Below are 72,089 nucleotides of genomic sequence, written 5' to 3' on the forward strand. Positions count from 1 at the left end.
GGAAGCCCACCAATGGTTAATGCCAACTCGATAACCACCTGTTAATAGCACTTGATTAAAACATATTTGGTCACAGTGTTACATGGATAGAAAACATTCAATTAAACTCTTTCACATGAATATATTTTGAAAATTCCCAAAGGAACTGGCAGATTATTTTCAGTAACGATTAGATATTTCCACATTTTCCTCGATACTGAAAGCCCACCAGTGGTTAATGCCAACTCGATAACCACCTGTTAATAGCCGCGCGTGTATGTGTGTGTAGCGATGTCTTCCTAGGGAACCGTTTGTGGCATCACTCTCCTCCTGATAGACTCCCTTCTGGCCTAGGGTGCACAAACAGGCTCTGTTCATCCGCGCTTTCATGATAAATAAAGAGCTTCACCGCAACAGCGACAACATGCTCCAATCGCTGTTCATTTAGAACTGAGTGGATTTCCGAGCGCCGCTCGCTTATATACCGATTGGTGATTTCAATAGCCTGTTTTAAAGCAATTTTAAGACTATTGAAACAAGTTTTTGGATCAAAAAGTAACAAGTATATAACGCGTAGACATTTTATCTTTCGAATGAAGTGTTTATCATACCATTTCGTTCAGTTGTTTAGGAGCTATTAACGCTCAAAATCTCGGTCTCCGGCGTAACGCTTTCGTTTTCGAAACTTTGATTTTACACCCCGGTATAGAAATGAAAGACGTAGTCCTACGTCAAAAATTAAATTGAAAAAGACAATAAATTAGAAATGTTTTTCCAAATATCTCGAAAATGGCTGCATTTAGAAGGAGATTGATATTGAGCCTTTTTTTAATCACATCAGGATTCATAATTTGTGGCTAAAAATGATTTTCAATATACAAAAATTCCAAGTTTCGAAAATTCATTAAAATTCGATGTTCCACGAAGTTCGTAAAAATAATTTTATCATCTTGTACCCATTTTTGAAATTTTCTACATGACTTCTATTTTATATGAAAATTTTTTTTAAAAAATTAAAAATATGTATTTTAGATATTACAATTTTTTTTTTGCAAATAAAAAAAAGTACTGTTTTTTTTCTCAGTGTATATTTTTATCACTTTTAAACATCGATACTCTATAACTCTTCCTAAGACACTATTTCAGTAGAACTCTTAGTTTTTGAGATATAAGTTATCAAAGATTCTCTTACTAAAATCTATACGCCCTTTTCAAAAGTTACACTTGAGTCAAAAAAATCCCAAATGTTGTGGAAAACTCATATTTCCTCCAAGGATACAATCTTTCGTTCGAATCAAAAATACAAGTTTTTAAAATCTGCAGTTTTAGCTCGATTTTAATTGAAATTGCCCAATGGGCTTATTTGGAAAAGCCCTTGAGTAACCTTGCGAATTTGTGTAACTGATTGATGATGATGATGATGAGACCCCACTGATTACTAAAATACGACGTGCGTGCAGTGGAATATTTCACCGATAATCATCAATATGTAGAATGCATCTCGTATGCCAAAGGACACTATAATCTGCGAATCTGTAGAATCTTATTTCGTACCCAATTATAATGACACAAAATCGACAGTCCGTCACAGCTCGCCCCATTTGCACATTTCGGAGTGATTTGATGATGTACTGCTGCTGATGACCTTTTCCATTCCGGTTACTGCTCTATGAATTCCGCCCCGGCAGCAAGAGCAGCAAATCTGTCTAGACGCCAATTTCCGTTGTTATATAACTAATTTTCGCAACTTGCAGTCAGTTTCAATTCGAATGAGTGGTGACGTCTCTACCGACGAGTTTTCACCGCCTGTCCTCTCACCCTGGTCCTGGTCATCTGTACCGAGCATCGACAAATTGAGAACACGTGGATCCCGCCAGCATAAAATATTGAGAGCTTTACAGATTTTCCTTCGTCAGTGTTGTGTGTGTTGGTCCTTGTCAGAACTAGCAATTATACAACCATTTTCATCCTCTCGAAGCGCCGCGAACATCGCCGACAGGTTGGGTAAATTAGGCCTGACAGCTTAACGGACATCTCGTGGAAATTTCAACTAGATGTTCATGAATCCACGTGGTTCGAGTGGAAGTAATTGCAATCTTGTACGCGCTGAATGGCGCAATTCCGCGAACGGAAGTGTGATGCTGCTGGAAAACCGCGTTAGGTGTTGAACCTATACAGGAGAATGCCGTTTATATGATCAACTTTTGGAACCGGAAAGTTAAATTCGAAGAAATACTGTACGCAATTGGATAACTTGAAAACGGCGTCCCAAGGAAAAATTCAAAATATTCAAAAAATTATAAAATTAAAATTTTATTTTGAAAACAGGAACTTTTCGGTGAACCTCATATGTATTTTAAATATGATCTAGAGTGGACAATAAGATAATATATCCTGCACCTCAAAAATGTACTATACAATGTCTTATTCCATTTTCGTTCCGGTCTCCGCCAAATACGTAGCACTATCTATTAGTACGATTTAACGATACATCGCACTACGATTCTCTTCACTTTGAACGGCTACGACAATTCGGTCTCAACCTATCACAACGTCCGAGCTAATCAAACAGAAAATGTTAATTTTTAAGAGTACAGATCGCTAACAAATCGCTCCAATAAACTTTCTAACCAAACAATCCACGCTCGAATAATTTTAGTACCAGACGCATCCCCCTATCCGCGAAACATTCTGGTCAGTCGGTGACCTATTTGGAAGTCACGCCAAGTGGCGGCCTACTCACGGTTTCATTTCACTGCCAATTAGCATCTGTCTGGACACCTCTCTCTTCCGCTAAATGCGCAGCCCCGGCTAATTCGGAAGCGATGATATCGAACCCAAGAGATGCATATGGTCAGCAAAAGTAAATCACATTTTGAACAGTCCCGACTGTGGAGGAATTGCGGAGAGAAAAGGTCCACGTTTTCCACATCCCATGCGTGACCATGCTTAGCATCTTGGCTTGGAGTGAAATCGAAATTTCTCCAGCAGATCTAGATCACTCAGATGTTCGGTCTTCCTCGTCAGCATCCCACCGCGATCGATCATTTATTTTGACGGTGACAAAGTGGACGGACGCAGCTTGGAATTCCGCTGGGATACCATTAGAACTCTACCGGATGTGAATGACAATGAACAGTTGAGAATTGGCATTGCGAAAAAGTGAAAGTGGAATCCAGAATTTGAAGAAGTTTCGTTTACAACTGAAGTGATCCAGAAAGTGAAAATGATATTGACTAGTTTGCTGCTAGGGGTAATTCTAGCTACCAGTGTTCAAACTGAAACGATTGAGATTAGCACCTATTCAAAGGTTGCCAAAAGTGGGGCTTCCTTGCTGAAGCCGAATGTTTCCGAAAGGTTTGTGAATATTTGTAGCCGATCAGAAATGCAATACTAAGAAATGCTCTGTTGCAGTTCTACAAGTCATGCCACCGGTCGAGCACTGGGTGGAGGTAGTTATCCGATGTCTTTCGAAGGGCTGCTTACAAGACCGGTTAAATACAGAACGAGTAGTTACCAGGACAGTTACAAGGCTCCAAAATACATCGTGTATCCCAGCAATAGTCAATCAACGGCGACAACCAGATTGTCGCCTAGTAGAGGTATTTGTTGTTATTTTTATGTATAGTTGCATGAATTCATTCATTTTTAGATATAGCCATGGATCGTTTTGCCCCCGGAGAAGCATACGGTGGGACCGTATACAAGATATTGAAATCGAAACAGAAGGGTTACCAATATCAAAAGCCAAATGGTAGTGAATGCCATTTCCACATTCGGGCAACAGATATTCACACATAATATTTATTACAGATCCTGTGTTTGATGACTCGCGTCCAGTTTCTGCGGCACCTCCTCCTCCTCCTCCGCCTGCTCCCATCATTTCAGCTTCACCTCCTCCCGTGGAGTTTCCTCAGGCATCGTCTGTCATAACAGCACCAACTCCTGCCCCACCAGATATGTCTAGTCCAGATACTATACCAAATAACACCGCGGCTTCAGCAGATTGGAATAAATTTCCTCCCAACAGTGATACCTCTTGGCCAAATCCAATGAAAAGTCCTCAAAGTTACGATAGTCCAATAACAAGTTATCTTAGCCCGAATCCTCCCAGTTCGAAACCACCTACACCAGACTCCCCTCCTTCGAACCAGTACATACCACCACCAGATCTCTACAAATTTCCACCAAACTTGAATTCCAACTACCTTCCCCCTCCAAGTAGCGATGGGCAGTTCCGCTTCAACGGAATATCAAGCTACCTCCCACCTCCGGCTGGACCGACTGATCCCTCCGATTCGGGCGCCCCATCCGATTCCGATGATATGGAAGGTACGATATCTGTGGGCCCCGAGCGCCCCCAATACTTACCTCCTCTGAATCCATCGTACCTCCCTCCCAACAATCCCCCTCAGCTTTCTCCAGCCCAACCATCACCAATGGGAATGCCAATGCAGAACCTACCCCCACCCCAAATGATGATGCCCATGAACCCCATGATGAAAGATGTTATGAATGGGCCCCCTCCGGACCACTCCTTCCCATTCGCGTTTGACGAGTACGACCATTTCCCCCATCATCACCACCACCATGATCACTATCCAGAGTACGAGTTCGATCATCACCATCACGACGAAACAACGACTGCACCTCCGCCGCCACCCCCACCGGAACCAGCGACGGCTCGGGTGAAGAACTACAGCTACTACTACATCAGTAGAACGCTGTGGTATGTTCCGCTGTACTTCACCCTGTACTTTACCTTCTACGTGTTGATTCTGATCCTGCGCTCCATCGCGAGACATAAGGTAGGCAATCTCAAACGATCCCATGAACAATTTTGATAACCTCATTCGAATCGATCCAGGTCAACATACCGAACCAATGGGTTGGATCCCGGTCACTGGAAGCCATGCCTCATCTAACCAACGCGCAGGTTACAGAGAAGGTGAACATGATGACGAACTTTGTGATGAAGCAGATTGATGAGTTCAAGGAGAAATATATGGGATAGGGTGTGTTGGTATAACTTCGACTGTGTCGGTATAACACCAACTCGATTGATCACTTGACATTGCTTCGTCTGTCGACGTGGACTCCATGAGTTTTATTTATTTTATGACGAAGAATGTTTACTGAGCAATTATATGATACGTTGTGTAGCTTCAATAGGTAGTATTTATAAATAGGAATTATTGGACAAATATACAAAAGAATCCGATGAAATGCAATTATATATTATTCATTCTTCGCCGATTGCCCGAAGTAACCAGACGAAGGAAAGTCGCGTCCAAGTTCCGTTATCGGTTACCGCGTGATTGTTGTTTTTTTGCCGCTGAAGAGTTCATTTCACTATCTGGATAGTGAGTGAAGTGCCCTGCCTGCAAGTGGATAAAGGCTTTCATCCTCGGAAAGCCAAGCATTGGTTTTTGTTTTGTCGCTGCTTCGCCGACATTGGAGATTTCGCCGAGTCATCGTGCCAACAGTGACAGTGCGGGTAAGCTTTCACCGACGACTGTGTGTAGTGGTGTCGTAGGCACATTCCCACCACCAACGAGCTTTCAGCACGCTCCCGTTCATCTGCACTGGAGTGCGTTCATAGGTGAATAAGATTGAATATACTGAGAGAAAATATTTAATAATTATAAGTTTTTTTTTTTTGTTTTTGTGAATTATTTTATTGTGAAATATTGTTTAAAAAAATACTTAGAATATAAGTGAAAATTTAAAATGGCAGAGAGTGGGGGACCTTCGGATATGGAGGTCTCTGACTCTAGTTCCCTCCTAACGGATAAAAAAAAGTCACTCAAACGTGTTCCAAATACGGAAGATACTTCTTCTGGGGACGAGTCAGCTAACCCTACCAAGCCTCCCTCCAAAAAACTAGCAAATCTCCCATCTGCCCTTAACGATCCCACTCTACCTTCAACCTCGTCTTCTCCCTCTGTTCTTCCCGCTCCTTCTCAACCTTCGCCTTCCCACTCTCAATCCCTGTCCTCGCCTTCCCCCCCTGTTATTCCCACTCCCCGTGTAAAGGTCTATCCAGAAGATGCGCCCGGAACTGGTCCCTGGGTTGTTTTCTTCAGGCCTAAGCCAAATGGAAAGGCGTTGAGAGTCATGCAGATCGCGAAAGATCTGGCAAGGTATACCTCCGTTTCGGAAATTTCGAAGGTTAGACCAAACAAATTGCGAGTTGTCGTGAATGATCGAAAAGACGCAAACAAGATTGTTGTCGATCAGCATTTTACAATTGAGTATCGGGTCTACATACCCTCTCACATAGTCGAAATTGAGGGTGTGATAACCGAAACGGGCTTGACGTGCGAATACATTACGAGTGAAGGTACCGGCCGTTTTAAAAAACTGCCCTCGACGACTGTTAAGATCTTGGGTTGCCGCCAGCTCGGAACAGTCTCCCATGAAGGAGAAGAAAAGAAATTTACGCCGTCCAACTCGTTTCGAGTCACCTTCGCTGGTTCAGCTCTCCCTGACTACGTGATGGTAGATAAATTGAGGTTAGCCGTGCGACTTTTTATTCCAAAGCCAATGACTTGTCTAAAGTGCAAGTCAGTTGGTCACACGGCTGCTTATTGTGCCAATAAAGAACGATGTGCCACTTGCGGAGAACAACATGAGGGGAAATCCTGCAGTGCGACTGAGCATAAGTGTCCATATTGCGGGGGATCCCCACACGTGCTCTCAGCTTGTGAAACATACAAGGCTCGCTGGGAGAAACAGAAGCGCTCTTTGAGGGAACGCTCTAAACGCACTTTCGCAGAAATTTTGAAGGGCGCTTCTCCACTGGCTCAAGAACAACAACCAATCAATACACACAATGTCTTCGCTACGTTGCCAGTTGACGAAATGGAAGCGGATACAGCTAACGGGGGCACGCCGTTTATTTCTCAAGGGAATTCCCGGCGCAAAAATGTGACCACTCCCAAAGTTCAAGGACAAGTCCCTCCGGTGATACCCCCTGTTAGCTTGCCCAAAAAATCGAGTGCAGCGGATAAGCAAAATCAGGTCCCTCCTGGCCTCCGTGGTAATAGTTCACCTTCGAACGACCCAGCACTCGAGGGGACATCAAAAACCCCAACTGTCCCTGTTTTTCCGTCAAGTTCAACTTCCCAATCGGGATTTATAAAGTTGTCTGACCTTGTGGATCAAATCTTCACGTGTTTTAATGTTTCCGACTCCATCAGAACCATTGTCACCGCAATGCTTCCAGTACTAAAGACAATTTTGCAGCAATTGATGCAAACATGACCCCTCCTTGCAATGATTATCTCTCTTGATGTCTAATTTAAATAGAGAGGTCGGAGATATCACTGTTTTACAGTGGAATTGTCGTAGTCTTATCCCTAAATTGGATACATTCAAATTTCTAATTCATAAACTCAATTGTGATGTTTTTGCTCTATCCGAAACCTGGCTCTCTTCTCAAAATGATCTCTCTTTCCACGATTTTAATATAATACGCTTGGACCGTGATGACAGATACGGAGGGGTACTATTGGGGATCAATAAGTGTCACTCATTTTTTAGAATTGACCTTCCACCTATTGGAGGGATCGAAGCTGTTGCTTGTCATGCAAACATCAGAGGCAAAGACCTCTGTATAGTCAGCTTGTATTGGCCTCCGAGAGCTGCGGTTAGCCGCAAGCAACTTGTTGACATGTGCTCACTCCTTCCTGAGCCACGATTAATCTTGGGAGACTTCAACTCTCACGGAACTGCCTGGGGGGAACAGTACGACGACAATCGTTCATCGTTGATATATGACCTTTGTAACAGCTTCAATATGACCGTTTTGAACACTGGGGAAACAACACGTGTACCTAAACCTCCTGCTAAACCAAGTGCTCTTGACCTCTCGCTTTGCTCGAATTCACTATCGTTAGATTGCAAGTGGAATGTAATCCAGGATCCCAACGGTAGTGACCACTTGCCAATCAAAATTTCTATCACCAATGGTTTGAATTCTTCTGAATCAATAAACATGGCATACGACCTCACAAGACACATTGACTGGAAAAAATATGCGGACGCGATTGCTCTAGCCATCAATTCCAGAGATGGTTTGCCTCCATTGGAGGAGTATAACTTCATTTCTCGTTTGATATATGACAGCGCGGTTCGCGCTCAAACGAAACCCATCCCAGGTTCCACTATTCGTCGAAGGCCTCCCAATCCATGGTGGGATGGCCAGTGTTCCAAGCTTTATGGAGATAAATCGAATGCATTTAAAGCTTTTCGGAAACGTGGAACCCCTGAAAATTTTCAGAAGTATTTGGACCTTGAAAATCAATTTAAAAACTTGATCAAAGGGAAAAAACGTGCTTATTGGCGAAATTTCGTGGGAGGTTTGTCACGAGAAACGTCAATGAAAAAATTATGGAAAGTGGCTCGAAACATGAGAAATCGCTCTTCATCCAATGAAAGCGAGGAATATTCACATCGATGGATTTTTAATTTTGCACGAAAGGTTTGTCCCGATTCCGCTCCAGTGCAAAGAATTATTCGAGATATACCACAAGATAGGTGCGATCTTGATTCCGAGTTTTCGATGGTAGAATTCTCTCTTGCTCTCCTTTCATGTAACAATTCTGCTCCGGGATCGGATAGAATTAAGTTCAACTTGCTGAAAAATCTCCCTGATGTGGCGAAACATCGCTTGTTGAACTTATTCAATCGGTTTCTGGAGCATAATATTGTTCCAGATGATTGGAGACAAGTACGAGTTATAGCTATTCAAAAACCCGGAAAACCCGCGTCCGACTTCAATTCGTACCGCCCAATAGCAATGCTGTCTTGTATACGGAAATTGTTGGAGAAAATTATCTTGTTTCGCCTTGATCGATGGGTTGAAACGAATGGCCTACTCTCAGATACACAATATGGGTTCCGCAGGGGCAAGGGGACGAATGATTGTCTTGCGTTGCTTTCTTCAGAAATTCAACTGGCTTACGCCGAAAAAAAACAAATGGCTTCAGTATTCTTGGACATAAAGGGGGCCTTTGATTCTGTTTCAATAGAGGTTTTGTCAGACAAATTACAATCTCGGGGTCTGCCGCCTCTATTGAATAATATGTTATATAACTTGCTTTGTGAGAAACATTTGAACTTTTCTCACGGAGATTCGGCAGTAAGTCGGGTCTCTTACATGGGACTCCCCCAGGGCTCATGTTTAAGCCCCCTTTTGTACAACTTCTACGTAAGCGACATTGACAATTGCCTTACACAAAATTGCAGCCTAAGACAACTTGCAGATGATGGAGTGGTGTCTGTCGTAGGATCAAACGAATCCGACCTGCAAGAATCCTTACAAGATACTTTGAACAATTTTTCAACCTGGGCCATTGGGCTAGGGATCGAATTCTCCACGGAGAAAACAGAGATGGTGGTTTTTTCTAGGAAGCATAAACCAGCAAAACCAAAGCTTCAACTTTTGGGTAAACCGATCACTCATGCTATGTCATTCAAGTATCTTGGGGTCTGGTTCGACTCTAAATGTACTTGGGGGGCCCATATTAGGTATCTGAGTAAAAAATGTCAACAAAGAATAAACTTTCTCCGTACAATTACCGGCACCTGGTGGGGAGCCCATCCCGAAGATCTTATAATGTTGTATCGAACAACTATTCTCTCAGTGATGGAGTATGGCAGTTTCTGTTTTCAATCAGCTGCCAAAACACACCTCATTAAACTCGAGCGAATTCAGTATCTTTGTCTCCGTATCGCGTTGGGATGTATGCCCTCAACGCATACCATGAGTCTCGAGGTTTTGGCAGGCCTACTCCCACTAAAAGATCGCTTCAATTTATTATCTCTTCGGTTCCTCATCCGGTGTAAGGTTATGAACCCATTGGTGATCGGAAATTTTGAGCAGCTGATCGAGCTAAATTTTCATTCTGGATTCATGAGCTCATATCATGAATTCGTCTCCATGCAGGTTGATCCTTCTTCGTATATTCCCAACCGTGTTTGTTTTCCTGACTACATCAATTCCTCTGTGCATTTTGATCTGTCCATGAAGCAGGATATCCATGGAACATCAGATTATCTTCGATCGAGGATCGTTCCAACGATCTTCGATGCAAAGTATGGGGATATCAATTGTGATAATATGTACTTTACTGATGGGTCCTCTATGAATGAGTCCACAGGATTTGGAGTGTTCAACGAATTTTTTAGCACCTCACACAGTCTTCAGAATCCTTGCTCAGTGTATATTGCTGAATTGGCAGCGATACACTGGGCGCTGGACAGCGTCGCCTCACGACCTGTTGAACACTATTACATTGTAACGGATAGTCTTAGCTCTGTCGAAGCTATCCGTTCAGTGAGGCCGGAAAAGCACTCGCCGTACTTCCTTGAGAGAATACGAGTAATTTTGAGTGCTTTATCCAGACGCTGTTATGTCATTACCTTTGTCTGGGTCCCTTCACATTGCTCAATTCTGGGTAATGAGAGGGCTGACTCATTAGCAAAGGTAGGTGCAATTGAAGGCGATATTTATCAGCGTCAAATCGCCTTCAATGAATTTTATTCTTTAGTCCGCAAAAATACCATAGTTAACTGGCAACGCAAATGGAACGAAGATGAATTGGGCCGGTGGTTTCACTCGATTATCCCTAAGGTTAGCCTCAAACCATGGTTCAAAAGTCTGGACTTGAGTCGGGACTTTATTCGCACCTTCTCCCGACTCATGTCCAATCACTGTTCGTTAGATGCGCTACTCTTTCGTATTAATCTTGCCGACAACAATCTTTGTGTTTGTGGCCAAGGTTACCACGACATCGAGCACGTTGTTTGGTCGTGCGAGCTGTATCTTGTCGCCAGATCGAATTTAGTAGTCACCCTTCGGGCCCGAGGAAGGCAGCCCAATGTGCCGGTGAGAGACGTGTTGGCTCGGTTAGACCTTGATTACATGTCCCAAATATATGTATTCCTTAAAGCTATCGATCTTCGTGTGTGATTGTTCTTATACCCTTAGTTTTTCCTTTTCCTTTTCCTTTGTGAGAGATCGGATCCCTTCTTAAGAATAAGATGAAATGTAAATACATATTAGATATAAGATAGGTTTAAGAATTGAGTGTGATGAGTGTGATTGAGAGTGTGAGTGTGATCAATGTCAACATATCCTCATATCCCCTCCTTTTCCTGAAGAAAATATGTCACCCTTCTAAACTCGAGTTGACCGCGAGTAATCGGTTTCCTATATTATTAACATTAGAATTAAGGAAAAATGTATATATATACTAGTAACAATACAGTAAGGAGTTCGGCTCCTTTAAACCTATGTAACTGAGCCTGTAAAAATAAACGATATAAATAAAAAAAAAAAAAAATTATATATTGACAATCAATTCCCTTAAAAAAAAGGGTGGGTTATATCTATGATATAACCGCAAAATTGTCTTGGAACTAGCTTAGCTTAGCAATCATATGTTTGTATTGATTAAATTTTTGATTGAATGAAACAATTTCCGGATTTAATCGAATTCAATATATTTGCTTTATGAGTTAAGAGATTGAATAAATGCCATGTAAGGTCAATTCATGCAATTCATCATGTGATTATGTTCTTCGTTACAAATATTACAAATAATTTGGTATTATGCCTAGGACAAAATATGTGAAAAGTTTTATCAAATTATCAAACGTAATCCGTGTTAGGAAAATACTTTTCGGAGTACAAAAAAACATGCGGGTGCAAAAGTACCTCCGGCTTGCATGAAGCAACAACTTCAACTTATTCTTTTTATATTACAGAACCTTTAAACTTGAAGGTTTATTCGCCTCTAATGTCTGCAAGATTTCCCCACGTTCCTAAGTTTAGAAGACCATGTTAAGGAAACATATTCTAGTCTGCACAAAGGCAAGCGAGTTCGAAAGTACTCGCAGTTTGAATTTATTTGAAATACCGATTTTCCCAGACACCTTGATTTAGAAGTATGTGTTAGGTAAACACATTTCAGTCGAAACAAAAATACCCCAGACCTGCATGAATTTGCAATGCCAATTTCCTCAGACACCTTGGTCCAGAAGTCTATGTTGGGGGAACACATTTCAGTCGGAACAAAAATTTCCGCGACTTGCATGTACCTGCAATGTCAATTTCCCCACGCTCCATGTATTTGAAGTCTGTGTTAGGGAACACATTTCAGTGGGAACAAAAGTACCCCCGACTTTCTATATTTGCAATGTTGATTTCTCCAACACTGCTTGGTTTTGTAATCTGTGTTAGGGAACACATTTCGGTGAGAACAAAAATCCCCATACTTTCATGTATTTGCATTAGAGATGTGCCATCCGCTCATGAGCTGTTCATTCGAATCGCTTCATCATAGTGAGCGGATTCGGATCGGCTCACAATCAAAACAACGCAGCTCATCAGCTCATTACGGAGCTGGAGAGCTAATGAGCTGATGAGCTTGTCCCCTCCTTGCCCGGAAGCGCATGAGATGGAGACAAAAAAAAATATAAATTGTTCGGGCGTCGCGAAGAACCTGGTCACTCGGCCCAGGTGCCCTCTACGAGGCGACGTCCAGGTCCGAAGTCTAGGGAACCGTTGATGATTTCCTACGTCACTCCACACAAAAGGGAAAACTGTGCGATACCATACAAATGATGACAAGGGTTTTAAATGTACTTACAATATTTATTTGAAATTCATGTAAAGTGTATCAGTGTATGTATGTCTGTGTAGTGTGTCTCCAATCGGGCTGGGCTGGGTATGTGGTCCTCTCTTCGATGAACGGAACGGAACGTGGCCAGGATGGAAGAAGGCTGATGTTAGCTGGTCTACCCAGCCATTGGGTGCGCGCGCAGCATGCCGGTTTTTCCAATTTTGATCCAGCAAATAAGAGAGCTCCTCTTTCTACACTGGCTCCTTTTATATCCACGAAATTGAGTGACCAGCTTCCTTCTTGGGTTCCAGTTCTCTAGAGAGAGTAGAGAAGATGAAGTTATACCCACTGACCACTACTGATTCTCTTCCCAGCTTGCCCCAGCCAAGGTATGTTCTGTTCTGTTGTTCTGTTGTGTAAGTGTGATGTATTTATATGGCAATCGACGGTCTTCCTCAATCTGTCGCCAAGGAACCTGGAAATCAGGTACAATACCCCCACACCAGACAGCAAAAATGACAGAATATCATACATGAATCCGTCATGCCTGCTGTGGTTTCTCATTGCCATAGTCACATCCACTCACACGATCGACAAATAACGTCCAGAACAACAGTGTCTCTAGCTTTGTCAAGAGTAATCAGTCCAACCATGAAGCATATTCTTGTCAGATCACAATATGAGCTCTCATACGTAAATTTTCGACATTTCTGCATAATTACCGATCTATCTCGTTAAGCTGGGATTATATCCTGGGCCGCGAATATCCCTATATTCTTTCCTTCTTCATCAACTAACTCATAAGAAGTTGCTCCTCTTCTGGCAATAATCTTACAAGGTACATAAACAGGTCCCAGCTTTGCAGCATAATGATCGGGAGCGCTAGAAATTTTAAATTTTTTTTTATATACATGTTGTCCTATCTGGTAAGTTGGTGGTAGACTTTTGTGTTTGTTGTCATAAATTTTTTTATATTTTTCATATTCCTTCTCGTTATTTCTAACTACCTCCTCATATAAGGATCCCAGAAGTTGCTTTCTTTGCTGTACGAATTGATCTACTGACGGATCAGAAGTGAGTCTATCCCTTAAATGGTCTCTTCCATCAATGATCGATTCGTAACCGTGCACTATAAAGAAAGGAGAAAATCCTGTAGAACAATGCTTTGTATTATTAATAGCATGTTCAATCTCATTAATTTTCTTATCCCACTCTCGATGATCCTTCTGGCAATATGTTCTTATACACGCCAGAATCACTCTATTAACTCTCTCGACTGGGTTGTTCTGAAAATGCCTTCTGCTGTTTTTGAAGTGATGGACGTTAAATTTGCTCAGTAAATCTTGGAATTTGTTTGACAAAAATGTAACCGCATTATCGGATATGACCACCTGAGGTACACCTAGTTTTAGAAACCATTCATTTTTGATAATTTGGGACAAACTATCAACACTAATTTTCTTCACAGGAAATAGCTTTACATATTTAGAAAAAATATCTAAGCACACTAAAAGATCAGTGTTACCATTTTTGCTTCGAACAAATCCACTGATATAATCCATAGCGATCATTTGAAACGGTCTGCAGGCATGTTTTTGTTCACCCATCGGAGGCACGGTTGCAATTGTAGGGTGCTTTGATTGTTTGCATCTAGCACATCTCGAAAGGATTCTCTTAACGTCCACCTTCATTTTTGCCCAATGATATTTCAGTTTGATTCTATCAAGTGTTTTTTTCTACTCCCAATGCATTAATCTCTCATGCTCATTTTCCACTACCTCAACTACTTTGTCCGGGGGTACAACTAGTTTCCACTCGAATCTAGTATTACCGAATTGTGATCGAGTTGTTACAAATTTGAAAACATCCCCATCTTCAATTTTAAAATTGGGATAATCTTCTGGAGCATCATTAATTTTCCTCTTCAGGTCATTATACCATCTAGACTATGAATTTTCAAAAGAAGCGCATACTGCTCGACTGAGTGCATCACACACTATATTCTCCTGTCCTTTTCTGTGTCTAATAGTCATGTCGTATTCTTGTAGTTTGACTGACCATCGTGACAAGCGAGAACTGGGTCGCCACTTCGAGTTACAAATAAACGTTACTGCTGAACAATCTGTTACTAATGTGAAATGATTGCCTTCAACATATGACCTGAAATGTTCGATGGATTCTAATGCTGCCAATCCTTCTTTATCCGTCGGACCATACTTCCGTTCGCACGTCGTTAATTTTCTTGAAAAGAATGCAATTATATGCTCCTTACCCTCCATTTCTTGTGTGAGTATCCCGGCTATAGCGAGGTCACTAGCATCTGTCTGTATCGTGAATTCTTTTGTCCAATCAGGGTTTGAAAGAATTGGTTCAGACATCAAACATTCCTTTAATTTTATAAATGCATTTTCAGCTTTTTCGTTCCATTTGATTTTTTTCGGGTTTCCTTTTAACAAGTCCGAAATTGGTGCCGAGATTCCACTGAATTTCGGAATAAAATTTCGATAGTATCCCGCCATCCCTAAGAATCTGCGAATTTCTTTGGGAGTTTTGGGCCGCACAAATTTAGAAATTGCAGCCACTCGTTCAGGATTCGGCTGGTAGCCATCCTTTGATAGAATGAATCCTAAATATTTTATTTTTCTTACACAAAATCTACATTTGTTTATGTTGATAGATAAATTGGCTTGATTTAAACAATCAGCTACTATTTTTAAATATTTGATGTGTTCATCCAAGGTGGAAGTTGCTACAATTATATCATCGAGATATGCAAAAACAAACGGCTCATACATCCCCTCTTTCAGAACTTTGTCTAAGATTCTCGACATTGTGGCGCTGCTATTGATCAATCCAAATGGCAGTCGCTTATACTGGAACAACCCTCTACCAATAATCTTGAAGCTTGTATATTTCCTAGAATTTTCCGATAAATTTACTTGTAAAAACGACTCCTTCAAATCAATCACAGAAAAATAATTGTTTCTCCCAAGATTACTCAGTATACGCATCGTGTTCGCTAAAGGATACGCATCTCTGACTGTTTTTGCGTTCAACTTTCTCGCATCTAAACAAAGCCTCATTTCTCCGCTCTCTTTTATGACCGGAACAACTTGTAAAGCCCAATCGGAGGTGGACGGCTCTATTATCCCCAGATCAAGCAATCTGTTAATTTCTATATTCACTTTCTTTTGAATCGTGGGGACCAAGGATGTGGGTTAAGATGCACTGGATTGTTATCCAATAATTTAATTTCGTGTTCCATCACATTACACGCTTCCAGCATCCCCGGCTCCGAAATTTTGAATAGCTGCTTTGTTGTCCCCTTTGTTGACCCTATAACATTCACTTTCTTTGTATTTGTATTTTTATTCATATTGCTTTCACCAATTGTCAGCTTGATATCGAACATCTCAAAAAAATCCATTCCCAGAATACAACTATTATCAAGTTCAGGCACTACAAGACACGAGAGAATTTTTGTTGTTTGGTTCACAGTGAAAGGAATGTCTACACGTCCCCTTATATGCATTGGTTCACCGCTAGCAGTGGTAACCCCGATGTATTTTTCGTTTGGTTGAATTGGTAGAAAACTTGTCAAGTTCCCAAACTGTTCCCCAACTATCGACACATTACTACCACTATCCAACAATCCATGGAGTTGTAAACCCAGCACACTAAATTTCAAAAAATATCTTCTATCTCCCTCTAAGTTTAATAACACCGATCGGATATTGTGGACATGTGTTGATGTGTTCGTGTTTTCCGAATGTATTCCCTTCACCAATGTCTTAAACATATCGATATCATTTGGCTTTTTACCTGTTTTTGGAGGTTTCACGGATGGGAAAATGCCCTCCTTCAATTTTCCCTTCTCGCGTTTTTTTCTTCACAGAATGGAAGCTCTTCATAGTGGAATTCCGGTAGACCACAAATGCAGCAAAAAACATTACGTCGTCCATAACACTTTGTGAAATGATGGCCAATTTTACGGCAGTTAAAACAAACATTACGGCTCGGTAACCTATATGACCTACAAATCTCATCTGAGGATAAATTTCTCCATGAGAAATTTGGTCTGTTACCCGTTTCTTCAAATTGATAACAACCATCACTATTCAACCGATATGTGTTGTTATTCACTTCCTGACGATTTATTTGCTGTGACTCGTTATTCTGAGTATTCCTAATTCTCGTGTTACTTTCCCTCGCCATGTCATGAGACTGCCTATCTGAGTGGTAATGTAGTGAGTTACCAATCTGGTTCAAATCACTCTCCCAATCATTTAGCTCGTTAATCTTTTGATTTTCAAAAGAAAGTACAAAACGGTTCATTAACGCCTCGTTATTATCATCTATTCTCGCACACAAATCTTCTAATCTCCGCAGATTTTTCACATCTATTAGAGCCAATTTATCTCTGTATGCAGCTCTCATCGTGTGCCATATTACATCAAATTTGTCCTCTTCTGGTAGTGGAACAGTTCGGCATAGGAAAAATTGTTCCATTCTTACCAGAAAATTCACAAACGTCTCGTTTTTACCTTGATACATTGAAAACGCTTTCACCTTTATGTAATGATCAATATTTTTCGGTAGGAAATGATTTCTTAATGCTTGAACGAAGTAATCCCAATCTCGAAGACGCAAAATAGGCCATTTAGCAACAAACCAATCCTGAGCTGGCCCGATCAGCAACAGGTGTGCTGACTCGAAGAGATCTGACTTAGTCATCTTCTCTGAGTCTTCTATTTAAACATGATTGTGGAAACACATAAATTAATTTCCGCGTGCTGAATCAAAAAAATTCAGAAAACCACCCGGCATAAATTCTGATGATTGATAATGGTCCTTTTGTTACCTTTGTCATCCCGAAGAATTATTTCTCATTGCACCTATTAGTGGATTTATGTTTATATCCTTGGATGCAAAAATAATATCTCGGTAGTTTTATCAAAAAACGTTGTCTCGGCCAATTATCCTAAAGGCATTTTATTTGACTACTGCTGGTTATTCTGTTTTTTAAGTTCAGCATATTCTAAGCATCTTCTATGTTGGATTTCAGCATATAATATTTGTTGTATATTATATTATTAGAATTAATATTAGTTTTAGTTTGTGTACAATTACAAATTAAATTCGTTTATTTTTCTGCTTTCCGTCTATTCAGAAAATGCACACTATAAAATGTCCCATGGTAGTTATGCAATTGTGTGGACAACTGCAAAATCAATTGAGTTGAAGAGCTGTTCCAAATGAGCAGCTCACTTGTGTGAGCTGAACGGCTCTGAGCCGCTCACCATGATGAGCTGATTTGCCCATCTCTAATTTGCATTGCCGGTTTCCCCAAGGGTTGGTAATGATGGCTGTGTTGGGGAAACCGTAAATCGGGCCAAACAAAACGAGGTACAGGGAAACTTCGATATAACGTACCCTCGTTATAACGTACCCTCGATATAACGTCACTCGATATAACGTACATTTTACCTCGATATAACGTACACATTTCCAAAGTGTAAAGGAATTTTTTTTTAATATTTTTTTTCTGATAGAACAATGAATTATCTGTATTGTGATGCTAAAACAAGTTTTGTACCTTCAATCAATCCCGAAATACAGCTGGTTTTGTGATTCCGGATTCCGGTTTTATTCAACAGTACGAAAGGGAACATCATGAGAAAGGCTGGCTTCGTCTTCTGGTTGAAGTTATTCATTAACTTTACTAAAACAGCAACACAATAATGTATTATAGACTACGTTTGTGAGTACTTTATTATGCTTCGATATAACGTACAATTCGATACAACGTACAATTTTGAAATTCAAATGTACGTTATATCGAAGTTTACCTGTACTTAGGACGTTTAGATAACGCTTAACATTTTACAGTTATTCAATTGTTTATCTAATGAAAAATAACATTTTATTAATTGCGATGGATGCGTAGAAATATTCTCTGTCAATTGATGCAAACATCTTTCCGGTCCAGTAAGAAATGTTCGAATTATAAGCATTCGAAATCATTCATTTTTCCCCGCATGTTCTGTGTTTAGGTTCTCATTTTATCTCCCATATACTTCGGTTAGACGTAGTCCCACGTCAAAATCAGCTGTTTCTGGGTCTGTTTATTCCTTTCTCATAATTAACCAACATTTTGCCATTTCATCATGAGTAGAACTTAACCTGTAAATTGTACCGATTTTTTACGAAAACACAGGTTCAGTTCAAGAAAACGATTCGCTAATTTCACAAAAAACGCGATGAAGCTCATTGTTGCTTGAATAAAAACAACAGTAAACAAAACTGCGGTATTTGGAGTAAAGAGAATTCTTTTGCCATTATCGAAACACCGTTGTATTTAAAAAAAATCACTGTTTCATGCGCTTCATGGACCGATGGATTCTTTAGTTTGTATTTTTATCAAGAAAGATACCGCCAAGAACGTAACTATTAATGGTAAATTCTGAAGAGTCATGATCACCGACTTTTGATACCACATTTGAGAGTGTCCCTTGAACAAGATGGTGCGACATGCCACACCGCTCGTCCCACAATTGATCAAACAAAAGAAACGTTCAGTGAACCAATAATTTCTTGTAATGACCCATCATTGGGTTAGTTTTCTAGAGATGTGTGGAGTCTCTTACTTACGCCAATAAGTTATTCGACCTAAATTGTTGCTAAAAATGATCTAAAGCTAGACTTTTGGATTGGACTTCCTCCGTCCCAGTCCAAGAAGCCATATGGCGGATCTAGCTGTACAAACTAATAAAATACTACATGGGCTGAAAAGTCCCTGGATGTTTATGAAAACAATGTTTTTTTTAGCAAATCTGTGGGAGCAGCAACAGCAGCAGCAAGCTTCGGGAGTCAATCCAATCGGACAGGGCCAGAATGGCCATGCTGCTGCCTTCGACAAGCTGAACCACCCAATCGCAGTGGCCAAATTGGAACGCATGGGAGTTTGCGGTAATCTGCTGCAATGGTTTCGATCTTACCTGACTGGTAGTGATCCCCGATAATCGTTCGATTAATCGATTATTCGAATACTTCCTAGAGAAATCGATTATTAGTCGAACGAATACGGCGCAACCAATAATCGAAACGAACGAATAATTTACGTCGATTAATCGATCCAAACCCAGAGCGAAAAAAAACGTACGACTGCCGCGGTTTTATCCTGAAAATCAATCATTATTTTTTACGCTCACCTAAACTCGTAAACGAACTTCAACGCCATCAACGCATCGTTTACGAGTTAGGGGAGCGTAAAAGATATAAATTGATTTTCAGACGGAATGGACACTTTTTTGATTCCTGGATGGCTCTCTAGCAAATGAGAAATATTAGTCTAACTAATTATTCCTCTTAGTGTAACGATTAATCGATTAATCGATTATTTGGGGCGATTAATCGTATCGAATAACAAACTGCTGAAAAGTATTCGATTAGCTGATGAACGATTAATTTCAAAAATCGGGGATCACTACTGACTGGCAGAACAAACTGCGTGAAGATTGGCGAACGTCCATCCCCACTCTACATTGTTGTGTCGAACAAATGGTGTCGACAACGATGCCGATATCGTGCCATTTTGCAATGATTCTGTCGACCTACCCTTCGTATTCGACAACCAATTACGAGCCAAGGATGTGCCAATCTGGCACCACGTCGACCGATCGCAGCACTGCTTGAATCTTATTATAGCTTTGTTTGTGATCAAGAAAATTAAAATAAAAAGTGCAGAAAAGCGTTCTTTATAATCATTTTATTATACGCATAAGACGATAAGACGATAAGCTGATCATTCAACTCTGGTAATACCATCATCATTCGAAGCATCCTCCTCATTCAATTCGTTAACATCACCGGCCATGATTTTCATACGTTATAATGAGGGAGAAAGAGCGTCAGCAACAGCTGAAATAAAATAAATTTTAAAGCCTAATCTTCTATCGTCTTCGCTAGTAATACCATTCTATTTATCCTCCTCAGTTTAGCCGTAATATATCGTAATTAATCGTTTCATCTTATTCACATCCTCGCTAATCATTCTTCAATCACTGGTGTTCCAGCTGCATGTTCTCCAGGACGGGTTTGGTGCATGAAATTTGTGCCGCAACAGCTGACATAAGATGAAGTTTACTTTTGAGAATAATGAAAATATAAGCCTACCGTGTTAGCAAGTCATTTGATTTGGGAAATTACCTTTTGCTGTTGTAACCATTCAACCACTGCTTCAATGTTTTGTTTTTAAATGTAGCACTCGCTTTCGTGTTTTAAATGACAGCTTAGCGAGAAAGAGAGAAAGCAAAGCTACAGTGATCGCTCTGTTCAAGTTATCTTGTAGAATTATAACTGGAACTATAGACATTGTTGCCTGCGGGAGGCAAGGTGAGGTAATATTCCAGCACTTTTGTAGCACTTTTCGTCGCTCGGCCGACATGGTGTCCATAACTGCTCGAAAATATAGGAATCTGGGTCCTCATATTTTGCATAGTTTTCTGGTATACCATATGGCAGCCATCTCGGTCCGCTTCTTTTTCTATGTCACTTCAACGATTGCAATAATTTACTAAATGGTCCACAAGGATCACATCGCATATATCGTTAACAAGGCATCGAGACAATTAGGTTTTATTCTTCGAACGACGGAAGCATTCACAAACATTTACTGTCCTTATATAGAAGAATAGGTATATAAAGGGTGTGTCACATCAAATTGCATCAGAAACTCGCCCAGTAGACCGATCCTTTTGAAAATTTTAGACAGTAGAATAAAAACTATTAAACAACTTTTGGCATTCTCCATTTTTCATACTTCTTCCGTATGCTCGCACCTTCCTCTTTACCCCGTCCATAAGGTTCTGTACAACGTCAGGATGTAGTTTTTTTTGAACAGAAATCCATTTTCTCTTGAAGTCCGCCTCCGATTTGACAACTTTTGGGTTCTTCCGGAGGGCCTGCTTCATAATCGCCCAATATTTCTCTATTGGGCGAAGCTCCGGCGCGTTGGGCGGGTTCATTTCCTTTGGCACGAAGGTGACCCCGTTGGCTTCGTACCACTCCAACACGTCCTTTGAATAGTGGCACGAAGCGAGATCCGGCCAGAAGATGGTCGGGCCCTCGTGCTGCTTCAATAGTGGTAGTAAGCGCTTCTGTAGGCACTCCTTAAGGTAAACCTGCCCGTTTACCGTGCCGGTCATCACGAAGGGGGCGCTCCGCTTTCCGCAAGAGCAGATCGCTTGCCACACCATGTACTTTTTGGCAAACTTGGATAGTTTCGGCTTGCGAATCTCCTCCGGAACGCTGAATTTGTCCTCTGCGGAGAAGAACAACAGGCCCGGCAGCTGACGAAAGTCCGCTTTGACGTAGGTTTCGTTGTCCATTACCAGGCAATGCGGCTTCGTCAGCATTTCGGTGTACAGCTTCCGGGCTCGCGTCTTCCCCATCATGTTTTGCCTTTCGTCGCGGTTAGGAGCCTTCTGAACCTTGTATGTACGCAGGCCCTCCCGCTGCTTGGTCCGCTGGACGAATGAACTTGACAAATTCAGCTTATTGGCGACATCCCGGACCGAACTTCTCGGATCACGTCTAAACTGCTTAACTACGCGCTTGTGATCTTTTTCACTGACGGAGCATCCATTTTTGCCGTTCTTCACCTTCCGGTCGATGGTTAGGTTCTCGAAGTATCGTTTTAGTACTCTGCTGACCGTGGATTGGACGATTCCCAGCATCTTACCGATGTCCCGATGTGACAGCTACGGATTCTCGAAATGAGTGCGCAGGATTAATTCACGACGCTCTTTTTCGTTCGACGACATTTTTCCAAATTTACGAAAAATTTACAGTGAAGCATGGCCAACGTGATCTATACACTCTTATCTGATTATAAGCGAAAGCTGAAGATATAATTCCTAAAAATTAAATTTCTACAGCGTTTTTTCCGTGATGCAATTTGATGTGACACACCCTTTATGGGAAAGTAGGGAATTCTTTCTTCCAATTTTCCATCAATTTGAACTTTATAGGAGCTGAAAAGCCGTAATGTGTAGCATATAAACAATTGCTGAGGATATTCCTTATCATTGTGTGTATTTGGAATCAAAATCCATTCATTAATTGAGGAGGTATTAGCGTTCAAACACTGAACACTTTTTCACACCGAAATATTTAAATGGGCCCTTATATTGAAAGGTTAGACGCAGTCCTACGTCAAAATACAACCAAAATCAAAACAAAAGCCGAGACACAAAACCCAATGAACCGTCCGTCTCCGTCAATTATTCTTTTCTACAAATCCTGCCGGTCGTTTTCGTTGAACGTATGCTGACGGGTCGTTACGTTGCCGGTGTGTGTGAATGTTTTCATAAGAATTGTATGGTAGAATAAGGGACGTAACGGAACGTGACGGGACGTGAACGTGCCGTTGATGGTGTATGTCAATCGCACTTAAGACAACTAACGGAGGGATCAGTCAATGGTTTTCTCTCTACGATTATATCATTACGAACCTCTTAGCGTATTATTTTATACGTGACACATCACATGATTTCACTTCTCTGCTGAGTGTTCTAGCGCCCTTTGTTATGCAAGTACACCACGAGTGAGACTCGATATTGTACGCGAAGGAGTCAAGCCTCCTACAGAAGAATGGTGTTTCATTAGAAAAAAGCGATAATTTTTTTTTCAAAACATACGGACATCATTTATTTTGTTTTGGTCATCATCAACATTGGCAGTAAAAAAACATAAACAGGTGACATGAACTCATTGTTGACGTGGGACTAAGAATTTTGAATTAAATTGATCGCTTGTTTACTAGTACCTATTTTCATTTTTTTTTTCGTTGCATGGCTCATTTAAAATATTGTAGAGTATAGAAGTGACAACGTAAGACAAAGTTGTAAAGTAGTCATACCTCAAAACAGTCTGTTACCCCTATTCTGTATTTCGATCGATTCGAAATATTTCGAACGACTTGAGAAAATCCCATTGCATTTCGTTCGATCTGTTTCTTTTCTAACATTAATTAGGCAAAAAGTTCGAAATAGAGAAAGCGAAATTATAACTCGAACGAAATGGAAATCCGACGGAATGCAGAATAGGGGTGTGTATTAGGTGCTAAAGAATGAAACCACTCAAAGATTGTCCGTCGGAATCAGATGAAGTGGGGGAAGTTCAACCAAACTCGTTACGGTTAGCTCCAGCTGTTCTGTCCGTGATTCGGCTGATGCTTCGAAAGGTGTATTTCCGTCGAAACTTCGGTCCGAAAGTTCATTTGCTTTGCAAGTTTTGTTGCTCCTTGGCAGGATCTTCAAGGGAGGTGGTTCACTCGGCGAGTGAAAATAAGCCCTCACTAATCGCGCACTTTGTGGTGCAACTACATCATCCGAGGTCGACGATGTCGCTGGGACACCTGTCACTTCCAGTATCGTTTCCTGACTCGCGGATTGTTGGTTAGCTTCGATGGGTTTCGCCAGTGGCGATTTCCTGCCTTGGAGCGACACGAATTTGCTGCACCTACAAACGCAAAATTCGTGTTATAACAAATCAATCACTCGCGGTGCTTCACAGCACCTACTTCGGTTGCAGTTGTTCCAACTTAGGTATATTGGTCGCGTGTGTTTGGCCACCGGACGCTTCCAACGCAGCCAATTCTTTTGGGTGAGCTTTCTTCTTGTGACTCCGACAGTTGGACCCATTTGCGAACGTCTTTTCACAAAACGGACATTGATAGGGACGTAAGCCAGTGTGGAGAATAAGATGTGTCTTGAGTGCTTTCGAACGCTTGTACTCGTTACCGCAGTACTGGCACTTAAATTTCTTCTGGTCCGAGTGCACAACCATGTGCATCTTAAGCGTTCGCTTGGTATTCAACTGTAGCCCACAATGTGAACAAACATACAGCGTGTCATTGTGAATATCTTCGTGAGTCTGAAAGAAAGGTAAAGTGAGATCGGTTCTTCAGCTCAATCATATCACGGACCCTAAGAGTGGGTAAATTTTTGAACTTTTTAGGACAATGAGAGCACTGAAACGGGGTCTCATTACTGTGGACCTTCTTGTGGTCTCTAAGTGCACCGCTGGATGCGCAAGCCTTTCCGCATTCCTCACAAATAAATGGTCGTTCTCCAATGTGGACTGCTTTTATATGAGCTTGAACGTTAACTAGTTTGCTAAATCTGAAAAGAAGCCGATGCATTGCATACTTATTAACTGTATAAATATTTATAAGACCTACTTCTTATCACAATAACCGCAAGGGTGTATAAACTTCTGGTCATCCGGCAGATGTACCGATTCATGCAATTTAGCATTCTTCTTGGACAGAAACCGCTTCGGACATTTTGAACACGGATAGGTTAGCTGCTCGAACTCGGGATGTTGAGACTGTAAATGTTGAATATAAACTGGTTGGCTACGGAATGTCTTACTACACAGTTCACATGTCGTATATTTAATTGGGTCGTTTGTTTTTGCATTCGGTGTTTTTGCAAACGATTTCTTTCGGTCTTTCCGTTTGCTGCGTGAATATGAACAATCCTCGCCCTGCTCCTCCTTGATATCACCGTCAGATACTGTGTCATGGTCCCCATTATAGTCATCATCGGATTGCTGAACATCTTGTGTGAAATGAATTAACTTTGGATCATGAAATTGATCAAATTCCTCTTCGACAATATCCGCGACTCGATTATCACTACCATAATCGATTTCTATAAGCGGCTCCGACACAAGATGTTCATCCTGCGAGTCCTCTCCATGGTCATTCAGCCGACCCTTCGTTTCAATTTGCTGCACGCGCTCGATTTTCAGTCCCACTAGATCATTTGTATCCATTTCTTGCTCAATCAGTGGATCCAATACTGGCGCAACATATTTCTTGTCCTGGTTGTCTTCGGAGCCCGCCGCCGCAAATAGCGAATCGCTTAGAAATCGAAATCTCAAATCCTGAATGTCACTGTCTAGCAGTTCATCGTCGCTAGTGGCGCATAGTTCCAACAGCATTTTGCTCGTTTGCATGCAGCGTTCCTTGAAGCGGTCCAACTTGTTTACGAAGCCATAGCATTCCTCGCAGATGCAATTGCACACCTCATTGAGGTGCTGAAGCTGAAATTTAACCGGATTATTTGAATGCAAAATAAACAAAGATTAGCTACGGGATACCGAGAAGTGGAAATGCCTCAGCGTAATCTCATTGAGCTCTTCGAGAGATTCCAACTTGAAGACGGCGCATTCGTTCGCACACAAACGGCACCAATTCCGCCAATTGCTTAACATCGCTATAGAGATTCTTTTCTGTTCCGTTAGTTACTCAAACTGTTGCTTAATTTAGAGTTTCAACAAAACAATTTATAATGTAGACAAATGCTCAATTAAGTAAATACAGCTGTTTACATTCAGTTTTCGTGTATGTCGTTCAGCATTTATTCGACGTCATAACAAAACAGCATTGACCGTTCAAGTTGCCAAACTTACGAAAACAATAAACTTTTAACGCAACTAGAATACATCTCCATTTTAGGAAGTTAATATTTGACGTAGGACTACATCTTTCATTAAGGGCACGATAGATACAATACGGTAGCGCGACTTATGAGAAAGGCCTTTCAGCCATCTTGGATTTTGTATGTAAACAATCTGCAATATTTTGCAATATCTTTTTTTTTGCTCTTTGTGTGTGGAATTGTTTTGGTGGGAATAAGAGCATTGAAAAGTTGAAAGGTAAGTCTTTTACGGTTAAAGTTAGTTTTGTAATATACTCTATCTTATTATATGTTTCAGCTCAAGAGAATAAATCGACTTGCGGTGTCGGTCGGTGATGGAGATATTTTTCCCGCGTTTTGCGGATAGAGACGTCGGTTAATTGTTCGAATGTAAGGTTTCTGGAATTTCAAGTTTTCCTATAACTAATATTCTTTGTTTCTGTGTTCTTGGTTAACAAAAACTTAATGCCTGTTTTTGATTGGGCATACAAAGATGATATAAAAGGATTTCTAGGAACTTCCTGCGACTCATTCCTCAATCGATAGTTGAAAGAGCCGGACGCTTATTGTTCGCGTCTCTGCTACAAATCGAAGCTGGTGAAGTTTTTTTTCCCTCCGCCAAAGTGCCTTTGGTTTTTTTTTCTTTGACCGTTCGTGGCAAGATAAGTGCCGTTAATACCCGGAACAGCGAGGAAGCAGCACCTCTCCGGCAACGCCGGACCGGCGATCTGTGAATTGGTTCCAGCGGCATCGATTTCATCATAGAGAAGTATAATCAACAACAACTTTTGTCGTCACGCTATTGTGTTTACCTCGTAGCGTGCGGTGTTGTATAGCTTCGAATAGGGGTGTTCAAGGTTGTTCGGACACCGCAAATTAGTATTTTGTTTTTTTTTTGAAGAATTTTTTTTTTTTTTGAGATATATATATATTTATATATTTTTCTTAAATTTAAGTTAATTATTAGTCTAAGTTAGTTTTAAGTTGAGTTTTTGAGCGCGCGTGCGTGTGTGTGTGTGTGTGTTTTTTTTTCACACCGTTTGCGCAACCGTTATGACATCTACCGATGCCATTGTTGCGCGGACGCGCTATTATCAATCGACCTCAAAGGGACCATGGGTTGTTTTCTTTCGGCCCAAGGGAAAATCGTTGAGAACTCTTGATATTTCAAGAGATTTGCTGCGTCAATTTTCGGGCGTCTCGATACATAAAGAGAGACCGGATAAACTGCGTGTAGAAGCACTGACTTTTGATGTGGCCAACAAGATTGTTGACCACGAAGCTTTTAACAGGGAATATCACATCTACATCCCTTCTCGAGAGGTGGAGATAGAAGGCGTAGTAACCGACGCGAGTCTGAGTGTCGATGAATTGAAAAAAGCTACGGGTTCTTTCAAAAACTCGATGATAGGTGATCTTGTAAAGATCCTGGATGTTAGAAACCTGCATTCAGCATCTTTGGAAGAAAACAAAAAAGTTTATAAGCCCTCGCACTCTTTTCGGATTACTTTCGCAGGTTCTGTTCTCCCAAACTATGTGAAAGTAGAAAAAAAAATTTTCCCAGTGCGCCTGTTTGTACCACGGGTTTATAATTGTACCAACTGTAAAAAGTTGGGACACTCGTTTAGCCACTGCGGCAACAAATTTCGTTGCGGTAAATGTGGCAAGAAACATAGTGAGGATTCTTGCACACAAACAGTGGAAAAATGTATCCACTGTGGCGAGAATCCTCACCCTCTACAGGAGTGCCCGAGGTACAAACAGCACTCCGATAAAGTGAAGCGTTCTATCGCTAGACGCTCCAAGCGGACTTATGCTGAAATGCTAAAGACCGCATCAGCCGCTCAAGATGAAAACCAATTTTCGGTTTTGTCATCTCAAGAATCGGACTCTGATTCTGATGAGGGTCATATTACGGCTGCACCAGAATCTTCAATAAAGGATGAATCATCAAAAAGACAGCTCTCTTCACCAACGGTGCACCGTAAGAAACCTAAAGTGACCCTCGGAAGATTGTCTAATTCCAAGGGTAATAGTAATAAAAAAACGAATCCGAAGGATCCTTCTCAGCCAATTCCTGGTTGCAGCAAGGATTTTACGTCATTACCCAGAGAAGAGAGAAATAAAAACGCTGCTCCTCGAACTTCTCGTAGAAAATTCGCGTCTAATCGAGGATTGATAGGTTTTTCGGACATTGTGGACTTCATACTAAACACGTTAAAAATTCAAGACCCCCTCAGAAGCTTTATTTCTGCCTTGCTTCCATCTTTAAAGTCTTATCTTAAGCAATTGACTGCTTCATGGCCCCTCCTTGCATCAATCATATCATTCGATGGATAATTCCCCTAGCGTAGTAGAAGATATGATCAATGTGCTACAATGGAACTGCCGTAGTCTAGTGCCAAAACTAGATTCGTTCAAATTTTTACTTCAAAATTATGATTGTGATATATTTGCCCTCTCTGAAACATGGTTTTCTTCTGACACTGAACTCAACTTCCACGATTTTAACATTATTCGCCTGGATAGAAATGATTCTTATGGAGGAGTACTTTTGGGGATCAAAAAGTGCTACTCTTTCTATAAAATTCCTCTCCCAGCTCTATCAGACGTCGAAATTGTCGCGTGTCAAATAACTGCAAAGAGTAAAGAACTTTGCATAGCTTCAGTATACGTTCCTCCAAATACTAACATTAGCCGTAGTCATCTTTGGAATCTAGTCTCGATTCTCTCATCCCCAGTTCTAATTCTGGGTGATATGAACTCTCATGGTACTGGGTGGGGTGATCCTTATGATGACGCCAGAGCGGCTATTTTTTACGATTTATGTGACGATTTCAACTTGACTATCTTGAACACTGGTGAAGCGACACGAATTCCAAAACCTCCGGCTCGAGAAAGTCGTCTCGACCTTTCTTTTTGCTCAAGCTCGTTATCATTGGATTGCCAGTGGAAGGTCATCAATGATCCCCATGGTAGCGATCACTTGCCAATCAGTATATCAATCAAGTGTAGCCCGCAATCCACTGAACCATCTCGAGTTCCATTTGATCTAACAAGGAACATCGACTGGCAAAAATTTGCAACGGCGGTAACAATCGGTGTCGAATCAATAGATATACTTCCACCATTGGAAGAATATCGATTCTTTGTCGATTTGATGTATAAAAGCTCACTGGAAGCACAAAAAAGAAAAGTTCCAAGTGCTCCGTTTAAAAGAAAACCAGCCACTCCTGGCTGGGACGATGAATGCACAAAACTGTATTTGAAAAAATCTGATGCTTTCAAAGCTTTTCGTAGACATGGAACATCCACACACTTCGAGGAATATTCAAAGCTTGAAATACAGCTGAAACAATTAATTAAAGCAAAAAAACGCGGTTACTGGCGCAATTTCATTGAAGGTCTTTCTCGTGAAACCTCAATACGTACCTTGTGGAGGGTAGCTCGCAACATGCGTAACCGCTCATCTACCAACGAGAGTGAAGAATACTCCAACCGATGGATATTCGATTTCGCGAAAAAGGTCTGTCCAGACTCAGTTCCAGCCCAACATACTCTTCGAGAAACGTCTCCGAGCAGTGGACCTCTGGACGGACCATTCTCAATGCTGGAATTTTCTATGGCTCTTCTTTCATCGAACAACTCTTCACCCGGAAGCGATATGATTAAATTCGTTCTTCTAAAAAATCTTCCCGATATCGCGAAAAGACGCTTGCTAGACTTATTCAATACCCTACTAGAAAACAATATTGTGCCACCCGAATGGAGACAGGTCAAAGTAATAGCAATTCAAAAGCCTGGCAAACCAGCGTCTGACCATAACTCATACCGTCCGATTGCTATGCTCTCGTGCATTAGAAAATTGTTGGAGAAAATGATCCTTCGAAGACTCGATCAATGGATCGAGACAAATAATTTGCTATCAAGTACACAATTTGGGTTTCGCAAGAGCAAAGGAACAAACGATTGTCTAGCGTTGCTTTCTACAGATATTCAACTGGCCTTTGCGCACAAGGAGCAATTGGCTTCAGTATTCTTGGATATTAAGGGAGCTTTTGATTCGGTTACCATAGAAATTCTGTCAGACAATCTGGACAGATGTGGACTTCCTGGAATTTTGAATAACTTTTTGTACAATTTGTTGTCAGAAAAGCGAATGAACTTCACCCTTGGACAACTGACAACTTCCAGAAATAGTTATATGGGTCTACCCCAAGGCTCATGTCTGAGCCCCCTTCTTTATAATTTTTATGTGAAAGATATTGACAGTTGTTTGGCAGAACAATGCACGCTTAGACAGCTTGCAGATGATGGTGTGGTTTCCGTCAGAGGTCTCCATGCCGAAAATTTGCAAAGACCATTGCAAAATTCCTTAGATAACTTGTCTTCTTGGGCAAGGAACTTAGGGATCGAATTCTCGCCGCAGAAAACCGAACTGGTAGTGTTTACTCGAAAGCGGTTCCCAGCCCAATTGCAACATAAGCTTTTGGGCAGAAGCATTACCCAATCATTGACTTTCAAGTACCTTGGTGTCTGGTTTGATTCAAAATGCACTTGGAATACCGACATTACGTATTTGAAGCAAAAATGTCAAAAGAGGGTCAACTTCCTCCGCTCGATTTGCGGCACGTGGTGGGGAGCTAATCCGGGAGATCTCATAACACTTTATAAAACAACTATTCTATCCATTCTGGAGTATGGCTCTTTTTGCTTTCTCTCAGCAGCTAAAAGTCACCTTCTAAAACTGGAACGAATTCAATATCATTGTCTGCGTATAGCTCTTGGCTGTATGCACTCAACGCATAACATGAGTCTCGAGGTTCTGGCAGGAGTAACTCCTCTACAGAACCGATTCTGGGAACTCTCTCTCAGAATACTGGTGAAATGCGGAGTCACGAACACACTTTTGATTGAAAACTTTGAAAAAATTCTTCATCTAAATATACAATCTCGGTTTATGAGAATTTACCACCACTATATTTCGTCAGATATTTGTCTTCCATCGTTTACTCCAGACCGTGCTCACTTCACCATCAGCAGTTCCTCAATTGAATACGATCTGTCGATGAAACAAGCAATACTTGGAATCTCAGATCAGCTTCGATCAACTTACATTCCCCGTATTTTTAACCGAAAGTACTCAAAAGTCAATTGCATGAAAAGATACTTCACTGATGGGTCTCGCCTCAATGGATCCACTGGCTTCGGTGTTTTCAATGAAAATTCGAGCGCCTTCCGTAAACTGCAGGAACCTTGTTCCGTTTATGTTGCTGAGCTGGCAGCAATCGACTTCGCATTGGGGATGATCTCCAACAAGCCTGCAGACCATTACTTCATTTTCTCGGATAGTCTCAGTTCGCTTGAGGCTCTCCAGTCGATGAGAACTAGTAGGCACCCATCTTATTTCCTCACAAAAGTGAGGCTGCAGATGAGTGCACTGATCGAAAGATCTTATAAGATAACCTTTGTATGGGTCCCCTCTCATTGCTCAATTCCTGGCAATGAGAAGGCGGACACTCTAGCAAAGGTGGGTGCCCAGGAAGGCGAATTGTTTGATAGACAGATTTCATACGATGAATTTTTCCAATTACTGCGTCAGAGTTCCCTCTTGAGTTGGAAAACCGATTGGAACACTGGAAGTCTTGGGCGGTGGTTATATTCAATTATTCCAAAGGTTTCTTCGAGAGCGTGGTTCAAAGGCTTGGACGTAAGTCGTGACTTCATTCGTGTAATGAGTAGACTTATGTCCAACCACTACACGCTAGATGTGCACCTCCACAGAATAAATCTTGTTCAAAACAATGTCTGTCGGTGTGGAAACGGTTACGATGACATCGATCACGCAGTTTGGCAATGTACGGATAATTACGCAGCCAGAGAGTACCTTTTGAATGCCCTTGAGGTCCAAGGAAGACAACCCTATGTTCCTGTTAGAGACGTGTTGGGAACTCGCGACATCTGCTATATGCAGTTGATCTATATGTTTGTGAAACGGTCTAGTATAAGAATTTAATGCTTTTGTGTTTTTTTTCTTTTTCATTATTAGTTTGTTTGTATTGTCCCCTCATCTCACCGTCGCCCACCCTCGACAGCTAGTCGAACACCAGATGCTATCCCTGGTCATTATGCACAATGCTACAGTGCGTGCGGCAACCCTCGGTTGAGACAATGATACCTCATATCCATATCCCTAACCTGACCCGTCCCACAAAAATTGTTGCCCCTCTAACCTCGAGTAAACCGCGAGTAATCGGTCGAAACCTACTAAACATATATTTAAGATGAAATTTTTGTATAAACAAAACTTGAGTTAGCGGCTCCGCAAAGCTTATGCGATTGAGCCTTACAAATAAACGAATTGGAAAAAAAAAAAAACTTCCTGCGACTTGTTTTATCGTCGATATTGTTCAGCTCATATATTATAGAAAAAAAACCCGAAGCAGTAACTGTAAAAAAACCATAAGCATCCGATTAATTTATAATTTACAGTTTACAATTCTTCCGTAAGTGCAATTATTTCACAAATGTGTATATGTGTGACCATTATATTTAGTGAACAACTATACGAATGTCAAACATTTGTACTTTACTTTTGCACGTATGAATCTAACGACGAATAATATATGAATCCGTTGAATCCGGTGACAAAAGAACTAAAATCAAATAAGAATAGTTCGAAAATGATATTATGCATTATATTTAATAAATATTCCACGCCACTGACATTCATTTATACATTTCATTGAACAATATTCTAAAGTAGGAAAAAAAGTCACTTGTCCATAAAAGCTACTCCAGTACGCGCGTCGGTGTCTCAGACCGAAGGTGGTGAAAAAGTGATATACGTCCCCTTCGTACCAACTTATACGATACGCTAAACGATGACGAACAACGAATGACGAAGCTAGAGAGAATCGCAATGTCGTAGTGTTGATGTTTTCTGAGAAATGAACGAATTATTGACTTCTTGGTCTCTCAGACCTATGCGCGAGTATAGGAGTGTTAACCGTCATGGTGTTTCGTCGAAATTCATCGGATATGCTAAATAATTTACGGTTGAACCATGAAGGTTGAAGACTGCGAAGAAGAATTCAGGGTCTGCAGGAGTAAAATGCGGACTTAAAGAAGGTGGTCTCAGCTCCCGTTCTAAAATATTAGTATTCAAATTCAGAGTGCCGAGGAAAATATACCATACTAGTGGTTAATGATTCTATAAATGTACCTCTTTTGAACTAGTAGCTATAAGAACCAAGCAGAAATATTCAAACAAATCAGTTATTTCAACAACATTCAAAGAACAGGTAATTTTGAACAGAAAAAAATTTATGTTGGTACAATAATAATATTGTGCATCATTCTCATGGTGTGCTTTTTTTCAATCGTCCTCAAAAAATCATGAAATGGTTAATTTATCAATATACTAAAATACCATTTCATTCAAAAACAATTTTTATTTAATGTAACTTTTAAAATTATGACATCATACTTTTTTATTATAAATATGTCTGTTCTTTTTGATTACAAGAAATAAATATTCGCTCGGTTAATCGAATACTGAAAAACAATTATTCGAATGAATCGAATATTAAAAATGACCCCACGATTAATCGACAATTGAATAAACGAAAAATTTAGACATCTCTATTTGCAGTCAAAACCCTTTCCACAGTCCTCTGTATATTTAGACCGTTTCCCCTCGCGCACTTATTGACGACACGGTCACACCTTTATTCCACACATCTTGATTAAGGGTGGTAAATCGAAAAACAGGTCACGTTTTTGACGTACGAATACGGCTTTGATTTCTATATTGGGGGGTCACCCTACGGCCATCTACAAACTATTTTCGGTTTAGGTTTATCAATTCGGATATCATTTGCGAATACGTCGAAATTTGTTTCTTTTTAGCAATGCACGCATTGCGCTTAGTATTTAACCAGAGGTGTCTTCCGTGCATCGCCATTCAACAAGCATCAAACACGCGTCTAACAGATGTACACAGTTGCAGCGATAAACTTCAAGTGAAATATCCGCTAGAGTTCGACCTTTGTTGTTTCGGGCAGAGAAAGATTCTGAGGATTTTTCTCAGAGAAGATGCAATACTTATACGCTAGCGACAGCTTACTTACTTCGCAAGTATTCACTTTTCGCTATCCCCCTTCGTTGTTTCTATTCTTTTTCTTCTTTTTTCCTTTGTTTACGGAAACTTTAAATCCAACGATTCATTCGTCTCCGACTGTTTCTATTCTAGCGGCTGCATAAGTTGCTCGTTATTGACAGCTCTGTTCGGGAAAGCACACAAATAGACAGAACAATTGTATGGGGAAATGGGAATGCTTCCAATTTTCATCAATTTAAACCATAGAAAGACTATGGGATTGTAATGTATAGCATATCAAACAAATCTCAGAAAATTTCCGATTCGATTGGTATGCAAATAGTTAAAATCCGATCGCAGCAAAAATAGTTATTAACATTAACTTTATTTCACAAAAACGTGACCTGTTTTCTGATTTGGCAACCTTAATGTAAGACGTAGTCCTACGTCAAAAGTTGAGAGCATGTGTAATCAACTGGGAGCATATACTTATGGTGGCTTTACATTAGGGAGATCTATAGCTATAGATGGATTTATTAACCCGAAAACAGATGTAAACGGGTGAGAATATATATGATACACTTATTCGAGGTATATATGTATACAATGTGAAGAATAAATTCAGGCATATGTAAACGCTGGTGAATTTCTCACTGGTGAGAAATCACTAAAGTTGGATGCAGTTCTACTTCAGGTGAATAAATTCACCGAAAATATGAATTTATTCATTATAGAAGTTCGCGCTAGTGTAAACGGTTGATGCGATTTCTATAAATCTCATCATATTTCTTCAAACGAACATATCACTAGTCTAAAGCCACCCTTACACTAGGCAACAGGCAACTTAGGTTGGACCAACTTTTTCGATTCAGCTCAACATGTCGCGCGACATGTCGACAACCTTTTCGTTCAATTGTTCTTGACGTTTTGATTTCTGCGTTCGTTGAGTTTCAAATTTCATCAAAATTATCGATCAAAATTATTGACAATAATTGGGCCTGATCATGAACGTCACTTCACGGGGAAAACGAAGTGAATTGTACTGCCCATGATTGCATAGAAGATGTAATCAACATCACCATTAGTTTTGGGAAAACGCATTTTTGTTGTTTTTTTGCCTACAAGCATAACCATGCAAATTTCCAATCAAATAATCTGTCCAGTTGAAGGATATTTTCGGCAAAAAGAGGGCCTAGGTGATTTTGCGGATTATAACATATTTTTTTCATTTGGAAAACACTGCTATTTATTACGTCTAGTTATGGCGAAAATCAATCGTTCCAATGAACATTTGTCCGTATAGCTAGACGTAATCACGCTCTGTTTGTAGCGTTAGTATTTACAATTCCGATAATAGTCAAAACGTCTCCGTCGGTAGTTCCAGTTGTTATCGGACAAAATCAAAAAGGTTTGGAAGAAACTTAGTAAAATGTCTGAAAAATGTGCTCTTGATTTATTGCGAGTCTATGATAGTACTTTTTTCCTGAAGAATACTCTGGGATATGAGAAGAACAGCAGGTTCGTGTTTTTCAATTAATCGAATTTTTGAAGGTAATCTGCAATGTTCGTAATTTTAGCAACATGAATTACCGATATCACGATCAATCGCATAAAGATGGTGTAGTGATTTACTCCAACGGTATGAGTAAATGCTGAGTATGTGGAATAATTCAATGTTGAATCCGAGGGGTCATAATGCTAAGAACCAATATTATTTTAATTTTACTACTGATCTGATTGTTTCATTATCTAATTGAAGATTCAAATGCAGAAATTTAGGTGATTATAACATTAAAAAACACAATTGCTTCTCTATGTTCATCGTGTACAGAAAATAGTAATTATATGAGCAGCGTTTCAATGATTCCTTATATTCATCTATTAGAGAACACTAAGCAATAAGACACTATCGTAACAGGCATGTTTGGACTCTACAAAGAATGTGATTCAAATATAGATTTAGCTTACAGCACATAATACCGACAATTGTTGATTTTCGAACGATATATGAAGGCTGTATGGAACTACGTCTATTATGCGGACAAACAGTGATTTTTCGGAAACGTTTTTTCCAAAATTGCTCAAATGTTTTGGAACAAAAAAATGTGAAAAAAAAGATGAACAAACAGCAATTTATCTGCCTGGTGGTATTTTTAGAACGAAATCCTGACGTATCCAGAGGACGAAAATTTGTATATTTGGATTCGATAAATGCGCTATGGGATGTAACTAAGCCCAAAAAATGTAACTCCCATAGGCTCATTGAAACATGGTGAAAGGTCTACTTCCGACTGTCCTTTTTTGTTTCTATTTTTGGGATTAGACTAACAGAGAGTTGAGATATTGTTTTGTAGAGTTATTGATCCATTTAGCGACGAAAGAATACTAAAAAAGTAAAAATAAGTTTCAAACAAGGGAAAAAATGAGTCTATCATTGCAAAGCATTCACAAGATACTGTTTTTAAATTCTTCTCTAGTTCTTATTCCATAATTTTGATATCCGTCTAAAGAAAATCTGAACCACTTTCTGCTTTTGGTAAATTGATTTATATGAAGATTATACTTCTGACCGACGCTGCTGTCCAGTTTCTGTTTAAATAATTAAATCAAAGCTCATGTCCCGTATATCAAACTACACGAGAATGGTAAGGATTAAACTTCAGAATCCCATATGGAAGTAGCTCAGACTATACTGATCATGAGGAGGATAAATTCGGGTTTGTTCTGAGATACAGAAGATATTCTAAATCATCAAAATTATAGAAATGGTTTTATAAAAATGAATCTAACCTTGACTTATACTAAATACTTCTCACTATTCAAATGAGTAAGACAGAGCTATGAACAAAGGTTAAATCATAGAAAGAGAAAAAATTGTAAGAGGTTGTATCTAGGACACGACCGCATATTTTTGACGTAGAACTACGTAATTATATTATGCAATCCACTTGCTTACCACTTCGAATATTATTTTAAAATGCATCGAAATTGTTGTTTTTGTTTGAAATTCTATGAACGTTCTTTTACGTTTGATATGATGCCTAGGACTACCAGAATATGTGAGCAGAAGAATTGTCAAACGATCATTGTATTTTACATTTCCCTCTGAAATTATTGCTCATCTCATGTTTACGTAGTTCTCGAGCCGCGAAAGTTCATTCAACTCTAGTATCTGAAATGACACACAAATTATCAGAACAAATGTATGGGGAAAAGGAAATTCTTCCAGTTTTCATGAATTTAAACCGTTCAGAGATTAGCGAATTGTAATGTATAGCATATCAAACAAATCTTAGGGAATTTCCGATTCGATTTGTGTGCAAAGCATGAGAATTCGTTCACAGTGAAAATAGTTAACTTTATTTCATAAAAACGTGACCTGTTTTCTGATTTGGTACCCTTCCTGAAAGACGTAGTTCTACGTCAAAAAATACATTCCCATGTGTTCAACAACTACATTATTCACGAACAATCAAATATTCTTCCTCGTCTTTGAACCAGCGTTTTATTCTGCAAACTAACGCACCAAAGCAAACTAACGCACGCATGAATCATGAGCCCATATTGGGCTTGATCACGAACGTCACTTCACGGTGAAAACGGAGTGAAATGTATACAATCTTATTACGGCTACAACCGTGTGTGTAGAATCCGGAGGTATTCATCCGTCGTGAAAACTTTGATAAACTCGTTGTTATGGTGGTATTCATGTTATGGTGGTTACTGTCATGTTACGGAGAAAAACAGGTATATTTGTCACTTGTGTTTTAGATGGTGAAAGCTAGTCACGCGGAATGGAGTAAGTTTAATTTCATATTTATTTAGCTCTTTCGTCAACATTTTGAATCTAGTCTTGTGATATTTATGAAAGAAAAGATAAACAAACAGTAATTTACCCTCTTGGTGGCATTTTTGGACGGAATCCTGACGTATCCAGAGGACATAAATTTGTTTATTTGGACTCGGACGATTATTATGGTTGGTTATGTACAATATTGATTTGTTGATATTTTGAGTGCGCTGGTTTTTCCACCAGTCAATAAAAGACAACGTGGTATAATTTTATCCAGCATACTACCCAGCAAACATTAAATCGCATAACAAGCGTATATATAACATCATATCCCCTAAAATTTGGTTGGCATATAATGCGCCTAACTGGCATATGCATGCAAAAGTGGAGGCCATATACATACATAAGCGTTGTCTACGAGAGTTTGAGCCTCGCGCGCGTTTGGTCGGCCTGGACTATGTTAATGGAACACTGGCAGAACACTGATATATAATGAAATTTTTATGTGGGTCTGAAGTGGAAACTGGAATGGGGATAGCTCATTCAGAATTGTCGTAAACTATCTTATCATAAGATGGTTATATCGAGTATTTGTGAATGTGGCAGATCTCTATCATGTTCTAAGTAGACACTTTTAGATATTGGGTTCGATTCCCAATCTGTCAAGGATCTTCCCGGGTTGGAAATTTTCTTGACATGCCTTAAAAAAACTTTGGGTCTGAAGTTGGGATTATCATTATGATAATGTCGATAAGGATAGGACCATTGTTTTTCTTTTAAAGTTTTTGCCTATTTATGATGTTCGATTAATAGAAATTCATGCCTGCAACAGAGTCAGTTCGCTGTTTTGTTTTATAATACTGATATCTTAATTTGGTTAAATATAAATATTATCTATTAAATAAATCGGCCTGTTCAAACCTTTGTAGGGGTATGAGGTGGGTCATCATCATCATCATCAACATGGCAAATGCTTACCGAATTTGTTTGGATATACTTTGATTGATATTATATGCGATTATAATTTATTCGGATTTCTTGTAAGACTTGGCACGTGCAAAATTATACGATTTAATGTTTGCTGGGTAAGCACCCTGGCCCGACTGGCTCAGTTCTTTTTATTTAATCTTATGTTTACAATTACAATTTTTTATTTACTAACTGAATTTTGGGTCACGCTAGAATCGTACGCACGCGTTTCCGTGGTGCTGACTCTGCGCGAACCACTTTTTTATAATCAATCCGCTATGTTGAACTTGCCCCCCGGAAATTTGACGAGTAAAACAAAAACTAAAGTGGGGCCGGTTCGACATAAGTAAAACTTATAAATTAAATAAGGGCGCTTCATGAGTATTGAATAATAACCGTGAAGTTTTTCCAACATTGTAGAGCAGGTTTTTGTAATTCTAACATTCGTATGATATTTATAACGGAATTTATGTAAAGAACGTAATAAATATTTTCAACGATATTGTTTTCAAGACATGCTTTGAATAAAAGAATATTAAAAAAGTGATAATAGATTCAAGAATCAAATGAACTGCAAAGTTTCATGTTTCTTAAAAACAAAGGACTGAACTGAACTGATAATAAGTTTCAAACAAGGACCAAATGAGTTTATCATTGCAAAGTATTCACAAGATACTGTTTTTAAATTCTTTTTTCATAATTTTTACATCCGTCTGAAGAAAATCGGTATCACTTTCTGCTTTTAGAAAATTACTTGAAATCTATCAGATGTTTTATAAGAAGATTATGTTTCTGACAGATGCTGAAAATCAGTTTCTGTTTAAATAATTGAATCAAACCTCTTGTTCCGTATATAAAATTAGCCAAAATATGAAGAATACAGGGTTGGAATTCAGAATCCCATATGGGAGTCGCTCAGATTATACTGATCGTGAGGTAGATAAATTCGGGTTTTCTATGAGTTGAAGAAGGTATTATCATTAAACAAAATTGTAGAAATGGTTCTTACAAAATGATTCTAACCTTGACCTTTACTAAATGATTCTCACTATTCAAACGAGTAAGACAGAGTTAAGAAAAAGAATATGCGAGATGTTCATAATTATACGTAATAGTCATGTCTTATCTCTAGAGTAATTTATAGAAAGAGAAAATGAAATAACATTCCCATGTGTTCAACAACTACATTATTCACGATCAACCAATTATTCTTCCTCATCTTTGAACTAGCATTTCATTCAGCACGCATGAATCATGAGATGGGCCCGAATTTTTGACTTAGAAATACCATCGAGGTATAATCGCAAACTTAAAAAACATACGCTTAATTAAATGGAATATTATCTCATACACTTAATTTTACCTACATAATGTTTAAACGTCCGAGATTATGGAACCGACTTAACGTTCAAACGCCTGAAATTATGCAACTGACATGTCTCTTATAAACGGGAATTAACTCTTTCACTTCATTGAGTTTATTTTTACACGCAACTATCCGTGACAATGATGATAGACACAAAAAGATTAGGTAAAATGTAAGTGACGTGAAAGCGTACGTGGCAATGATGTTCGTGATCAGGCCCATTGTCATTTATCTATTGGCGCCAGTATGTAGAAAATTTTCTATTCGCTGGCATGGCCAATTACTTGTGCGATACTTGCGCAATTAACTGGAGCCGGGTGTTCACATGGCGCTAGTAACTAGACTCTAGTGATTGGATTCTTCTACTAGCGCGCTGACTGGCACCGTCTAAATCAGCCTTAACACAGCGTGCTGTCGGTTTGGAATACAATTTTCAAGTGAAGTTTATTCATTCATATTATACATGACACTCTAAATAGATTGTGATCAGATTGATCTTAACAAATATGAATATATTCAATATATATGTTAGCGCTAGTGTAAACGGTTGAAGCAATTTCTATAAATCTCATCATATTTCTTCACACAAACATATCACTAGTCTAAACTTATTATTCTTATATTTCTAAAAATATTATATTTATTTATAATGATACTACATCCCATTGAGAGATTAGATGTTCTTCACAATTTTTCGCCAATAATCCCGATCCATGGCTGCAGTTCTCCAACTCCCGGCTGCACCGATTCTTGCCAAGTCCTGCTCCACCTGGTCCAACCACCTCGCTCGCTGGGCTCCTCTCCTACTTGTTCCTACCGGATTCGACACCATCTTTACAGGGCTGCTGTCCGGCAATCTTGCAACATGCCCTACCCATCGCACTCGTCCAGCCTTGGCGACTTTCTGAATGCTGTTGTTGTTGTCAGTTGTTATCAACGAGCCAAGGTAGACAAATTCCTCTACCACCTCGAGCTCGTCGCCGTCGATCACAACACTACTACCAAGAAGAACTCTCTTGCGATCAGTCCCTCCTGCTAGCATGTATTTAGTCTTAGACGCATTGATCCCAAGCCCAATCAGCCCTGCTTCGTGTTTCAGTCGGGTATACAAGTCGCATGTGTTCTTCCGATTATGTCCACGTCGTCGGCGAAGCAGATAAACTGACTAGACTTGTTGAAAATCGTGCCCCGCATGTTAAAGCCCGCTCTCCGCATAACACCTTCCAGCGCCACGTTGAAGAGCAGACAGGAGATTCCATCGCCTTGTCGAAGTCCCCTGTGAGTCTCAAATGATTCCGACAGCTCACCTGAGGTCCGCACACTGCACCGCACACCGTTCATCGTTGCCTGAATCAGTCTTGTCAGCTTTCGCCGTGTTTGTCCATGATCCTCCATAGCTGTCGTCGGTCGATTGTATCATATGCGGCCTTGAAGTCGACGAAGATGTGGTGTGTAGGGACGTGATACTCGCGGCACTTTTGGAGGATCTGCCGCAGTGTAAAAATCTAGTCCGTCGTCGAGCAACCGGGCATGAATCCGGCCTGATAACTTCCCACAAATCTGCTTACTATTGGTGATAGGCGGCGGAAGAGGATCTGAGACAAAATTTTGTAGACACCATTCAGGATTGTGATGGCACGACAGTTCCCACAATCCAACTTGTCGCCTTTTTTATAGATGGGGCAGATTACCCCGTCCTTCCACTCCTCCGGTAGCTGTTCTGTGTCCCAGATCCTGACTATCAACCGGTGCATACACTCTACAAGTTTTCTCGGCCCTCCCTTGAAGAGCTCCGCTACGAGGCCATTCTTACCAGCTGCTCTGTGGTTCTTGAGCTGATTAATGGCCTCCTTAACTTCACCCATCGTCGGGGGTGGTACGTCGTCGTTGTTCATTGCACCGGTGTAGTCCTCCTCAACGCCGTCTAGGTCTCCTGTCTACGCGCTGTTCAGGTGTTCATCATAGTGCTGCCTCCACCTTTCGATCACCTCGCGTTCGTTCGTCAAGATGCCTCCTTCCTTGTTTCTGCACATTTCGGCCCGCGGCACAAAGCCTTTGTGCGAGGCGTTTAGTTTCTTGAAGAACTTCCGCGATTCTCGAAAACGATAAAGCAGCTCCATCTCCTCACACTCTTTCTCTTCCAGGCGGCGCTTTTTTTCCCGAAAGAGATGTGTTTGCTGCCTTCGTTTCAGTCTGTATCGTTCCACGTTTTGTCGAGTCGCTCGTTGCAGCATGGCTGCGCGTGCTGCATCCTTCTCGTTCAGGAGCGCTCGGCACTCGTCGTCAAACCATTCGTTCCGTTGTCCTCGTTGTTCATACCCGATGACGGTCTCTGCCGTGCTGCTAATTGCTGATTTTAAGGAGTTCCAGCATTCATCGAGGGGAACAGCATCCAGTTCGTCTACCCCCGGTAACGCAGCTTCAAGACGCTGCGAATATGTTGCAGCAACGTTCGGCTCCTGTAGTCGTCGTAGGTGGCACCGTGGTGAGCGCTGGTGTCTTATGTTATTGACGACTGACAGTTTAGAACGCAGTTTGACCATCACCAGGTAGTGGTCTGAATCGATGTTAGCGCCACGATATGTTCTGACGTCGATGATATCCGAGAAGTGCCGACCGTCGATCAAAACGTGGTCAATTTGTGTTTCTGTTTGCTGTGGTGATCTCCAGGTGTAACGGTATTGGAGGCTGTGCTGGAAGAAGGTGCTACGTATGGCCATGTTCTTGGAGGCAGCGAAGTCGATAAGTCTTAGGCCGTTTTCGTTGGTTCGCTGATGGGCGCTGAACCTACCAATTACCGGTGTGAATTCCTCCTCCTGGCCGACCTGAGCGTTCAAATCACCGATGACGATTTTGATGTCGTGTTTTGGGCAGCAATCGTATTCACGCTCTAGCTGCGCGTAGAATTCTTCTTTGTCATCATCGGTGCTAGCTAGATGGGGGCTGTGGACGTTGATAATGCTGATATTGAAGAAGTGGCCTCTCATCCTCAATCTGCACATTCTCTCCTTGATCGGCCACCAATCAATCACTCGTTTTTGCATCTCCCCCATCACGATTAAAGCTGTACCCAGCTCGTGTATGTTGCCGCAGCTCTGATAGATGGTATATCCACCATGGAACGATCGCACCATCGAACCTTTTCAGCACACCTCCTGCAGCGCTACGATGTTGAAATTGCGGGCTCTCAATATTTCCGAAAGAATTCGGGTACTCGCAAGAAAATTGAGAGACTTGCAGTTCCATGTTCCGAGTTTCCAATCTCTAGTCCGTGTTATTTGCGTGGGTCTAGTCCGATTGTCCTGTCTCGAATTTCTTTGTAAATTTTCCTGTGCGTTTTATTTTTACGGATGGCTTGCAGGGCCTGCACCAACCCCCTGTCTCGCCGGAGGACCGTCGTGCACAGCTCTTTTTAGAGTCCCCGCTGGCACGAAGACAGTGATCAGCCGCCCCTAACATGGGGATCAGACGCTGTTTTGAGCCGCACTTCCATGGTGAACAGACGCTCGGATAGGCCCCCTTCCCTGTCAGCATACGACCAAGATCCCACCGGGGTTGGTTACCCGATCTTCACTATGGTTACTCGTACCCCAGCCGGCACCACGGGAAGGTAGGGATAGGAGTTACTGGACTAATCGTAGAAAACTATTCAGAGCAACATAAATGCACAAAGGCAATTCGCAATTCGGAGTAAGTATTTTGTTTTCACTGATTTGAAACATGTATCCGTCTCCTCGGTCGAGAGACTATCTTCATGTTTCCACCGGGAAGAAACTTTAATCGATAACATTTCAACATAATTAACCTTGTCTTCATTTTCAGTTGGTTTTTAAAAGTTATATGCGATCGTCAGGTGCTAGAACCAAACAAAAGGTCGGAGCAGCCGCAGAGAAGATTAGTAGTTCTAGTACCGGTCAGCCTGGTGCACCGGCCAAATAGCAGCTTAGAACAGACGGATAGGTGATTGTTCCTGCTACCGCCATTCGTCCTGGTACACAGCCAATGGTGAGTGCACGTTTTGTTTTGTAAACTTCAAATATAAGTTTTGAGAGTATTTTCAAATAAACTGATATAGAAATTTGGCATCGTTCCATTTTTTCTTCGTTATTTTCACCTCCAGCTTCGAGTTTCATATTGCAGGAATGTGTGGCTGGAAACAGACCAATCACAGAGTGACGTGCAGTCCACACCAGAAGCAAGCAACAAAAGGCGCTTTAACGCCGCCCAAGGACGAGGCTCAGTGTTGAGTTTTGTTATTTAGCATTACCGATCTACTAGTGTGCGAAGATTGTCAAAAGACTCCAAGGTGTGCACAAGAACTTCCACAGGCCGCCAATTACTTGCAGGCTCTTGAAGAGGGTGTTATGTGAGATGCCGTTTAATCACATATTCAACGAGATAAAACGAGCGGTAAGAAGAATTTGTTGGTAGAATCTGGAGTGAGGAGTGTTTGTGACGAACTTTTCTCCTTGCAGATGGAATTTAAAATGAATGAACGTCGCACTAACTAGTTTTTATGGCCATTATCCCATTGATGAATTACTGAAAGGCATTACTGCAACCAAAGCATTAAGCTGCTTTAAACTGTATTTATTCATTTTTGTTTTTGTCGCTAGTTCGCTAGGATTACTAATATTTTTTTTCGTTAGTTTTTGTTGTATGGCTCATACTCCTATCGATTACAGGGGGCCTTTGCAACCAATGTTTTGTAGAATTATTTCAATTGAATAGAGAATAAGTTATGATTAATGTATTCTTAGTATGTAATTCAATAGAGTATTTGAATTAATAACTGATTATTAAAAAAATGTAATCCCTTACGAATAAAGAATAAAACATTCACTGATATTTTACCAACAAATTTGCCACTTGTGAACCGACAAATCGCTTTTATTAAGTCGATGTTGATCCGTAAAATTACTAATAATTAGTAGGGTCGAAAATGACTAGTGAATTGGTAACATGTACCAAAAAATTCGTTATATTTACTAATCATTTCTCTCAGTGTATGGAGTTCCACTGCCGTGTGTATATATCTCAATGTATATGTATTAATTTTGATGGAATGATTTAACTACTAAACGCACTCTGGGACCAAATGTGCAAATAATCCCACCTTTGTTAAACCATCTTGACTTCGACAACCAAACAATTTGTTTATTTCAAGTTAGTGAAATTGACAGGTGGTACGTAACGTATGATGAACAGCGGTACGATGCGGTTCAGATTTGTTTATTCCCCTGCATACGTTGTCATGGTTGTATTTGAATTTGTTGAAGAAATTTGAAGGAAAATTTTGAACAACAATTATTATCGTTAATAACATAGTGTTAAATCTACAGTAAGGTATTTATTTTATATACATCACTGTGTGCTAAATTTTGATTTCGCTGCCGGATCTGATCAATTTGTTGTGGTTTGAATAGTTACTTTGTGCCCTATGTTTATGAAAAAATTAAAATGCACGTTTGTGTTTATTCAACTCTCCCATACCAAATTACTTCTGCGATTTTGTTCGATTCTTGCAGATGCCGTATTATTGCGCAGTGAAGGGATGTGGAAACAATATGTTTATAACAAAAGGTAACCCGGACATTGCGTACCATACTTTTCCCAGAAACCCAGACAGATTACGCAGATGGATAGTTTTCTGTGGCCACTCCGAGACCTGGAAACCTCAAAAGAACCAAGGCATTTGCACACGTCACTTCGACAGAAGCTGCTATGATGAACTGTACGAAAAACGCCGTCAACTTATTGGTGCAAGGAGATTAAGGATGTTACTGCCTGATGGTAAACATTTTTTTCTCTGGATTGCATTATATATATATATGTAAAGAGTTTCATTTACATTGTGTTAGCAATTCCCACAAAGCAAGTTACGAATACGATGACTGAAACCACTGTATCTTGCCCGGATAAAAGAAATATTAACAATAAAGCGCCGCCTGGACCTTGTAAGTATATTACGTTACTGCAAAAGCATTAGGTATGCCTGGGCTAGCGTCGGAATGCCTTGGTTTGTAAAATTCCTCGGTTGTCGTAATGTTCCGAATATTTGCAGCTATTTGTACTCCAATTGCTGATCAAGTTCCTCCGTTTCAAAAGCCATATCGCTGTGCAGTTGAGGGGTGCTATAACAACAGATGGCGCACAAGAGAAAGGTTGGATTTGACTTACCACCACTTCCCGAAGGATGGAGATCGTCTCCGCGAATGGGTCAATTACTGCCGCCGGGATGACGGCTGGGAGCGCAACCAAAACGATGGGATTTGTTCGATACACTTCGATCCATCATGTTACGAAGAAAGTGATAAAATTCGAAAGGTGTTACGACCTCTGGGTGAGTGAGTGGAAATGAGGCACAAACGTGAGCAAGTCATGATTAAGAATTGGTTTTGTCCACAGCTGTTCCTGGCGTCGCGTATGAGCTTAGCAGTGATCCTCATTGGTTTGCACCTAAAGATTCTATGATCCCCCGTCAAAAAGCCGATGACCAAAGTAAGTTGATTGTTTTTTTTTGTAATCCAATAGTGCAATTCCAAATGAAATGGAACTAAAATGCAGATTTTTATTTTTGATTCGAATGAAAGTTTGTATTCCGTTTGGGTTGGAGAAACATTTTGGAATTTTTTGACTCAAGTGTAATTTTCGAAAAGGGCGTGTCGATTTCAGTAAGAAAAATCTTTGATAATTTATATCTCAAAAACTATGAGTCCTACCGAAATAGTGTTATACAAACAGTTAAGGAGTATTGATGTTAAAATGTGAAAAAATATACGCAGAAAAAAATTAGTAATCTTTTTTTTATTTACAAATAAAACTTACACTTGAGTCAAAATATTCCTAAATACTGTGGAAAACTCATATATCCTCAAACCCAAACGAAAAGCAAACATTTATACGAATAAAAAATACTCATGTTTTGTCATTTGACATTTAATTTTGACCAAAAGATAACAGCGTGCAGTATATGAACGAGGAATGCCTCGAGGAGGACATGATCGTAGAAAGGCTAGACGAAGCATTTGATGAAACTGTTACGGAGCTGAAAATCGAACCTAGATCTCCCTCTTCTGTCCCTGAAGACACAGATGGTAAACGCTGTTTCTCAATGTTTCCAGTAAACGTTATCCTAACTTAATCTCTTGTGACAGATGTTAAAAAAGAAATCGAGGAGGAAGCAGTGGAACTCCCGCTGCCGCAAATCGAGGTACTAGCCGACTCACTGGACATTCCATCCGAAGATCAACTGCTCAATCAGTTTTGCCGCTTGTGCCTTCGGGAGATCCCCAATCTGTTCCCACTTATGTCCCGCATTCAGAATGTGCTCGTTCCGGAGATGTACAAGGCCGTCACCGGACTTGAGCTAGGTTTCGCAGCCAAGCTGTCGAAGAAAGTATGCATAAACTGTCTGATAAGACTCGATTATGCGTACAATATAAGGAAAGAATTTTTGGAGGCTAACCGCACCCTGAAATGCTTCTCGCTGTCGAGGATAATTTCGCTGGTGGAGAATTTGCAAAACTATCAGAAGGCCATTCGGGTCACAACTGAATCTTACGGCGAGAAGGTGCTCCGTCAGCATCGGGATATCATTCGGATGCGTCTGATCAAGAAGCAGGAGCACTTGGAGAAAATGGTGGGGGACGAAGGTATTGAAGTGTTGAAGAACAATACGCTGGTTGGAAAGTATACGAGTCGATCAGCTCGGGATCAGCCTGATTTGCCCAGTGATGTGGAAGTGGCTTCCGAAGCAGATTCACGCTTGGAACAATCCGTTGAGCTAGTGGAGATATTAGACGAGGAAAGTTTGGAAGATAGGACCGCGGAAGACATCACATTTGAGCACATCATTGATGGGGCTTACGTAGAAGAACAGGAATCTACACCACAGCATCCTATACAGTATGTAACAAAAAGAAATAGTCGGAAAGGCAATCGCTATCATATAGAACTGAGAGAAACGAAACCTGATCCGAACAAATGTTACATTTGTGAAAAAGTGTTCGAGAACACCGAAGCACTGGAGTTGCATAAGCCGTCTCACGTTGGCATGATTCCTTACACATGCGAACGATGCGTCGAAGAAGGTGGAAGGGAGAAAGAGATCACTTCACTCATCTTGCTCCATCGGCACTTCCGGATGCACGCTGGATCGATCAAGTGTCCGAAATGTCCTATGCGCACATTCACTTCCACTGCGCTGTACGGACATATTGCATCATACCACAGGGCCGACTCGACAACGAAATACACGTGCGAAATTTGTGGCCATCAGATGGTGAACATCAAGCGGTTTCATATACACATGGGATTTCACCGAGCGGTTGAGCAAGGACGATACAAGTGCAATCAGTGCGATAAAAAGTTCGGCACGAAGGCACGGCTGGAACGCCACGAACGGATCCACACCCAGGTGAGACCGTACAGATGCAAATACTGCGACAAGGTAAGTGTAGATTTTTGACTCGGTTTACACTTTTTTCTCGCTTACATTCTTTATTTCTTAATTTTGTTTACATTATAATCAGTGGCGTTGAGTGAATCTTTTGCACCGGGTGGAAGAATTGATTTGCACCCCCTCCTTCCACCAGAAAAGTAGAAACATTTGCGCTCGGGGCGGAAAAGTTGATTCGCAGTTCTCTAGACATGAAAATTCATTTAGAAAAAAAAAAGTCAAAGAAGGGTTGTGTCCGAGACACGACCGCATAGTTGACGTAGGATTCCGTTAGACTATTTGTTGATTTTGGATATGTCTAAAGAATTACATCGTTTAACTCTTTGATAATGATTTGGTGAAAAGGGCAATTTTGTTTGGTTGTTGGGTATTGTTTGCTCACTCCACCAGTGTTTACCGAGTGATGATGACAGAAGTATGGTAAACAGTCGTTTGGTGGTGCGTATCAGATAAAAGATGCCGAATTGGAATGAGATATGGCGAAAACCGCCCTCTGTGACTCTAAACGAGATGCCTCCTGTGTTATGTAAGGATGAAATAAAAAAAACTCACCAATATAATATATGATAATTACCAATACCGAACACAATTATCAATTTTTCTTATCAGTAAAAACATGTAACTTTAATATAGAGAAAACATATTTGAAATGGGAAAGGTAATTTTGTTTTATAATTTTTACTTTCTGAGTGTTTATTCAACCCAATGCGAATTTTAATTGGACTAACAGCACCTACTACGATATGTAGAGCATATGGGAAATCACTTTTTCGAATATTTCTTCCTTTTTCCAATTTTTTCTCGCCGCATGAACTTTCCTTGGGTGAAAATGAACACAACAAAACACATAACCGAACGACCAGTTCTCGAGCGAGAACACACCTTGGCTTTTATTTATATAATTGAAATAAAATTTTTGACGTGCGACTACGTCTAACCGGAATATATGGGGGGTAAAATGAAAACCTAAACACAGAACATGCAGCGAAAAATGAAAGATTTCGAATGCTTATAACGCGAACATTTTTTACTGGATCGGAAAGATGTTTGCATCAACTGATAGGGAATATTTCTACGCATCTATCGCAATTAATAAAATGTTATTTTTTATTAGGGAAATAATTTAATAACTTTAAATTGTCAAGCGTTATCTAAACGCCCTAACTGCCTCGTTTTGATTGGCCCGATTTACGGTTTCCCCAACACAACCATCAAAACCAAGCAGCCTCAGGGAAATCGGCATTGTAAAATAGGGGGTAAAGTAGGGGGACTTTTGTTCTCATCGAAATGTGTTCCCTAACACAGACTTCAAAACCAAGGTGCCTGGAGGAAATCGGCCTTGCAAATGAATGCAAACTGCGAGTACTTTTGTACTCGCTTGCCTTTGTACAGACTATAATATGTTTCCCTAACACGAACACACTAACACTTAGGAATCTGGGAAAATCGTGCAGACACTAGAGACGAATGAACTTCAAGTTTCAAGCAAATTTGCGGTTCGAAAAGTACGTGCACTTGAGAGATGTAAACTTCAGAGGGAAATGTAAAATAAAATGATCGTTTGATAATTCTTCCGTTCTCATATTTTGTTCTAGCCATCATACCAAACGTAAAAGGTAAACGTAAAACAATTGAATTCGGAAATTGTTTCATTCAATCAAGAATTTTATCAATACAAACAAATGATTGCTAAGCTAAGGTAGTCCCACGTCAACCATGCGGCTATATCATAGATATAACCCACCTATTTTCACAATACACGATCGGTCATTGATATGAAATTTCATGAAGCAACCAACATTAAAGTTCCAAATTTAAATTTTATTTGCTAGAATTAATCGTATCACTCGCCTTACTTGCAATATAAAAATGCCCCCGACTTGCATATATTTGCAATGTCGATTTCCCTCGGGAACCTTGGTTTTGATATCTCTGTTAGGGAACACATTTCGGTGGGAACAAAAACTCCCCCTACTTCCATGTATTTACAATTTCGATTTCTTCCAGGCCGCTTGGTTTTGATGTCTCTGTTAGGGAACACATTTCGGTAGGAACAAAAGTTCCCCCTACTTTCATGTATTTGCAATGTCGATTTCTCCCTGGCAGCTTGGTTTTGATGTCTCCGTTAGGGAACCGTCGCATATGTCGTCAATTTCGACCAATTAGAAGTGGGTATTTCCGTTAGGATAGGGGTTAAGATTTTTCAATTGTTCGATAGTCAGTTTCATGACATATATTATTTAACTCAATATAAAAAAATGTTACGGAGTGCCGAAATCGATTGACACAAAAATGTCATTATTCCATCATTAAATGACTGAGCAATAAGTGTTTGAAATTGGACAATTTTCACGATGTGCTCGATTTTCGATTTTCAATTTGTACCCCAATATGTTCCCGAAAGACGTAATCCTACGTCAAAATTTAAACTGTTACATGGTTGAATAAAATATTTAGTATGATTCCTTTCTGTGGAATCTTTCTGTGATTTGTTCTGCGCATTCAATCTCATGATTCGAATTATTTACTGTCATTCTGTGTGAATTGTCTTCCGCTGATTTTATTCGATCACATATTTCAGAGTTGTTATTTCCAGTTGATATCTGTATGCGTTCACTTATTTCTTCATCTTCCTCAAACTCAATATTCAATCCTTGCTAATTGCCCATTCTCTACAATGATAACTGACACTGTGACACATTCTTTCTTCTTCGATTTCCGGCACAACTATTCGAGTCTCAGGAACAGGAATCATAAGCAAGTTTGACAGAGTGTTTATCGACTGCACTACACCTATTCGCTTTCAAGATTTGATGACTGGGGTTGTTAAAACTTGATGCCAAAACTCGAATAGTCAAAAAAAAATCCTAAATAATACATCCTTTCAATGTTTATCTGTGTCTTGTTCAATATTTCTGAATTCAACATGATCATCGATTCTAATTTTTCTCAATAGATTAGTTTTATATTTCCAATTATTCCCTGGTCCATTGGTTGAGCAATAGATACTGCAATCGGAATTTGTAGAAAAAGCTCATATTTTTTTTAACCCATTAGTTTATTCCAGGCTCACTAGCATTTTAGCTGTAACAGAGCCGAGTTTTAAACGTGTACATGTCACATGTTTATCATATCTATAATTAGCACATTACAAAGTTGCCATTTTTCGGCGTAATAGTTAGACACTCTACCCATCAAGCCAATAAAACCAAATTTGGCATGTGGAGGTTTTAGGGAGCAATAAATGTTTTTACGGTGGTTGGATACTCCATCCCCCCCCCCCCCTTCTCTAAGAGGGTGCTGCCATACAAATGAAAGACAAATTTCTGCAAAACTCGAAAACTAATCAAGCAAATGGAGACACATTTGGCATGCGATGGTTTTAGGGGACACGAAACGTTTCTATGGTGAATATACACTCTTCCCCTCTCTCTGAGGTACGCTGAATAACTCGAGTACTAATCATGCAAATGGAATCAAACTTGGCATATAGAGGTTTAAGGGATCGATAAACGTTCGACATGGATCGAAAAGGTGGTTCGACACTCTTCCCCTCTCTCTGAGGGGAGGCTGCCATATACATGAAACACAAATTTCTGCATAACTCTGGATAGAAAAGCAAATGGAGCCAAACTTGGGATGTGAGGGTTTTTGGGTACCAGAAATGTTTCTATGATGGTATGACACCCCTTCTTTCTCTGGAATGGAGAGGGGTTTCCATAAAAATAATGCACACATTTGAATCTAACATATTCCACATGACAGTTTAAAATTTTCGAAAAAAATCAATTCGCATGTGTTCTACAATTATATTTTGACAAGCGTTGTTAGTCCATTTGATGTGATGCGGCAACGAAATTGATATTTATTCGAAAGTGGAAATGGATTTTATTGTATGAAAAACTCGATTCTTTCCAAGTGTCAAAAATTTTTACACCCCCCATATATAAAAATATTTTAATTAATAGAATTTTTCTATTTTATTAATAAAAAAACAACTAATTCATTAATATACCTCACACAATTAAATTAAAAAAAACTCCTACATCGTCTTCTATCTATATAAATAAAAATGGATCGCCGAATGTGTTTATAAGAGCAAAACTCGAGAAAGGAATTCTCGCGTAACTTTTGAAAAGGTCCAATGTAACATTTTCGTCAACTCGAGAAAAACGAAGTTGTAGACCCAAACATTATCCCGCGAATTGTCTTAAATGCTTTCGATCTTTATCGCTACTTTTACCACTAGCAGTCAAGAATAACTCTGAAAAACCAATCGTAACTGTTGTTCCGTGATTTGAGATAAAAGTTGAAGACTAGGAGCGAAAAATGTTACATTGGACCTTTTGACTGCCCGCATTTGCACATTGGACATATTACGTTGCACGATAATAATTTGAAACTAACTATTAAACAACAATCCAAATAACAGCATTTCATTCTAAAGGCAGATTATTATGGTTATCACTCGTCGAATTGCACTAAAATCGGTAACAACACCTGTAAGAAACAAAAACTTAAAACGACCGAAGTACGACTTCGTATTGTTTTGACTGCTTTGTTACTTCGGACGTTTCGGGCGTCGGAGAAAAGAGGCGTCCGAAGTAACAGCCGGGCGCATAGAATCCGAATCTGTACATTGGATATTTTTTGTATCGGCGATAAAAAGATGAAGAAGATAGATACGTGAACGATTGTTTTTGTAATACATTCAATGATTGAAAACTAATAGCGTGCATCCATTAACTCGATTTGTTTACATTTGTTACATAGGACCTTTTCAAAAGTTACGCGAGAATTGTCCGATTTAAAGCTGTCTTCATTCTATCATATTCCATGTAACGAAGAAACATGTTATTTGCAAGTGGATGAAAAATCTTGCACGAGAATTGTGTCTGAAAATAATCTGATATTATAATGCCGAGTTTTGGTAGAAATACTGAAATTTTATACTAAAAAATAATTTTAAAGGGTAGATTTGAAGATCAATCAATGAACAGTTCTGCGATTGGACCAATGAACGTGCGCCTAGTAAGAAAACGTGAATGTGATAACGAAAAATGAATTTTGGGCGAGACGAAGTTTGCCGGGTCAGCTAGTGTTTTAATATTTTGGAAAGTATATTAGATTCGTCGCAATTATATACCTGGTTGAAACTATCCATTACCGGATAATCGGTTGACAACTTACCACCACAAACAATATTTAAAGCTCGCGAACGTCGAAACTATTTTTAAAATTAAGGCACTACATTTTTTTATTGTTTTACACTACACGTAAAAATTTATTAGTTTGCAAGTGACTCATTTTTTAGTTTCTTCAAAATGTTATATTTGAAGTCCAACATTCTGGTGCTCTGGTCTTGACATGGAAGTGGTCACTTCCTATAACATTCAAGTTGGATATCGTCAAAAAACTAGTAAACGGTATGTCACATCAAATTGCATCACGGAAAAAACGCTGTAGAAATTTAATTTTTAGGAATTATATCTTCAGCTTTCGCTTATAATCAGATGAGAGTGTATAAATCACGTTGGCCATGCTTCACTGTCAATTTTTCGTATATTTGGAAAAATGTCGTCGAACGAAAAAGAGCGTCGTGAATTAATCCTGTGCACTCATTTCGAGAATCCGGAGTTGTCACATCGGGACATCGGTAAGATGCTGGGAATCGTCCAATCCACGGTCAGCAGAGTACTAAAACGATACTTCGAGAACCTAACCATCGACCGGAAGGTGAAGAACGGCAAAAATGGATGCTCCGTCAGTGAAAAAGATCACAAGCGCGTAGTTAAGCAGTTTAGACGTGATCCGAGAAGTTCGGTCCGGGATGTCGCCTATAAGCTGAATTTGTCAAGTTCATTCGTCCAGCGGACCAAGCAGCGGGAGGGCCTGCGTACATACAAGGTTCAGAAGGCTGCTAACCGCGACGAAAGGCAAACATGGTGGGGAAGACGCGAGCCCGGAAGCTGTACACCGAAATGCTGACGAAGCCGCATTGCCTGGTAATGGACGACGAAACCTACGTCAAAGCGGACTTTCGTCAGCTGCCGGGCCTGTTGTTCTTCTCCGCAGAGGACAAATTCAGCGTTCCGGAGGAGATTCGCAAGCAGAAACTATCAAAGTTTTCCAAAAAGTACATGGTGTGGCAAGCGATTCTGCTCTTGCGGAAAGCGGAGCGCCCCCTTCGTGATGACCGGCACGGTAAACGGGCAGGTTTACCTTAAGAAGTGCCTACAGAAGCGCTTACTACCACTATTGAAGCAGCACGAGGGCCCGACCATCTTCTGGCCGGATCTCGCTTCGTGCCACTATTCAAAGGACGTGTTGGAGTGGTACGAAGCCAACGGGGTCACCTTCGTGGGGTCACCTTCGTGCCACCCGCCCAACGCGCCGGAGCTTTGCCCAATAGAGAAATATTGGGCGATTATGAAGCAGGCCCTCCGGAAGAACCAAAAGTTATCAAATCGGAGGCGGACTTCAAGAGAAATTGGATTTCTGTTAAAAAAAAACTACAACCTGACGTTGTACAGAACCTTATGGACGGGGTAAAGAGGAAGGTGCGAACATACGGGCTTGGGCTCGAAGTACGAATAAAAAGAAAATGCCAAAAGTTGTTTAATAGTTTTTATTTTACTGTCTAAAATTTTCAAAAGGATCGGTCTACTGGGCGAATTTCTACAGCGTTTTTTCCGTGATGCAATTTGACGTGACACACCCTTTAAAAGCTCACATTTATTCAAACATACCGCCGATTCGATTCACGTCCCGGAGGATTTTTTATCTCGCCTATTTGTATTCTTACGATTCTTACACGAATCAAACTTGAGAAACGGCACAGGCCGTACATCTCATTCCAAACAATCATAGAGAAAGTTGCTCAGAATCATTCTCAGTTGTTGATTCTGAGCTAATGAAAATAGTACGAGAGGCTTTCAAAAGAAACGCGCAATATTCCCTACAAATCCCACAGTTAGAACACTTTTCGTAAGATATGTGAATACGGCTGATCACTGGAGGCAGTATAAATACTTAAAAGTCACAGGAAGGTTGTGTCCGAGACACGACCGCATAGTTGACGTAGGATTCCGTTAGGCTATCTGTTGATTTTTGATATGTTTGACGAATTACATCGTTAAACTCTTTGATAAAGATTTGGTGGCCCTGAAAAGGGCAATTTTGTTTGGTTGTTGGGTATTGTTTGCTCACTCCACCAGTGTTTACCGAGTGATGATGACAGAAGTATGGTAAACAGTCGTTGGATGGTGCGTATCAGATAGAAGATGCCGAAGTGGAATGAGATATGATGAAAGCCGCCCTCTGTGACCCTAGATGGGATGCCTCCTGTGTTATGTATGGATGAAATAAAGAGGAAAAATTCTCCAATGTAATATAAGATAATTACCAATACCGAACACAATTATCAATTTTTCTCATCAGTAAAAAGATGTTATTTTAATTTGGAGAAAACATATTTGAAATGGAGAAGATAATTTTGTTTTATAATTTTTACTTTCTAAGTGTTGAAATAAATCGTTCCATATATCAAATCATTTTTAACACAACTGCTACCATATACAATTTTACAATTACACTTGTGCTAAATTTTTCACAATACACGATCGATCATTGATATGAAATTTCACGAAGCAACCATCTTTAATGTTCCAAATTTGAATTTTATTTGCTAGAATTAAAATCACTCACCCTACTTACAGTATAAAAATGCGCCCGGCTTGCATTTAGTGATCCCCGATAATCGTTCGATTAATCGATTAATTGAATACCTCCTACAGAAATCCATTATTAATCGAACGAATGCACAACCAATAATCGAAGCGAACGAATAATTTACGTCGATTAATCGATCTAAACCCAGAGAGAAAAATCCGTACGGCCGCTGCAGTTTTATCCTGAAAATCAATCATTATCTTTGATGCTCCACTAAGTTCGTAAACCATGCTCAATGTAAAAGATAATAATTGATTTTCAGGCGTAATGAACACTTTTTTGATTCCATATGGCTTTCTAGAAAATGAAAAATATTAGTCTAACTAATTATTTCTCTCAGTGTAACGATTAATCGATTAATCGATTATTTGGGACGATTAATCGTATCGAATAACAAACTGCTGAAAACTATTCGATTAGCTGATGAACGATTAATTTCAAAAATCGGGGATCACTACTTGCATATATTTGCAATGTCGATTTCCCTCGGGCACATTGGTTTTGATGTCTCTGTTGGGGAACACATTTCGGTGGGAACAAAAGCTCCCCCTACTTTCATGTATTTGCAATGCCGAATGTCCCCAGGCAGCTTTGTTTTGATGTCTCTGTTAGGGAACCGCCGCATGTGTCGTCAATTTCAACCAATTAGAAGTGAATGTTTCCATTAGGATAGGAGCTGAGATTTTTCAATTGTTCGATAGTTAGTTTCATGACATATATTATTTTATTCAATATAAAAAATTGTTATGGAGTGCCGAAATCGATTGACGCAAAAATTTCATCAATCCATCATGAAATGACTGAGCAATAAGCGTTTGAAATTGGACAATTTTCACGATGTACTCGATTTTTTATTTTCAATTTGTACCCCAATATGTTCCCGAAAGACGTAATCCTACGTCAAAAATCATTTTTTTTGTTTAATCCTCATTTTTTGTTCAATAACTCAACGACGAATTGAAATTTGCATATTCTTACTTTGGTTTCGAAAAACGTGATATAAACAAAACATTTTCAATGATAAAATCAAGAGTGATATAAACGAGACGTGATAAAAACGTCCAGTGATATAATCGAGACGTTACTGTACTACATTTCAAGTGATCAACCTAGGGTTCTACATCTTTAAGTTGCAATGTCAATTTCTGTAATGATTTTTATCAAACACATTATACGATTTGTTTCATATTCCTATTGTAAAATCATGCCTCTTTTTTCTAGTTTTTTGTTACCTTTTTATTATATACATAAATTTAACTTATAAGATACCCTCCCCAAATTATTTACATTGACCCAACTTAAACTACTTATATTACTGGAAATGAATATATATCTAATCCGAAGCCGTTACCTTGGAAGGTAACGACTAGAAAGTGAGGTAATCATACAGATTTTGTATTATTCTTTGTATTGGGAGAGCGCAACTCTGTTCAAATTTCATACAGTTATTATTGATAATTTTGATAAAGGTTTTTATTCCGGCCAGCTGATGTATCTCCGAATTTCGCGTTCTGAGAGGAGAGTTTAGAATCATACGAAGAATTTTGTTTTCTATGCTTTGAAGTTTTAATTTGTGTCATCGCATCGCATGTGCGATAACTGGAAATATTATTCGTTTGTATACTGCAAGTTTATTAGCCAGAGATAATCGAAAGTATCTATTGATCAGGGGATACAATGACCTGATTAAAATGTTGCATCTTGTGTCTGTTAAGTCAATGTGTGCTCTGAACGTAAGTTTTCGATCGAATGTTAGACCCAGATACACTACATCTGAAGACCATTCAATACTACTGCCTATAAAACTGACTGCCATATTTTGAGGAGGAACAAGCTTTGGAGTGTTCTTGTAGGGAAACAATATGACTTGTGACTTTGCTGCATTTGTGCATATCTTCCAATTATTGAAATATCCAGACAAAGCCTCTAATCCTCTTTGAAGTTTAGATTTTAGTTCTGTGATATTTCTGCCCTTGTAAATGATGGCAGTGTCATCTGCAAATAATGACCGTTTCCCATCAGATTGTAGTGCGGGAATATCTGAAGTGTAGATATTGAAAAGAATTGGTCCCAAGATGGATCCTTGAGGAACAATTGCACCCACGATGAATTTCTCTGATGAAATATGAAATATTATAGAAACATTGAATGATAGCGTTCAGATAGATAATCGTTCGGATAAGATAATCTTTGATAATTTTTATCAAGTTTGTAGGAAAACCAAAGTTCTGAAGCTTGTAAACGAGACCGTTATTCCAAACATTAACAAATGCTGGTGTTATACTCTATGAAGCTGACTTGTTTCGTCTGATTATGTTGTATACTCTACGAAGCTGGTGAATGGTAGAGTGGTCTTTTCGGAATCCAAACTGCTCATCCAAAAATATATTGTGCTCATCTGCAAAAGCAAGAATGCTCGTTAATTTTTTTTTTTCGAATACTTTCGAAACTGCTGGGAGAAAGCTAATTGGTCGACAGCTCTTTGAAGAAAAAGGATCTTTTCCGGGGTTTAGTACCGGGATCACTTTTGCCAACTTCCAACTCGAGGGGAAGTAAGCCAATTGATAGACATCTGTTCAAGACAGAAGTCATAATTTCATATAAGTTGCTACGAAGATGTTTGTTAAATATACTATCGAAGCACGGGGCCTTCGTATTCTTCAACGAGCGTATAACCGAGATAACCTCTTCAGTCTAGATGATTTCATTCTCTTGAGGTGCAGAATGGATATTGCCAATAGCTCTTACAGTATCATTTACCGAAGCTTCAAATGGACTTGTAATGTTCTGGCCAAAATTGTGTGAACTGGAAGCGAAATGGTTGCCAATTGCATTAGCCTTTTCGGTAGGTGTTATCAATCGTTCTGAATTATCAGGTTGAAGAAGAGAAGGGTTAGACTTGGTCTTGAGAATTTTAGCGAGCCTTCAAAATGGTTTGGAGTTGTTCGGAAGTTCTTTTGCGAATTTTTTGTTAAGGTGGGACCAGAATGCCGCGCGACAATTGTGCTTTGACACTTCATTTCAAATATTGTGTGTTTCCATTTAGTCGAACACAATAATGCGATGCGTCATTGGCATCGTTGTACTAAACGCTAACATTTGTTCTAAACTGCTTGCGCCGAATTCGCGATGACATTGACATGGTTTCGACGTCTGGTGGCAATTTCAAATTAGGGCTATAATTTGGGTCCCAAACACGTTAGTGTAATCTCTATCAAATTAGAAGACACGAAGCCGGTTTTTAAATTCTAAAATTTGAATAAAAATTTACACATCATGTTATTTGATTACTTGAAACACGTGTTTCTGATTTTCATTCAACCATATGGCTAAACAATTCCTACATTGTTGCTGAATTTTTTCATCCTAATATAGAGTTGTCTTCATAAACAATTTTCGTATGAGACTTTTTCACCACCTGTAAACAAAAATGTTTTTCATTTAAATAGAATACTAGTTTGATATGGAAAAGCTAATTTTCATTCATAAATGTAACCTACTAACGTGTAACGTGTTAGTTCTTAATTTTGAAAACGTGTTCATTCCGACTGAAAATCAGCTATTTTTTCACGCTTCCCTAAACTAGTAAACGGAGCTCAATGCCGCCAGCGCGGATATGCCAATGTGTTGTTTTTAAAAACATCCAACTGATCCGTGGACACAACAAGAACAAGACTTTCATACGAATTTTATTTTGTTTTTGTTCACATGAAAAGTGGTGACGCGAATGCTAGGTTGTGACCGCAAGTCAACAGACTGCGTCGGGCGAATGTTTTAGTACAGAACGCAAGCAATGACTGCTGATGAGAAGCAACGCACAACACGGCATTCTGTTTCCACCTTTACGGAGATCAATCATTCTGGCCTGAATAACATTGCTTAACTGATTATACTGTCGTTTCCTTTCTCGAATACCAGTACGTTGATATTGCCTCCGATAGAAGTTCCGAAGTCTAATCAAGTGTTTAGTAATGGAATCAATTTGAACAGAGTTACTCACCTGAATCGTTTCTGGCTCGCCAGAATAACTGCAGTTTGAATGAGCCGACTGTTGCTGCGATATCTTCGGGAAATTGAATAGGCTGATCGAGATCAATGTTGTTGTCGATAAGCTGCTGGAATCCCACCGTATTCGCACGTTGATAGTCCCGCCTACATTGTGGCCTCCCAACTACGACATCAGATGACGGCGCCAGTGGTTGTGTGGTTAGCGTAACAGCCTCACAATCCGATCGGCTTGGGTTCAATCCAAGCTAGCGTCGTTGGGATTTTCTGAGGCGAAAAATCTCTGGTTACGTCTTCCTTCGGAGGGGAAGTAAAAGAAGTTGGCCCGGCTCATGAGTTGTTGAGTCTGATAGGTAGGAACAGGTGGAGTCGCCTCCCTTTTTTTTTTTTTTTTTTTTTTTATAAAGGTGAGGAACGCTCTACCAGCCTCTCCTGGGAAGGGTTAACCCAGACGTCGAGTGGGGATCGCACCCACAAAATCCAAGCCCTCTACTCGTTGCCTTATTCCCCCTGGGACCACATCTAGGCGACTACTTCAGGGGGCGGCTGTGCTCATGCACTTCTCGAGTTTTCAACGCTGACTAGCGTTGTCCTTCCCTTTTTCTCAATATTTTTCCTCTCTATTCGTTATTAGTTCCACTGCGCTGATGTCCTCTTCGCAGGCATCCATTTACCCGTCGAGACGTGAACCGATTAGGAAGTGCCCTCCAACTTGACGCGCGCCCCGTCACAGTCACCCTCGCAGGATTTCTCTTCCCAACGGAGCGCCGATTAGACAGTGCCCTCCAACCTGACGCACACTCCGTCACAGCAACTCTCGTGGGGTACACACCGATTTGATGACGCCCTCCTAGGCGCTCGCTCCGTCGAAACGTTCGCAGTGATCCTCCATCCAGGCCACGTTAGGTGTTGCCAGGCAGGCCTTTTGCTGTTCTCCGCGGCAGTATCCGTTTACCTGTCGAGACGTGCACCGATTAGGAAGCGCCCTCCAACTTGACGCGTGCCCCGTCACAGTCACCCTCGCAGGATTTCTCTTCCCAGCGGAGAGCCGATTAGGTGGTGCCCTCCAACATAACGCGCACCCCGTCACAGCTACTCTCGTGAGGTACCATCTCTTGCAACAGCCGTCGCCGTTGTTCACCTTTCACCGTCGGGCGTTGTCAGCACTTTGGTCAGCCCTCCACCTTCGCTGCAGCTCCGACATGATTTGTGTGATTGCACTGCTCACGGCATTCCAGATCATCTCATCGCGACACATCTCCTCCACAATATTCCCGACATGAAGTGCAGGCAGCCCCTCGCGCCTTTCGGTGAACCTGGGACAGACAAAAACGACGTGCTCCGGTGTTTCCTCCATATCTCCACGCTCCGGACAGAGGGGTGAAACTGCGTGCCCGAAACGATGTAGATATTGCCTGAAACAGCCATGTCCAGACAGAAACTGCGTCAAGTAGAAGTTAACCTCACCGTGCTTCCTGTTCAACCAGGTCGATAGTACCGGTATCAGCCTGTACGTCCATCTACCGTTTTCTGCCGTATCCCATTCCTGCTGCCATTTGCCCAACGACTCCGCTCTCATCAATTTCCGGATACCTCTGGTTTCCCGCCGCTTGTAGCACTCGCTGTCTTCTGCCAGGGTGATGCAGATGGGAATCATACCGGCGATGACACTCAGCTTCTGTCGAAATGGTCCTGTACGCGCTTACGACTCGCATGGCCATGAGTCGGAATGTGCTATTGAGTTTCCTCCTATTTCGGTGGGTATCCAGAGCCGCCAACCAAGCAGGGCCACCATACCTCAGAATCGACGAAGATACACTTGCCAAGAGACGCCTCTTGCTGCTGCTTGGGCCAAAGCTATTTGGCATGATCCTCCCCAACACGTTGATGGCCTTTGAAGCCTTCCCACATGCATAGTCGACGTGCTGGTTGAAATTTAGACGGTCGTCGATCATGACTCCGAGGTATTTCACTGCCCGCTTCGAAGCGATGTTATGTCCTCCGACCGATACCTCTGCCCGCAGCACTGCCTTACGATTGCTCACTAACAGCACCTCGGTTTTGTGATGTGCCATCTGGAGCTTTACGCTGTCCATCCAACTACCGATCATGTCTACAGCCTCAGTTGCCAACATTTCCACCACCTGGAGCGTCTCGCCGAGTACAGTTATTACAATGTCGTCCGCGAATCCCACGATCTCCACACCTCTGGGTAGTTTCAGCGTTAGTACACCGTCGTACATCGTGTTCCAAAGCGTAGGACCTAGGATGGAACCTTGCGGAACTCCCGCCGAGATGTTCTTCTGTATCTGTCCCCTGTCTATGTTGTAAACTAGGATCCTATTCTGGAAATAGCTCCCCAGTATCCTGAACAGGTAGCCAGGGACCTTCAGTCTGTGTAGCGCCTTGGCGATGGCCTCCCAGCTGGCACTATTGAAGGCATTCTTCATGTCAATCAAAACCACCGCGCAGTAACGATCGCCTCTTCGTTTTTGCTCCAGCGAGACCTGAGCTTTCTCGATAACTGTCCGAATAGCGTCCACTGTCGACTTTCCTTTCCGGAACCCGAACTGCATTTTCGACAGTCCGTGATCACCCTCCGTCTGTTGAGAATAACCCTCTCCAAGAGCTTTCCCAAAGTATCCAACAAACAAATAGGCCCATACGATGCTGGATCTCCAGGTGGCTTTCTTGGTTTCGGGAGCAGCACCAACTTTTGGATCTTCCATTTCGCAGGGAAGAGACCGTCATCCAGGCATTTCTGCAGCACCACCCTAAACATGTCGGGGAAAGCAAGGATCGCCGATTTCAGGGCCACATTGGGGATTCCGTCGGGGCCGGGTGCTTTTTTCAACTTTAGACCTTTTGCCACCGCGATGAGTTCTTCGTTGGTGACTTGTGCGTTCTCTGCTTCGTCCTCACCGTACAGTGTGGGTGGCCACGTCGGTGGGTCGTGCTGCGGAAAGAGTCCATTCACAATGACCTCGAGTTTTTCCGGACATAATTCCATGGGAGTCGTTGAACTACGGAATTTCGCCATCACAATTCGATATGCTTCACCCCAAGGATTTGCGTCGACGTCTCGACACAGCTCCCTATAGCAGTTCGATTTGCTCCTACGTATCTCTCGTTTCAAGGCGGCTCTGGTCGCTCGGAAAGACGCGCGGTGCTCCTCTCTCTCTACATCGGTTCGTGCCCTCTGGACTCTTCTTCTGGCTCGTAGACAATTAGCGCGGAGGATGCTGAGTGTCTCGTTCCACCAGTAGGCTGGACGTCGTTCATTCGTCGGGTTCAGTCTTCTCGGCATCGCTGTATCGCATGCCCTCATCAATGTTCCTGTCAGCCCGTCGGCGCTCAGATTAGGAGTTCTGCTGTCTCTGCGTAGTGCTTGGACGAAAAGCTCCTTGTCAAAAACCTTTGTCCTCCACTTCCGCTCAAAGGTTCTTGTATTCCGTACCACTGCGGGGTTCCGTTGTCCGACACTATACAGGATTGCCTGGTGGTCGCTGTGTGTGTATCCCTCCGACACTCTCCACTTCGTGTTTGCCGCCAGTGATGGAATGCAGAAAGTTACATCGATGATGGATTCGCTGCCGTCCCTTCGAAAGGTGCTGCTAGTGCCTTCGTTCAGAAGTGTGACGTCTAGTTTTGCGAAGGCTTCTAGTAGGCTGTACCCCCTGGCGTTGGTACATCTGCTTCCCCACTCCTCAGGAGTCCTCAGGAGTCGCCTCCCTGATGTCGGTGATTGGCACTGAATTGGCGGAAATAGGCCGACGAAAAATAAGCGAAGATAAAAAAAAACTACGACATCCACTCCTAATTCAACCATCACTGGGAAGTGATCCGAACTCAATTCGTTGAGGGCAATAGGATCACCGATGTGGCGATCCATGTTGGTAATGAAGAAACCAATTATGGAACGTACACCAGAACGAGAAATGCGAGTGGGGGTTGCTGGACTAAGAATCCTGTAGTGTCCACACTGTAGATCATCATTTAGAGTCACTCTATTTTGATTTCTCCTTTGGGTTCCCCAGGACTGATGTCGAGCATCAATGTCCCCGCAGATGACGTATTTCGACTGCCTTCGTGTTAGCTTGATGACCTTACATGGTTGTAATAAAAATGTAGCATGACTTGCACTTGTTCCTGCTGGTTGCGACAACTTCTAGTCTGTCGATCTAGTTCAACAAACAGGGTTACACGTTCTTACATGCTGTAAAAATCCTCAGTAGAAGAAGAATGAGGTGAAGGTGTTGGCGTAGGTGGTAAACCAAAAGCTGCAACCTCACTATAGCTCTGTTGCTCCTTTTTTGGCTTTTCGGTAGAAAAGGCCGTTTGGGGGCGACCTGTAGGGAGTGGAAGAGGAGGAACTCCTGTTAATCGTACCAGAAACCATTGGAGGGAACTCTTTGCCAGTTCTGGACCTTTCTTTCTATTCCGCGTTTTATCAGTAGCTTGCTTCCGGATTAGTTTAAAATGCGCTCGTTTTTTACAGCTATGGCTGGCGGCTTGGTGACTTTCGCCACAGTTAAACGCACTTACGAGGTTTTTCCTCTGGAAGACTGCAAGTGCTTTTTAGGTGGTCAGCAGCACACTTGCCACAACGAGTTTTCATGTGACAGTTTCTTGTTCCGTGTTAATTCGAACATTGCGTTACATCCCGATGTTGAGGTTTGTATCGGTCCCATTGTACCGAGATGTTGAAGATCTCCCTGATTTCTCTCGGGCGTGTTATGTTAGGTTATCCTTTCTTGATGAGCATCAGGTACAAGACATTAGAATACCCATTGCCTGGTGTTTTATGCCGAATCATCCGATATACAGCCAACGGATGAATGTTTTGTGATTGTTCCAGATCCTTTTTGATATCCTCCAACTCAATAACAGGAAATCCTCGCATCACCATCTTGAATGGATGGTTTTTCAGACGGGGTATCGTGAGTGTCTCATCATTTTTTATACCAGGTGTGATCCAATGATTTTGTATTGCTCCAGAGTGGAACTAGTAATTTTAATCCCGATGCTGCATATTTTAAAAACTGGCTGCAATTTCAGCGCCAGAGTTCAGACCTCAACGTCCCTATATTTCTCGATGTTGTGAGATAAGGTGGTACTTTCACCTTTTTCTCAACATTAACTTTCTCGGTAGTTGATTCCTCCTCGGTATGGCCATCCAATAAAGCATAGCGGTTTCTTTCTAATATTGGCTCCTTCTTCTTCTTCTTCTTCTTCTTCTTCAATGGCACTAACGTTCCTAGAGGAACTTCGCCGTCTCAACGTAGTATTACTTGCGTCATTTTTATTAGTACTTAGTTGAGATTTCTATGCCAAATAACACGCCTTGAATGCATTCTGAGTGGCAAGCTCTAGAATACGCGTGATCACAGTGCAAGTCGGAGGAAATTTCTTTGACGAAAAATTCCCCCGACCAGAACGGGAATCGAACCCGAACACCCGGCATGTTAGTTATGACGCTAACCACTCGGCCACGGGAGCACAATATTGGCTCCTTGCCGGTGTCCGATCGATGTCGTTTGTTGGTGCCATGTGGTATGCCTGGGTCGGTTGACCGGGTTTTCCCCATTATTGTATTCCTCAAGGGCACACAGGTGGTTGATGAATCGCATGTAGACAATCTGAAAAGAGAAATAAATAGCTTTAAAAAAAAGGAGACAATAAATAGAGCTCCAAACACGTCCGTCTCTATCAACGGTCGGTGTGGATTTTTTTTTATTCGAATGAATACGATCAAATAAATGTTGTTTCAATTTCAGTCCTTCACGAACGAAACCACGCTTCACATCCACGAGCGCACCCACACCGGCGAAAAGGGTTTCCGGTGCGACATATGTGGAGAGTGTTTTCAAAGCACGAAGAACCTCATCTACCACATTGAGGAGGCCCATGACGGTCCCAGTGGGGAACAAGGCTCGGCTGAATGCTACGAGATCAAGTGCGCAGTGAAAGGCTGCAATTATAGAACCAAAAATAGGTACAAGTATTATAACCACAAGGCAAGACACGCGCTGAGATTCCACTGCTCGTATTGCACGAAGCAGTTCGGCACCAAACAACAACTCCAGCATCATGAGACTGGTCACACCGGTGTCAAACCCTATTGCTGCGAGCAATGCGGGAAAGGTTTTCGCTATCGGGTAGGTTATCGGATGCCACAGTGAACTGTATTTTTATACAGTGTTCCGTTTTATTTTTGTTTGCAGCACTGTCTAATTGATCACGTGAATGTTCACAATAACATTCGGCCGTATTCGTGCGAGATATGTGGGCTGAGCTTCGTCCGTGAAAGAAATTTGAGGGAACATCGTTTGAAACATTCGGATAAATTGTCATACAAGTACTTCGGATCAGAAAACCAATCCGGGCCTCATTTGAAAATTGACTCTTTATTTACAGGTGTCGTTTCTGTGGCAAAAAGTTTAAGTATCGTGCGGATCAGTCAAGACATGAACGGATCCACAGAGAAACACCGGCTGACCAACCAGACATCGGAAACATCGACGAACAGGATGCGATGATGACTGTGATGGAGATTGATATGGGAGCAGATGAGTAACTTCCATCGACGCGTGGAAGACTGGTTCCAATAGTCAACAATCGTTTTGAAAATTACAAACTCGCTAGATGGGAGAAAAGCAAAAGACTATTTTTTTCCCTTTAGACTGGAAACTGCATCCAAAAATCAAATGAATCACACTGGTTGATAGGTACAATTCATGTTACAACAAACGAGTGGTAAAAACTATTTTTAAAGTATGATTTATGAATGAAATAAACTGAAGGACTTTACATGACCGAAAATATGTACTCATATATTGATCTGATTGGAGATGAATGAAACGGAAGATGTGAAGTTCCTGTTTACAAAGAATAAAAGAAAGAAGCATATATTAGAATATATTTCAAACTTGTCCTCATGCTCATCGTTCATATTCTTTCTCAATTATATTGATATAGGTAGTTGTGCAAGAATTTGAATATAATTTACGAAAAAACCTCCCTGTCATTTTATTATTCATCAACCACCTTGCTCGATAAGCATCTATCGTTCATGTTTACGCGCTCGCAACTCGATTTCTTTTACATGACCACCACGGGCACGCTTGCAGAAGTCCAGACGCTGAACCCAATTATTAAAACGGTTTTCAAGCATAAATCGGCCGATACTGCTGCAATTTGACATAGACCATAGACTTGACGTAACCCCACAGGAAATGGTCAAATCGCACGACCGAGGCGGCCAATTGACTGGGCCATTTCGTGAGATAACACGCTCATCAAACTTGGTTTTCAATAAATCGATTGTTAAATTCGCTGTGTGGCTTGGGGCGCCATCCTGTTGAAACCACATATTGTCCAAGTCCATATCATCCAATTCGGGCTGAAAATATTCGGTTATCATTGGTAGCGTTTCCCATTCACAGTAACGTGCCGGTTTTGATCATCACGGATGAAGTACGGCCCAATGACGCCGCCGGACCATAAACCGCACCAAACTTTATTATTTTCGAGATGTAATGGTGACTCATGGAGTACGTGTGAATTGCTGCCTGACCAATAACGCATATTTTGCTTATTGACGAAGCCATTCAGCCAGAAATGAGTTTCATCGCTGAAGATGATGTCTCGATGAAAATCCAGATCATTTTCAAGTTGTTGCTCAGTCCAATTCACGAACATACGACGCTTTTGGTGGTCAAGCGGCTTCAGTTCTTGTGTCAATTTGAACTTGTAAGGAGGTAGGCCAAGATCTTTTTCGAAAATTCGTTACAACAACGTCACAGAGATGCCCAACGCTTGAGAACGACGTGTGAGGCCGATTACACATTATCCGGTTTCTGCCGGACCGGTCTGAAACCCGAATGGCAATTTTCGACCGTATCAACCTCTTCACGGCGCCGTGATGCAGCCGTCTACTGCGACTGCATTGTCCGATGACCGGACAAGTATTATTCGCGATGACAGTAGCATAGTATCGACGGCTGGTGGACACATCAGTTTGGGAAAGCAAATCATCCTCTATAAGATTATTAGACCTTAAGACAGTTTTAAGTTGCTCAATTTTTGATGAAAATTTTTACATCATGTTATTTCATTACTTTAAACACGTAGTACTGACCCTTACTTAACCATTTCTGTATATTTTTCTTGATATTTTCACAAAAACTCATCATTATAATATAAAACCATTATTAAACACAATTCTTGTTCAGGGGTTTTTCCCTACTTGCAAAAGAACGTTTACTTCATCACATAAATAACATATTTGTTAAGAAAAAGTTTATTTTCATTCATAATTCTTATTTTGTATATGAGTTTACTGCACCTGAAAATCCATTATCACTATCATTTCCCAAAAGCGGAGCACGAAGTTCCATGCCATCAACACGAATTGACAGTTGTTTGCCATGTCTGTTAGTATTAGTACAATTCAGGCAATTTTTCGTCCCATGTAATAGTATGTGTGCGCTATTGACGTTTGTTTATTGTTTTTGAAACCAATAATAATTTTGATAATTGATAATTTGCAAGTGATATGAATGCTGAAATTTTTATTTCACTTCTTCAGCAACTACCAGTGCTGTGGAACAAATTCTGTGATACAAGTTTCTGTTCAAAGAGAAGCAATGGTCACAGGTGCACGATGTCATCATTGAGCATATTGCCACGGACTGTGTTATTAACGGTGAGTGGTGTCTTTCGACAAGCAGATCGAGTTATTTAATTAACTTCTATTTTTTTGTTCACAGGCAACATCCCTTATTTGAAATTATTCCTGAATTTCTGGGTATTCTAGTTTTACATGACCCGGGACGCGATCAACGACGAGACCGAGGCACTCAAGTTCAAAATGTTCCCATGCCCGATGCCAAAGCATTGGTTCTGTCAGAACAAAATTCCAGCTTATCTGATTCGGTAATTCTTTGCCCCGGATCCGCGTATTGATAGCTGTGATGCGAAATGGGCTCGAGAAGCTGCCCCTGCCCCAGGAGGCATATGTTGAGCGCGTTCTTGGACGAGGATCTGCGGAAGCAGCAATGGAATAGTGTTTGAACGAATTATAATGTTATTTTAATCGTATTTTTTATTGTAATAGTGAAATAAAAAACACTCTAGAATGTATGTATGACATACATTCTCTTGCAGGAAAATTCCATGATAATTACAGGAAGTGAACACATTATTGATGTAAATAAATAGTGCTCCTGGCTTGTTACGGAATGTTTTTATTATTGGCTCATCAAATTGCACTTTTATCTAACCGTGTTTCTGAGACTGTTGAAAAAAATATGTGGCAACGTGTGAAATAAATCATGCTATTTGTGGAAGCATGGAAACAAAATAATTATGCGTATGAATGAGTAAACCACAACTGGATTAAAGTTAGTTTTTGTAAAAGTATTCTGAAGTGGGGCGGAAGTATTTACGATAGGTAAGGTATGAACGCCGATATGATGCAGTATATGCGTAATATCCGTGAGGCCTGGTCTCACTTTGACCATGCTCCTGGTGTGCCACTCCAACATTTGTCCCTATGTGCTCACCAAGGTGCACATGCAGTCAGCTGCCTGTAACCGGAATATTTGCAGCAATGTTTACCTGTTAATCCACTATATAAATAAAAGCATGTATGTGTTTGTGAGAGATGTACGGTTTTGTGTAGTGAGAAGTGTCTTTCACATTGTTATCCGGTTATCCGTCCAAACCCAGCGGCGCTTTTTGAAACCGGTCCGGCAGAAACCGGATAATGTGTAATCGCCCTGAGAGACCGATTTGGGTCTTCCTCAATTAATGCGCTAGCGGCAGCAATATTCTCTACTCTACGGGCACTTCTTCGTCTCACTGACAGGGCTCTGCATAGTCATAGTCAACTGAGGATAGTCAGCTGACTATATCCGTATTCAGTTAGTAATGACTTTTGGCTTCTTCACGCAGTTTTCCGCCAAAACGACTCAATCGTCAATCGTCAATCGGACGTTTAGTCGCTATATCGCTCTACCGACTCTGTTGGGCAGGCAAAAGCGATCGCTCCATAGGATTTATGTGGAGCGACAAGATTGAGATTTGTTTAAATAATTATTTTAATGAAATAGTTATAAAAATTACGTTCTACTCTATATTAATAACATGCGAATATATGTTTCTTCACATAAAAATATTTATTTTTAGCGTCAAAGCTTAGCGGGAGCTCGAGACTCTGTGATTTTGATGCGAAAATGTTCCTGCCAATTTTTCGATTCCAATCTAGTGGGAGAGTCGCTCAATGAACATCGCGAAATAGGTGCTAGTAAATTAAATAATATGCGTCACACAAAAACTTTTGTTCAAGAAATAGTTTGCTTAACTGTTTCACAAAGTTCATGTTAGCTTTATGAAAAATTTCACGCTTGTAGATTGACCATAACTATAATTGAATCCTCTATAAGAACGCCGATTGATAATAAAACCGCTTCTGCTGCATAGAAACTACGAATGTAAACAAGCGAATGTGTGCCCAACACATGTACGTGTAGCAGGAGCCCTATGTATGTGTAGCAAGAGCCCTATATCATTTCATTGTTCCCAGTCAAATTGTCCTCATTGCATTTTGCAGTGACTTCCAAGGCGCCTAGAAATATATCCTAAAGTGAGGCCGTTTCGTCACTAAGTTGGTTAGGGGAGCGGTATATGAAACAGTACGGATGAAAGCGGAAGGGGAATTATTTCCTTGAAGCGTGAAAGAGACAGACTGATCACGAGCGAGCTTGGGCACAAGCGTATTGTGTTTTGTTTACAAACAAAACACAGTAGATTTCCTAGATAGCTGAAGAGTGGTTTTAGCAAGTTGGCCCACCTTAGGATATACTTCTAGGTGCCTTGGTGACTTCCCCCAAAACGAATTCGTTCCTGTCTTTCTCTCTCCCGTGTACGTGTGCATGCATCGATGTTTGAGTTCAACGTGGTTTGACATACGCTACAGGTGAGCTAGATTTATTTGTATCGTACACGAAAATACCTCACACGTATAAAATAGCGTGCAGTGTGTGTGCACTATTTTGCACGCTATTTACTAATACTAACGCGAGGACCTTTATAGCGTACTAAATGTCTAAGTTCGTTGGTTTGAGTTCACGATGGGTAGACAATAAACCGTCCATTGATGGAATAACTTCTTTTTTACATCAGAAATCATGTTTCCGTTCCTCTTTATATAGACGTAGAAATAAGATTGCGTACGCGGGTATAAAATTTCGTGCCTAGGGGAGTAGAAATGTGGATTGAAGTCAGTTGAATGAAGAGGCAGATTTGTATTCATTAGTCGTGTCAGTTAAAATAACCACTGACTGGACTAGTTCACCAGTCATCCTCGCTAGTCAACGCTAGTCAAGTCACTTTTTTGTTGTGGGCGACTGCCGAAGCAATTCTAGTCGAAGCGAAACTACTACGAGTAGAGTCGGTCTTCATTTTTCACCTTCGAAGATTTCGGACCCTGCTCACTGGCACGCTAACATTTTGTACTGTGCCAGCGGATTCAAATATTTCCACTAGACTGTTGTTGAT

General features: G+C 40.7%; 3 protein-coding genes and 1 long non-coding RNA gene across 8 annotated transcripts; 2 read left to right on the top strand and 2 right to left on the bottom strand.

Annotated features, from left to right (window-relative positions):
* The first annotated feature begins 3,205 nt into the window (after positions 1-3,205).
* Positions 3,206-5,127, top strand: LOC129772890 (uncharacterized). Its single transcript, XM_055776420.1, has 5 exons — positions 3,206-3,336; positions 3,394-3,581; positions 3,632-3,733; positions 3,793-4,787; positions 4,847-5,127. The coding sequence occupies exons 1-5, from the start codon at positions 3,206-3,208 to the stop codon at positions 4,991-4,993; spliced, it is 1,563 nt and encodes a 520-aa protein (XP_055632395.1). The 3' UTR covers positions 4,994-5,127.
* Positions 5,128-20,442: 15,315 nt separating this feature from the next.
* Positions 20,443-20,950, bottom strand: LOC129774616 (uncharacterized). The gene is made up of 3 exons (XR_008742734.1): positions 20,820-20,950; positions 20,586-20,736; positions 20,443-20,531 (listed from the first exon to the last, which is right to left on the bottom strand). It is a non-coding gene; the product is annotated as an uncharacterized LOC129774616 (long non-coding RNA).
* Positions 20,951-23,298: 2,348 nt separating this feature from the next.
* LOC129776528 (zinc finger protein weckle-like) lies at positions 23,299-26,048 on the bottom strand. Of its 2 annotated transcripts, none has more exons than XM_055782228.1 (5): positions 25,782-26,048; positions 24,856-25,724; positions 24,601-24,796; positions 24,196-24,548; positions 23,299-24,134 (listed from the first exon to the last, which is right to left on the bottom strand). In XM_055782228.1, the coding sequence occupies exons 1-5, from the start codon at positions 25,893-25,895 to the stop codon at positions 23,753-23,755; spliced, it is 1,914 nt and encodes a 637-aa protein (XP_055638203.1). In that variant the 5' UTR covers positions 25,896-26,048; the 3' UTR covers positions 23,299-23,752. The 2 variants fall into 2 exon arrangements, with proteins under 2 accessions (XP_055638203.1, XP_055638204.1); XM_055782229.1 differs by having other exon boundaries at positions 24,002-24,134; positions 24,192-24,548.
* A 19,485-nt stretch (positions 26,049-45,533) lies between these two features.
* Positions 45,534-69,716, top strand: LOC129778602 (zinc finger protein 479-like). 4 transcript variants are annotated; one of them, XM_055785616.1, is made up of 10 exons: positions 45,534-45,676; positions 45,859-46,123; positions 46,192-46,287; positions 46,395-46,673; positions 46,739-46,831; positions 47,287-47,427; positions 47,488-48,749; positions 66,305-66,685; positions 66,752-66,885; positions 66,945-67,483. In XM_055785616.1, exons 2-10 carry the CDS (start codon positions 45,859-45,861, stop codon positions 67,102-67,104), a joined length of 2,811 nt encoding a protein of 936 aa, XP_055641591.1. In that variant the 5' UTR covers positions 45,534-45,676; the 3' UTR covers positions 67,105-67,483. The 4 variants fall into 4 exon arrangements, with proteins under 4 accessions (XP_055641591.1, XP_055641589.1, XP_055641590.1 ...); XM_055785614.1 differs by having other exon boundaries at positions 47,488-48,782; positions 66,945-67,482; XM_055785615.1 differs by having other exon boundaries at positions 45,534-45,671; positions 47,488-48,782; positions 66,945-67,482.
* Positions 69,717-72,089: the final 2,373 nt, after the last annotated feature.

The sequence above is a fragment of the Toxorhynchites rutilus genome, chromosome 3, assembly GCF_029784135.1.
Source record: "Toxorhynchites rutilus septentrionalis strain SRP chromosome 3, ASM2978413v1, whole genome shotgun sequence".
In the NCBI taxonomy this organism is placed as follows: Eukaryota; Metazoa; Arthropoda; class Insecta; order Diptera; family Culicidae; genus Toxorhynchites; species Toxorhynchites rutilus.

Bases quoted from the DNA above. Each gene is read 5' to 3' on its own strand.
- LOC129778602 (XM_055785614.1), top strand. From the start codon at position 45,859: ATGCCGTATTATTGCGCAGTGAAGGGATGTGGAAACAATATGTTTATA. The intron at 46,674-46,738 runs GTGAGTGAGTGG...TTTTGTCCACAG, and splicing joins AAAGGTGTTACGACCTCTGG to CTGTTCCTGGCGTCGCGTAT. The intron at 66,686-66,751 runs GTAGGTTATCGG...TTTTGTTTGCAG, and splicing joins GGAAAGGTTTTCGCTATCGG to CACTGTCTAATTGATCACGT.
- LOC129772890 (XM_055776420.1), top strand. From the start codon at position 3,206: ATGATATTGACTAGTTTGCTGCTAGGGGTAATTCTAGCTACCAGTGTT. The intron at 3,337-3,393 runs GTTTGTGAATAT...GCTCTGTTGCAG, and splicing joins AAGCCGAATGTTTCCGAAAG to TTCTACAAGTCATGCCACCG. The intron at 4,788-4,846 runs GTAGGCAATCTC...GAATCGATCCAG, and splicing joins GCTCCATCGCGAGACATAAG to GTCAACATACCGAACCAATG.
- LOC129776528 (XM_055782228.1), bottom strand. From the start codon at position 25,895: ATGTTAAGCAATTGGCGGAATTGGTGCCGTTTGTGTGCGAACGAATGC. The intron at 24,797-24,855 runs GTAGGTCTTATA...GCTTCTTTTCAG, and splicing joins TGCGGTTATTGTGATAAGAA to ATTTAGCAAACTAGTTAACG. The intron at 24,549-24,600 runs GTCCGTGATATG...CCTTTCTTTCAG, and splicing joins AAAATTTACCCACTCTTAGG to ACTCACGAAGATATTCACAA.